This window comes from Taurulus bubalis, assembly GCF_910589615.1.
Source record: "Taurulus bubalis genome assembly, chromosome: 13".
NCBI lineage: Eukaryota > Metazoa > Chordata > Actinopteri > Perciformes > Cottidae > Taurulus > Taurulus bubalis.
In genome coordinates this window covers 20,169,435-20,241,523 of record NC_136601.1, presented here as the reverse complement: position 1 = coordinate 20,241,523, position 72,089 = coordinate 20,169,435, and the positions used below count along the sequence as shown (strand labels likewise).

General features: G+C 45.4%; 3 protein-coding genes across 5 annotated transcripts in view; 1 reads left to right on the top strand and 2 right to left on the bottom strand.

Moving 5' to 3' along the window:
• Positions 1-4,832, bottom strand: part of LOC306745862 (ribosomal protein S6 kinase alpha-6) — a 14,468-nt gene extending 9,636 nt beyond the window's left edge. Inside the window, exons 1-7 of one of the 3 annotated variants that reach the window (XM_079228715.1) lie at positions 4,709-4,832; positions 2,128-2,187; positions 1,923-2,039; positions 1,764-1,845; positions 1,569-1,649; positions 1,219-1,298; positions 418-551 (exon numbers count right to left, since the gene is read on the bottom strand). In XM_079228715.1, coding sequence (XP_079084841.1) covers positions 418-551; positions 1,219-1,298; positions 1,569-1,649; positions 1,764-1,845; positions 1,923-2,039; positions 2,128-2,187; positions 4,709-4,735 — 581 coding nt within the window. In that variant the 5' untranslated portion in view covers positions 4,736-4,832. Of the gene's footprint in view, positions 1-417; positions 552-1,218; positions 1,299-1,568; positions 1,650-1,763; positions 1,846-1,922; positions 2,040-2,127; positions 2,188-4,708 lie in introns of those variants that run through there. The other 2 variants (XM_079228713.1, XM_079228714.1) reach the window with 2 other exon arrangements.
• Positions 4,833-5,685: 853 nt separating this feature from the next.
• hdx (highly divergent homeobox) lies at positions 5,686-10,538 on the bottom strand (the record flags this gene model as incomplete). The annotated part of the gene is made up of 9 exons (XM_079228366.1): positions 5,686-6,160; positions 6,252-6,374; positions 6,478-6,579; positions 7,077-7,156; positions 7,257-7,449; positions 8,064-8,210; positions 8,401-8,457; positions 8,577-9,746; positions 10,392-10,538. 9 exons carry the CDS (start codon positions 10,536-10,538, stop codon positions 5,912-5,914), a joined length of 2,268 nt encoding a protein of 755 aa, XP_079084492.1. The 3' UTR covers positions 5,686-5,911.
• Positions 10,539-14,721: 4,183 nt separating this feature from the next.
• LOC306745709 (connector enhancer of kinase suppressor of ras 2) lies at positions 14,722-69,536 on the top strand (the record flags this gene model as incomplete). Its single annotated transcript, XM_079228547.1, has 24 exons — positions 14,722-14,785; positions 26,202-26,365; positions 34,871-35,073; positions 36,676-36,763; positions 38,022-38,063; positions 43,340-43,459; positions 44,174-44,233; positions 45,063-45,131; positions 49,310-49,456; positions 54,823-54,950; positions 55,097-55,308; positions 57,027-57,113; positions 57,898-58,106; positions 61,054-61,091; positions 61,182-61,224; positions 62,541-62,589; positions 62,894-63,066; positions 64,302-64,375; positions 64,507-64,578; positions 66,089-66,159; positions 66,253-66,353; positions 66,975-67,728; positions 68,901-69,205; positions 69,327-69,536. The coding sequence occupies 24 exons, from the start codon at positions 14,722-14,724 to the stop codon at positions 69,534-69,536; spliced, it is 3,483 nt and encodes a 1,160-aa protein (XP_079084673.1).
• Between the last annotated feature and the right edge of the window lie 2,553 nt (positions 69,537-72,089).

Here is a 72,089-nt window from a genome sequence, read left to right as displayed (position 1 = left end):
ATTTGTGAAGTTATGGACTGAAACGACTTGTGTGATCGGCCGTCTGTGGGGAAGGCCGTGTGTCAAGTACAGACAAATTAATTTATTAAAAGAACGGCTTGATGCCACACCTTTGACTTTATTATACTTAAACCTAACAGGGTCAGTGGGGAAATAAAAACATACGATTGTATTTTCTATACGTGATGAAAAACTAATTAATTCTTGAATTCGCGTCAGCAGTCTGTCATTTAAGGTTCAACGTCTCCTCACTATATCTGGTTTTAAATCCCTTCTACGCTTTATGCTACAGTCGTACAGTTTGTCAAAGCCAAAACAATCATCAGTGGTTTTCACACAAATATCCAAAGTAAGTTGGAAGACGACAGGGTTTGAGTGTGAGGGGTCAAAGGTGACGGTGAGGTCGAGGATTCTTACTTCTCTGGCTTGAGATCTCTGTAAACTATGCCCAGGCTGTGCAGGTGGTCGAGGGCCAGGGCCAGCTCTGCAAGGTAGAATTTCACATCTTCCTCTGTAAACATAACCTGATAAGAACTGGACAAATTTACTCTCTGAACTAAGGAGAGGAGAGAAATTCAGCAGCAAAGAAAGAAATGTAGAAGAAAAATAGACAACTTCAATATCAAGCTTCAGTGACTACAAACAGAGAAAAAAAAGTGTTATTATTGTCACAATGCCAACATTTCAAATAGGTTACACGACCCAGCAAGCTGATGATTTGACATTTGCCGGCCGCTATCGCTTTTGGCGCCGAGACATGCTTTCAACACAAAGTCTACCTGGGGGACAATTGAACGCATTTGAAAAAAAAAAAAAAAAGGCTGATTTGAGCCTCTGACTGACAAACCACCAATGATCTACAGGCAAAAAAAGGCTTCAAGAAAAGCACTTGTGTTTTGCGAGGAATTCAATGCAATTTGAATAAAAAGCAAACAGAAAACACAAGAGACAAACGACTTGACCGTGTGTATGCTCTTATAAAATAACCTTCTTTTTTGTTTACAGACTACATTTGCACCTGTTCCATTTGTCAGCTTTTCACAAACAGGTTTAAACCATTCGAAATAGAAAAATAAATCATAGAAACATTTAAAAAAGACCATTAAAGACTAGAATTACTAGGACACAATGTACTTTTTCTTTGCAGACAGATACATTTGCAAATAAACTACACAAATGAAGTATAATTAGATGTTGGGCAACAGGACGTCAGCTTACCTCTTTGGATAAGCGAGTGAATACATCCCCTCCCCTGAGAAAGTCCAGTATTAAATACAGTTTCCCTTCTGTCTGAAAGGCTGGCAGATGTGAAAACAAGTCAATTAATTATATTCATATCGCAGCAGAATAAAAGTAGATATTAGCTTGATCCTTTTGTTCTTATTTCTTAATTCCTGTTCAATATCTGTGTTATAACTCAAAATATTCTGATAAATGATGTTAACAGTGATGTCTCTGACTGGAGCATGAAGATGCACATAAGCTGCTTTTCCCGACCTGTACTGGGATGTAATCTGTGCGATTATATATAATCGCCTGCGCACAATGAAAACCAGAGTTTCTCTTACCGTAGTGCAACTTCACTATGAAGGGATGATTGACTTCCACTAAAATGTCTCTCTCCATCTTAGTGCGAACTCGGTCCCTGACTGTAGAGACAAAACAGGAAAGAGAAAGATTCAATGCTGCGGTCAGAACGCACAGGGCGACTCGCGCGTTGCCCGTTTTTAACTGGATGCAGATGGAAACAAAAGTAGCTTTACCTTTCAAAGATGCCTTTTTTAGAACTTTCATTGCATATAACTGACCAGCATCTGGGCCCAAGAGCTTCCGGACGAGGAACACCTGGGAGAAAGTGAGGAGTTAAGAAAGATGCAAAACAGCGACGGGAACGTTTGATTCGTCGGGCTCCATTTCCTCACCTTGCCGAAGGAGCCTTGGCCGAGGACTTTGAGCAGTTCGAACTGAGATGGATCGGCTTTCTCGCAGCCCTCCTTCACATGGTGGGTGATCGGAATCTCCTCGTACGACTCTTCATCCTACACAGAACAGTATCGTATGAGACCGCCACGCAAACGCACCGCAGGTCTGTCGCCCCATGTGCTCCCCTCGACAATCGCTACTTACACAGTGTGAGAAAGACTCTCCCTCCTCCATGGGCTCGTCCATGATCTCATGTCCGTTGACCTGCAGCGAAAGAAGAAGATCTCATCAGAGACGGCAACGGCGAACACTTTCACGAAGCTTGCTCATCCCTGTTTTTTTTAGCTGAGCAGGGCTGCGAGTGCAGCTGCCGCACGCCCACATGCATGACGGAGGACTCAACAGATGAAATCAATGAGTCACATGCAATAACAAGCGCGCCTTCACTTTACCCACTCACGCTCTTGTTTGTTGTCAAATCGCATGGAGTCCATACCTTAAGCACGTTCAGCTGTCCAGCGCTCATCCTGTCCCTATAAAGCCCCTCGTTATTAGCATTCTAGCTTAATCCCCAGCCAGGGGGGAAAAACAACATGTCTGCCTGGCTCTGAGAGTCCGATGTTTGCTCGGGCTGCAGCCAGCATTCGACCTCTTCAGGGCAAACTGGGGTCTCGCTCTTTCAGTGCCTCTGGGCTGATGGTGGTGGAAATGTGCTTGTTACTGTTTTTGTTCTTCTTTTTAAAAGACCACAGCTGGACATTTAGGAGCCTGATGTGTGCCTGTTCGTTTCCAATAGACATCCACAGTGATATTGTCAGCAGAGGAATGTCAGATATTTCAGCCACCGCAAGTAAATGGGACAATAAACTAACCGCTGTAACGTTAACCAGGTCTGCATATTTCAAGTCTGTGCCAAAGCTCAGCCTGCATGATGTATTCAATCCGGCGTGTTTGTGTGTTGAATTCCATCAAGCCTCTGAAGAAGGGGCTGCGGGGGATGAGTCATAGCACTACGCAAGCCCACTCAGTGGGTGGAGCCACCAACACACACACACACACACACACACTCACGTACGTCCACAGAACAGAGGCCAACACACCACTTTACAATATCTATCACACTACGGAATGAGGTCATCGACGTAAACAAACATCCAATTAGTCGGGGTGTACCCTTCAAAGCGCAGAGATATGGCACGGGAAAAAAACAAATGTCAAGCAAGACGTGAGCCTCGGTGCATCTCTGAAGCCGGGGCAGTGCTTGGTGTCATAATTCACACATACATTTTCACTCCCACCTTTTGCCGTGGCTCATTGCGGCTCCTAACAGAGTGCAGCCTACACTTGCAGCACAAGCGGGCGAGCCTTTTCCAGCCACCCATAATGTCATCTCACAGTCACAGACACCGGCGGCGCAATCTCTTTGATTGCGTGTCAGCTTTAAAAAAAATAAACTGATAAGAAGTGCATTAAACAATCAGCATGACCACCGGCCGAGCACGAGTGGATACGCTTGTTATTTACTACGGGCTTCTGGTATCTCGGCAGCTTTCAAACCATGATCACTAATGGCAGGAGATGAAAATACCTTTTGGGAACAAAAGTAATATTTCGGGGGTCACAACATTAGATGAATTATTCAATATTTCCATGCCACCTACATACAACGAGCTCCTTCAACAGCATGCCCAACAGATTAGAAATGCTGTGGTAGAAGTCTCCCAAAACACAGGAGGAGGGCAGAAATGTATGTTGCAAGAACTTTCCTGCTGGCTTCTAAACACACACAGACAGTCTGGACTGTAGGTGTGAAAGACTGCAAAGAATCCCAGAAATGGAGAGGTTTAGGGTGTCAGGTTGGCTTAGCTGCACATGAACACCTCACTGTGGGGGGAGAAGGGGGCATAAGCAAACTGAACCTCTCCACATTGTCACCACACTCTCATTTAGAGAAGTCTTTAAAAAAAAGCATCATTGGTTTCACTAAAAAACAGGTCTGAAGATGAAGAAAATGAAGACAACATTCCTTTAAGAGCTCCCTGCTGTTATGAGCCTGGGGGACAGAATAGTCAGCGGTAATGTTTCCTCACAATTTCACTTTCCTAATGCAGTGATACGAATACACTAGTTATCTCCTGAGGTTTGATTAATAGCTTTGTAATAAAAGTAGATGAGAACACGAGTTGAAGATAACATCCGCATCACTGATTCTCTGGTGCTGTTGCCAAGACGCCCGACCACCAAATGTAACCCGCCTAACGTCCGTGTCCAACTTTGAATAAACGAAACGATGCCGACATGTTCCGCAGAGACACAGAGACCCTTCAGCAGCTCTCCTCTTAACAAGACAGCGGAGGCTGAATAAAAAACAACAACTTAGTTGTTGTCCCCAAGTTTCAAGCCTGCGAGCTGTCAAGCTAGCAGGCTAACTAGCTTCATGCTAACGCTACATGCGCTAAGCTAGCTACGGGGGCAAACTCCTCTCGAGGAGTGTAAATAACAACAAAAAGCCGAGGGAGAGGTCGTGCGTCACCGGAATGAGAGATAGTCGCATGTACGGATGAAAAACGAGCGGCTGGGAGAGTCCGGGCCGTTTGCTCTCGAACTAATACAACCCGGGACAAAGCAACACAAATAAACACCGAACCCAGCTGTTAGCATTAGCTGGCGCGCTGCATGTCGTGACGCCAAATGTGAGCTCTTCCCCAGGCGAGCAGGGCAAAGCTAACCTAAACAGGGCAGCACACACCAAAACAATGTCCAGCACACAGCCATGCAAACTCACCTCACTACAAACGCTGTTTACCTCCATCTTGTGCCAGGAGCCCTCTCCGAGTCTAAGGCATCGTAGTCCACCTAGACCCCCGCTCCACGTTGCATGTCTTCCCCTCCGCGGACGTCCGGCTGTTCTCGCTTTGATGACCAGATCCAGGCTGCGTGGCCTGCGGGACCGCTATCGGGACTGGGATCTGTGCGGGGTGGGTGTGTGTGGGGGGGGTGGGGGTGGTCGCTGCGGGGAATAGTCGATGCCGATGACTGGACGCACACATACGCTCGCAGAGAGCACCGCTACCCTGCCATGGATGCGAATATGGCGGCTATCGTGGTACCTGGTCGTCAGTGAATGGGAGTTTATTGACGTATTTATGACGCAATTCGGTTTAGGATTTCCCCCCCTGTTCAAACCAAAGCGACGGATCTGGAGACAGAAGAGGAGGGAGAGAGAGGACGTGTGGCGTGCGACATACATGCATCCGGGTGATGGACCGTTCAGCTTGCGACCGAAATAGTCCCCGCTGAGTTTAGCGTTATGGAACATTTGTGAGCACAATAGACACCTCTTGTGGCGGACCATGCGATCTAAGCCGCTGATCTTAAGGGTGCAAGTTGAATGTGTTCAAGCCACTGTTTCATAAGCCAGTCCATCCCGAGTCCGAGTGGAAACAAGAGGCTTAAAGCTCACCCACTTTCTCTCTCCCACCCACGGGCGCAAAGTCTTTGCGTGGGGAGGTAATGTAAATACACACTACAGGCGGACTTGTAATTTGATTAGTTTAACGACTGCAACTGTCATAATAAAAAAATATACAAATTCTTAAATCAGCCACGACAGTATGTGAACATTACACTTTCTACAGTTGGGGTTTAAAGAAACATTTGTAGTGCTTTTTCCTACATCCACTAAGCCGATACATTATAAAAAGTGACAGTCCACCTCACTGAAACACAAACGGCCACACAAGTAAGTTAGAGGTTGTTTATTGTTCCCTCCGGACCGGTCCGGAGCAAGGCAGATGATATGCAGTAAAAAAGGCATTTGTCAGCCCAACAGTCGTGGTGAAGCGTCAACCCACAGGCACTGGGCGTGGAGCACGAGGTTACCAGAGTGTTTGTGTCAATGTGTGTGAGACCATATGGTCCGAAAACCAGCTTCTACGTGTGTGGAAACATCTGGATGAGTCTATGAGAGCGGAAGTACATGACATGGTCACTCTTGTTCTGTGACCGCCTCCTGCAGTTGCTCCTCTGATGCAGAGGGCTCAGTAACTTCGGTCGGTGGGTCGTCTTCGCTTTCGGTGACCAGTAGGAATCCTCCGTTCGCCGGGGCCGGCGGACTCTCCGCCCCGGCCATCGGGGAGCCGCTGTGGTCGAAGGACACGTCGGCGGGCCGCGCTCCGCTCTCCTCCGTCATGTCCCAGTCCTGGTCTGAAGGCTGAGGTAGACTGGCCACGAGCTCCTGAAACACAAAACGACAGCAGGCCCTCGGGTGAGAAATGTCCACCGACGGAGGCGTTTTCGCTTCATGCCGGCGGCGGCGGAGAACGTACCTGCTGTCTCTTCAGGTCGCTGCTCCTCACGGCGCCGAGCAGGCTCTTCGTGAAGCTCACGAGCTCGTCGTACTTTTGTTTTTGGTTCTCTAGCTCAATCTCTAAGAACTGCACCTCCTCGTGCTGAAACGTTCAGAGCAAAAACGAAGCAAAATAAGTTATTTTGAGTTTTTATTCAGCGTCTCGTATAAAACATATACATACTGTATATAAACATCGTCCTCACCTTGAATTCCAGAAGGCTCTGCATTTGCTCTAGGTCCGAGGCCACTAAGTCACCATCTTCATTGTCTCTGTATTCGTCTTCCTCGTCAATTACTTCGATTTTCTGTTAAAAAAAGAAGATACAGAGATTAGATAATCTGTTTTTATTCCTTATGTTCTGTTTCTGTAATTTACTGTATTGTATAAAACACTTTGAAAGGAAAGGTGATACAAAATGGTTTTCTGCTACACAGAGAATCTTTGTTCCGTTTGCATTGTCATGTTTTTTTGTAATGCAAGAAGAAGAAGAAAATATAAAAAATACGCTACATTTGTGGATAAGCTTTGAATTGTTCAGTCAGAGACAAACCTTGTTTGTAGAATGCATTGGCAACAGTTTTTTTTGTCTTCCAAGATTATGCTGAATTAGCTCGTGCTCACAAGAAGCACGTGGTGTGATGAAGCACTAAAGCATCTGTCGTGACCCGGCACAACGGGAAAATGTGCCAAGCTGACGTCCAGCTGTACGGCTGGTGTAGTTTTGTGGAGTAACACGGTCCCATTCCTAGGTGACTCCATTTAATGAGGCTGTGCCGTAATATCAAAGTAATAACGACGTACCACATTATTGGCCAGTGGCGTCGCAGTGGACACGTCTATCCCGTCTTCTTCGTCGCCATGCTGCGATTCGATCGTGCCGTCTAAAAGCAAGAAGATTGCACGGCTTATACACAGTTTATATACACACACACACACACAGAGTACGGTGTTTGTGTGAGTGCGTTGTGTAAGCGGCCTGACCTTCGGACAGGCTCAAGGAGCCCTCATCGTTCAAGTCGTCTCCGAACTCGGGCGTCCTGAGCCCGTCGGGGCTGAGGGCCACCGGGGATTCGTTTCCGGGGGATGAGGTTGAGAACACAGCGGGCCCACCTTTAGGTGGAGGGATTTCAATGCCCATCAGACGGTACTTCCTCCGTCTGTTACTGATCCATGTCTGCCAGTTGGACAAGACAACAAAGGCAAGATTGTCAGAAGAAATGCTCGACTACGATTCAATGATACCAATAAGCTTTTCAAAATAAAGTGTGTGAAGTCGGGATAAAACAAATCTGTACACAAAACAAATATAGAGCCTAAACTACATTAATATAAAGCCGTTTGATTATCGCAATAATTTGTCATCATGCTGATGGTGGTGTACTGTTTCTCCGCATGGGCAAAGCTTGTCCTTCCGAGCAATAAATATCCCAGTAAACGAGATGGCAGCGGGTCATGTGTGTGTCAGGACCCTGCAGACTATATTTAGTCTACCAGCATTCCTAAGGTGGCCCTGATATACAACTACGTGACTTCTACACAACTTTGAGCAAGTAAGTCAGAAAACGTCTGTGACCTAGAAAAGTTGCTCTTTCCTGTTTCCCTTCAGCTCTCTAAAGTTCAGTCAAATGGTCGTGTTTTCACTAAATGTCATGTATACAGAGGCGTGGCCAGACAGTGAGAATAAGTCGACAAAAACGTCTCTCTCGTTTCAAGAGTACTGCAGACATCTAGATTTGTCTGTACTCAAAATAGATGCGGTAATATACAAAAGAAATTATTCTCGGTTACCTTGACTATTTCAGTGTCTACATTGAGTTGGTTGGCCGCGGCGGTGATCTTTTCCCTGCAGACCGAGCCCAGGCTGGTCATGCCTCGGTCCCAGTAGCGCTTCAGCTGGATGAGATCCCCGTCGCTGAACTGGGTCCGATCCTGCAGCTGAAAACACAAAACCCTTCATTTAACTACGTAATATTCCAGCTGATGGAAAGCAGACTGTGCCAGTATAAGTGTGTAATAACCACACAGTACACCTGGTACCTTTAAATGTGCCCCCACCCCTATACTATATATTAAAAGTGTTGTTTAAAATGACAAAAACAAACAAACAAATAAAATAAGTACTGACTGTTCTCTTTCTGGAGTTGCTGATGACCCAGGGGGTGGCGGACACACCAAGTGAAGTCTGCACACACACACACACACACACACACACACACACACACACACACACACACACAGTTGGGTTTAAGTCTTTCAGTTCGCTTTGAAGGAAAGCGGCAGACGCGCTCGAACCTCTCCTACCTGTGAGTCGGAGTCCCCTGGGAGTGAGGTCTGTGCTGTGAGCGAGTAGCTGCCCTGAAGAGTCGTGTTGCCGTGGGACGGTGCGGGTCGGGGGCTCGTCGTTGGCGGCGTGTCGACCCCCATGGCCGCGGACACTTCGGATCCGGTTGGGCTTGCCGACGTCTGCTCCCGGCGGAGGTGTGTTTGGGCGGCCATATTCGCCAGCTCCTCTTCCCTTTGCCACTCGTCTTCTTCATTTCCGGTTTCCATTGCGATGGAGAAGTTCTGACTGGCTTCCGGGGGAAGCGACGCCTCCTTGCTTTTCCGGGCCGACTCATGGCTCGGCCTCAGTCGGTCCCCGTCGCTTACCTCTGACAAGGTGAAGACCTGCTGGATACGGGGTGTCTGCTCGGAGGAGGGGCCAGAGCTTGGCACTGGGAGGGAGACCCGCATCTTCTGAGGGGCGGGGGGTTGAGGTTGAGGGTTGGATTGAGGTCTGGGCTGAGGCTGAGTTTGGGGCTGTGAGGAAGAGGACCACGGCCGAGTTTGCGCTGCACCGTACTGCCGAGTCCAGCTGTGAGGTACCACCCCTGCTCCTGCACTTAGTCCGGCCTCCCCGAGGGATAAAGCTCCCTTCCTGACTGCAGTGTAGACTAAAGGCCCTGAGGCAGATGTGAGGGGTGGGAGGTTTTGAGAGAGCGAGACCACCTTAGAGTGGAGGGGCGAGGAGGCGGAGCCGCTCCTGCTCTGCAGAGTCCGACTGATCAGCGATGAGGACGCTCGCGCGGAGAGCTCAGATTCTAACTGAGATGGGGGCGCCGGGGGTCTCGGCCGGGAGCGGCGGACGGAGTTCAGGGAGTAAATCCCGGTCAGTATGACGTCGTTGTTGTTGTTGTTGCTTCCGCTGCTGTGGGGAGAAGAGGAGGAAGGGGAGGAAGATGTCGACGAGAAAGAAGGGAAGGACGAGGATGGAGGGAGGAGGTGAACGCGATTCTGGATGTTCCGCGCCGCCGCCAGATCAGCGGGAAGCAGTGGCCCTGCCGCCAGGCCGTGATTGGACAGTGGACCCCCGGCCAACGGGTGGTTGGAGAGCAATCCCCCGGCGAGTCCGTGACTGGATAAGGAATGAGACATGCCTCCGTTCTGCTCTACCTTGGAGGCGATCTTACGTCTTTTGTTGCCAACCCATGTCTGCGGAAAGAAGAGCAATCAGCTCAGTAATGTCATTTAACGAAACGTTCCGTAATGCGCTGCAGGGAAACGAGGACAATAATTTATGACTCTGCACTAGATGAAGAACTCAGACGGAAGAGGAGGAATGAAGTCTCTGAATCAAAGTTGTCTTATGTCCGTTTATTTCTTGCAAGAAGGAAAAGTATGCAGCAGCTACTCAGAGCAGCCTGTGACACAAGATGCAATGAAACAACAGTCAGCACCCTTCTTATAACACAACGAGGGTTCCGCCTCCAAACCCACAGTGAAGGAGACGAGAGAGTCTGTGCGACGCCCATGAACCCCCCCAGTTCTCAACATCAGAAACTTACATTTACTTTGTCCCTGAGAAATCAACCCCTTATCTGCTTCCCCCAACCCCGCAGTGTGATATGCAAGTGAGAAAAGACAACAGGCCTTTGAACTCAGTACTTGCATCTGCTTCCCCCGCCATGTGGTGCCCCCATCTCTGATAAACATTTCAGGCTCTATTCTCCCATAACATTACAGTACTATATTTTACCATTACAAGACTCAGAGTCTCAGTTACTTGCGCCACAAAACCATAGGACAGAGTTGCTGCTTCCCTTTTGCTTATTCACACACAGCATGTATTGGGCCTACCCGGACCACGCTGAAGTCCAGCTTGGCCTCCTGAGCACACTGCAGTATGAGCTGGAAGCAGGCCTTGCTCTGATTGGTCATCCCGTTATCATAGTACCGCTCCAGGATCCTCTGCTGTTCAACCGTGAACACCGACCGCAGGTTCATCTGAGAGACAATGACAGAGGTAAAGAACTCACAGGCGGATTGTGGTCGGTGATTAGGTCAAAGAGATAAAGCACTTAGTGCGAACATATGACGTCATAACACCTGGGCAATTCTCCTCTCTTCGGTTTATGGAACTTATTAAGTTTTTTGTAGCCAATTTAATTCTAAATAGCACAACATTTTGTCATATTAAAACATAAATTTAGCAAATGCATCGACTATTACATAGTTATATCCTTCTGACGATGCCACAGTCTCAAGATTACAACTCCCTGAGCTTTGTTTTGAATTTGTCATGATTTAAAGCCATGTCTTTCATTTTATTTTGGAGCTCACATTGGAACACAGCTCTTGGTATACTCACAGTCTGCAGGCCGCGCCTCTGTGCCCATGCATCCATTCTGCCACAGGAGGGGAACGGGGCAGCCATGCAGATCACAGCAAAACCTCCATGTTTCTAGATTAGCACACGTCCGACCGTACTCATCGTGTCTCAGTGTACCTGGCACACTGCTGGGAAAGGTGGCTGAGGAGAAAGCAACGCAGACAACGCCATATGTAAGAGAGTAAATAAATAAAACAGAAGAAGAAGAAGAGAACGAGAGAGTCAGAACAACTGTTTCCGTCAGCATGCCCCTGGAGCCGGTTAATCACAATAAAAGACTAGCTCTCTTTTCTGGTAGTCGAGATATGCTCAGATCAGTTTCACCAAATTGTCGACAACCAGTCAACACTTTGCCATATAATATATTACAACATTTGAGAAAAAAAGTTACTGCAAGCATTGTGAAGCTGTTAGACACACAATACGCTGTCAGTCAAAGTAGAATAGGCTGTGACAAGCCACTGTGTAGCATCAATAACACCATCAATCAAGCTCACAGCCATGTCATCCCCAGAAAAACATTGTTCTCCTCGTCTACTGAGAACCATGCAAACACATTAACTATGAAGTGATTAATGCGTATTTATTCATTAATATGTCTTACTTGCGCGTGTTGACTGACCTTTTGGCATAAAACTAAAAATGATCATGTCATAAGCACGCTCAAGTAATGTATTGTTTTAAATCCAGCTCCAGATGTCCTTTTTGACTTTGAATTCAGTTTGGACACAGCAAGCTATCTTTCAATGTGACACACACACACACACACACACAAATTATTTGAAATGAGATCCAGTGTGACGAGTTTCAAAGCCAACGTGTGTGTGTTGTGTGCGCGCGCGTGTGTGTGTGTGTGTCTCCACTCACTGAGAGAGGGCAGCCTCACGTCACCTTAGAAACGCTCTTGGAAACACAGCCCTGAACGGGGCTATTTCTCTGCCGTTTGTTGATGAAGACAGAATGTGTCACATACGGGAATGTTGTGCGACCAATAAGCATCCAGCGGGTTTATTTGGGCAGGCTGGCTGCGCGTGGCTACAGTCAATATGGAAACCTTACGGGGAGAATTAGGCGAACAAACTGTGGGCACGTCCGACTAGCACAGCGCCAACAGCCGGGGAAAGGGGAAGGGAGGGGAGGGAGGATTCAGTCGCTCAATTCCCGCACGGGAAGGCGCGTGCCATAACTTTACCGACGGCGAGCCGGAACGGTAAACACACCGGGCGCGCGCCGCAGCAGCACAATGGCCACACGAAGCGGCTTCCGTTAGCTTGCAGGCCCGAGCGGACACACCGGAGCCAGTCCGGCGCTAAGCTAGCGTTAGCATAGCTTCCCCCACCAATGGATAGCCGCAGCTAAACTTTTCCTCCAAAATCTCTGATTTCCGGACCCCTGCCATGCGTCGCTCGCGCTGACCCCGGGCTCAGGGCGGACACGAGTCGGGTGTTTTTTTTATGTGTGTGTGTGTGTGTGTGTGTGTGTTCCCCCCTCTGTCCGTGGAGCGAAAAGTGAAGTCGCTCTCCCACTTACCATATTTGATGTCAAAATCAGACGAGCGTTGAGAATTCAGCAGATTTCTTCGCCGGTCCCCCCTTTTGCTTAGACAATGAAATCAGAATGTCCGATCATCAATTCTAATCATGATTGTGACGTGTTCGCAGACAGGAGCCAATGGGAGTTCGAGATCACCGCTGTGACATTCGGAAGGGGCTGAAGACCGAGCGCGCGGTCCCGCCCACCGGTGACTTTGTTCAGTGGGCCGCTGGAGGAGGAGGAGGTCACAGAAACTTTGGATGGGGAATGGCTCCAAAGTATCCTTATGAAGTGTTGGTGTTGTTGTTTTTAAAGTTAAGTATGTCACTGATACTGTGCTTGAGTGTGCAGTACAGGTGCTGTAAAGGTCGCCAACAGAACATGTTTAAATAGACTTGTTTCCTGCGGGACACACATGTATGACACTTTGTGATCAAGATAGCAAATGTTGTGTTTTGATTGATATTTTTTTGTTATAAACTATTATTATATCAATTATTATTATTATGGACAGGACACGTTTGTGCATGATAGATGCTTTTTCTTATCCTATTTCAAAATGTTAAAATCAGCATTTTCTTTTTACATCTTCACATTGTAAACCTTGTGCAACCTGTGTTGGAAACACTGCACTGGACTATAGTCCTGCGATGAATGCATCACTTTTTTTAATCTTTGTGATCAAATGACTGTAAGAGATTCAGTATCACGGAAGTTTTATTTAGCTACGAAATCACTCCGGCCCTTAACGTCTCCTCATCCTGTAATACTGCACCGTCAGAAATACGACCGATTTATTACAGTCTCATAGCTTATTAGCATTTCTGCTGCAGTATGGCCAACAATATGTATCAGGAAGGGAGAGCGGGCAGAAAGACACAGAACATGTATGTAGACCATTCGGCAAATGTTCTGTCCTTTGAACCAGGTTGAAACAAACATTGTCCCTGGAGAGGTGCTTTGCCAATAACATAAACACAGCACTGAGTGCCATATATTTTAATTTGAAAGACTCCGCCAGACATTATTGTTACTTATCGTGCATCCTTTAATTGCTTTAGGGTCTACACGGCATATCTGCACTTTGAAACTTGTTTTTTTTGTTTTGTCAGTTCTGTGTAACAGAAATAAAGTTATCTTACAGTATGATCCTTGTGTTTTGTGATCTCTGTGTGTGTCTATCTATCTATCCATCCTACCTCTTTTCTCCACCCTCCTATGTCTAAAGTGAGCCTCATTTGGGTGGAGGTGGTGTGTGTGTGGAGGGGATGCTGCTTTAATCCATGACGTCACCTGTGTCCCAGGTGCGCAGCAGGGGGCGCTGTTTCTCTCACTGGATTTCATGCACCGGGCAAGCAGCGGCTGACAACTGATGCTGATTTCCTCATCCACAGATGGTGAACTTATAAAAAAAATAAAAAAAACAGCTGACATATGAGCATTACCCTTGTGATGTGGCAACCACGCGCCCGCCAAAATGCACACATAACGTGCGGACAGCAACGAGGTTTCGCACTAATCATGACACCAATTATTTGTGAAAGTACAAATCACGAAAACGTGTTGTGTCTGTAATATTTCATGTACTTATGGTATGTCTGTGGTTGGTACTCAAAATAGCCTACTGTGCGTTTTTACCACGCATTTCATTAAAGGTTTGCTGAAGTTATTTTTGTACAGCTTTCTTGCTCTCTCTCTCTCTCTCTCTCTCTCTCTCTCTCTCTCTCTCTCTCTCTCTCTCTCTCTCTCTTTCTCTATATGCATGTGTAAGGGAGGGGGGGCAGAGAGAGATCCTCCCTATATGGTGTGCGTTGCACCATTCCCTGGTCCGTGTTATGAGTGGTGGCCCTTGTGATGCTGCAGCGAGGCGGGCGGGAGGAGAAGAGGAGAAGGGGAGGGCTCGCTCCATCCCCTCGCGCCCACCGAATCCACTTCTCACAGCGCGCGGGGCTGCTGGCGGGAAGGCACGAGCGAGCGAGCGAGAGAGAGAGAGAGAGAGAGAGTGAGGGGACGAGAAGGAGGGAGGGAAAAGGAGAGTGAGAGCGCGTGTGTGCGTGTCTCCGTGTGTGCGCGTGGATTGCACCACCGCATCCCGTTCACCGTTTCTGCAGGCGGCCATGCTCTGATGGAGAGAATAAAACTGACAAACCTCTCGTCTCCCTCAGATTCGCCCACCGCCGTGTCATCCCAGATGTGACTGGCAAGTTCGTTTTATGTCGCCCGCATTGAGTCCTGTGCCGTTCACCTCGGAGAGACCGTGACACCATGGCTTTGGTGATGGAACCTATAAGTAAATGGACGCCAAAGCAAGTGCTGGACTGGATGAAAGGTAAATGTGGATCTTCATTTGCATCAGGCTGGGTGATGTTCGTGCTGCTTGTGGCGAGAACGAGGATGATGATGATGATGGTGGTGGTGGTGGTGGTGGTGGTGATGGTGTTGGTGGGTGAGCAGCGGAGGGCCACACTCTGTGCATGTGTGTTCTCCCTCATCCAAAACCTGCAGGCTGACGTGTGCTTTTAGGCGCAGGAACCGACCAGTTTGAGGCTGATTAAAGTCACTAAAGATGAGTGGGGGGGAATGCGTTTGTTGAGCCGGTGCAGTGAAATGGATGTCGTCCCCCCCCCCCTCCCAAAAAGAGAAGAAGCGGGGAGTGGAGCCTCAGCATTCTGTCATCTCGCTTGCTTGAGAGCGCCAGCCAAGCCTATAGGCTGCTGCTGCTGCTGCTGCTGCTGCTGCTGCTGCTGCTGCTGCTGCTGCTGCTGCTGCTGCTGCTGCTGCTGATGGAGTCAGCAGCAGCAGCAGCAGCAGCAGCAGCAGCAGCAAAGCTCTCATCAATGAATGTGGAACGTATGTCATCTGCCCCTTCACTCACTACCACATGCTCCAAGCGCATATCCCCACTCCCGCTTATGTGTGTGTGAGTGCGCGCGCGCGCGTGCTTGATTAATGGAGTTAGCTGCATGCCCCCCCCCCCCCCCCCCCCCCCACCTATTCCAGCCGTACCGTCGGATTCAGCACCGTGGACAGCGCAATGCCTCCTACCTTATAAGGCAACCGCGCGCCGATCACACTCTCTTCTTCTCTCTCTCCCCCCCTTTGCTCGCTTCTGCTGGCACGAGATGCGTCCCTTCAAACAGACAGTATGAATGAGTAATCACTAATCATGCGTGTATGAGCGCGCTATGTGTGTGTGCGCCTGTGCGTGTGTGTGTGTGCATATGTGTGTGTGTGTGCGTGTGTGTGTGTGTGCATATGTGTGTGTGTGTGTGTGTGTGTGTGTGTGTGTGTGTGTGTGTGTGTGTGTGTGTGTGTGATAGGAGCCGTTCTCACACACTCTGGGTCAGACACAGCGCTGTGACAGAAGCTGTGGTAGGCCTATTGACAGACAATGGACTCGGGAGGGAGGGTGTCCGCAATCCCTTTACTTCTGAGAATGACTTAACCACTTTTGTGTGATGACTCAAAGCAGCAATGTAGCGCTCCTATACTCCTGATTGTATTCCTTACACACACACACACACACACACACACACACACACACACACACACACACACACACACACACACACACACACACACACACACATATATATAGAGAGAGTCACCCTATTTTAGCTAACCTGGATTTCCTAAAGCTCCATATTGTGTCCAGACCCTTTTTCATTATGGTAAAGCACCGATGTCTGCGATCAGGAGTCAAGGTGGTTGTCAGACCCTCTGGGGGACAGATATGGCTGCAGGCAGTGTTGTGGATGCGATACATCGAGCGATTACGAGATGGCTCCCGCTTCGGTGATCGCACGTCCTCAGCCACGGTGAGCAGCCAGTGTGGAGAAGCGTGGCTTCAATCCTCTGCTCCTGGGAAAGCGTTGCACCTGCACGAAGTCCATTAAGAGAGTGGACGTTTGAGTGGAGATGAGATTCCTAGCAGGCCAAACGTGTGGTTCGAGGTTTGCAACATGGGAAACACAATAAAAGAAATGTCGGCCTTGGGCGGTATAGGAACAGCAAGTTCCTCAATCTCAAATTGTGAGGAAATCACCAGAGTGTAGGAAAAGGGGAAAGTTTCTTCAAGCTCAGCACGGCAGTGAAAAGGAATTACCAAATTCATTATTTGCCAGCACGCATTCTGTTACTCGTCGGTTTCGTGCACTGAAAACAGCCTGTGTAGGTTTGCCCTCAGCGACGGAAGGCCGGGAGAAGAATTGCCCACACTTTGCAGCAAACTGCTTCATCCTGCCACAGCCCTCCGCTCATGGGCTCCCTCGCGTCTCCCGGCCTCCTCCACGTGTAGAAGCCGGGGCTCGGAGTTATATTTTCAACGTGTTGTCTCTGTTCCTTTTTTCTTTTTTATGCTTTTATTCTTATTTTCTTCTGCATCAACTTCTGGGTGAAGTAAAAGGCGAAAGGCTAGTATTAAACTCTCAACATAGCATTCATATTACAGACAGAAATGAAGAATCTTTTCACAACTTCACTAGCTTGAGGGCAAGAAATATTTTATTGAAGTTAATTAAAGTTATCCAATGGAAATCTTTCCCTTAAATTTAAAACGTTGCAGATGAGTTGTTTGTAAGATATCTGCCACAATACCAACATTTCATTATGTATCCACAGGCCTCCAATATTTCAGAAAAAATCCTTTTACCATAAAATATACGTACATGACAGGATATGCACGTCTGATAACCACACTCCCAAAAATACCCAATTACAAGTAAATTAAACCTATATATATATAAATATATAGGTTTAATATTACTGATGCATTAATTGTATCTCCTGCTGGGAAGTTGATTCTTTGAAAATGTTTGTTACAAGATAATTACATGTTTTGTATGCAAAATATGAGTGTAATAACTATAGCTGTTATAGACAAATATTGAATTAAAAATGTATTGGAGAAATAAGTCAATTAATATATAATACTCAAGTTCAGTTATATAGTAAATGTGCTCGGTTACTTGCCTCGTCAGTGAGGCTCTCCCTCATGTAGACCCCTCCACCTCTGGGGCATTTCGGTTGGCCCCGTGGGATCAGAGACAGTTTGTATTGTAAAGCCATCATCAAGTTGTGTGACCAGATGTCATCAGATGGACACCGTGGGCACTTTTTAAGACTCCATCCTTCTCCTGCACAGAGGAAAAGGTTTAACCCCCCCTAAAGAAAGACAAGCTGTATCCAGGTCTTGTGGACAGCATGCTCCTGTTTGACCTCATCGCTCCACTCCTGTCATGTGAAAGAACATGAGACGGGATCCTGGAGAAGAACCTGACACACACTATGGCCACCGGGCCGCGTGCATACCGTGTCTCTCATATAGAGGCACTGCTCCAGCAGCAGAAGGCTGGTGAGGCTCACCGAAAGATGACTCATCAGCGTTTGTTTTGATTTTAACACCCACACCGGAGGAGTTTCCTCTATGCCTATGTGTGTGTGTGTGTGTGTGTGTGTGTGTGTGTGTGTGAGGGGGTATGTATCTGGGGTGTGTGTGTGCAGACTGAACTGATGTAAGGAATGACGCGTAAGGAGCTGTGCTTTAACGTGTTAGGCAACAAAGAAAGACAAATAAACACAAAATACAAATAAAACCGGACTTGTCCTCCGCCTCTCGGTGCTGGTGCATCATCAGATCAGCCGGTGCTTTGAGGCGCGCGGTATCGGCAGCCCGCTGATGCATTCAGGGACGGGGAAATGAACACACGGCAGCTCACTTTCCCCTGCAGTAATCCCCCTTTCCTCTTTGCGTGCTGATGTATTGGAACAGAAAAAATACAATCTAAAAAAGAAAGGTGACGTGTGACATTTCAGTCAGCGCAGGAGACCGTGAATGACTGGGATGTACATATTTAGATGGAAGATGCGTGGGGGGGGAAATACTTTGCTCCTCTGTAGAAATCCTCTTGATGTTATTTGTCCCTTTGAGTGTCCAAATGGTGGTGGTGGTGGGTGTGGGGGGGCATGTTTACTACCATTCCATACTGCGTGATTTAGTCTCCCGCTGGCATGGTGAAGAAGTCTGTGTTGGAAAACACGCTTCCCCTGGCTCCAACTGTGTGCTTGTTTTAGTTTCAGCTGCATTAAAGATTAAAGAGCGTGCCTTATTATGAGGACACACACACACACACACACACACACACACACACACACACACACACACACACACACACACATATGTGCACACAGAGGAAACTCCTCCAGTCCCCCAAAAAGGAAGGCAGAGATGCTGCATATGGATGCAGAAACAGGCGCTTAAAGGGATGCACATGCTCACTGGAATAAATGGTATATGTATGTATGTGTGCACATCGACACACACACACATGCATAGGCGCACAAACTCTGAAGCGGCGGCTTTAAGTGGGGCATCGGTAGTCATGGAAACCAGATCTGATCGTGTCGGAGTCACAGCACATGTCATAAGATGGGGAACCAGCAACGCACGCAGATGCCCAACATCCACATCCTGGATGCCTTGAATGCACATTTAGACGGCAGGCGAATATATATGCCGCACACGCGCACACACACACACACACACACACACACACACACACACACACACACACACACACACACACACACACACACACGCTTCCTCTCCTGTTTTATGGCCCTGAGCAGAGAGAGAGAGAGAGAGGGAGCAGGGACACACATTCAGAAATGGGGAGGCGCGAAGCAAAATGAAAGAAAGGCCGAGGAGCCTTAAGATGGGGGAGGAAACGAGGGGAGGAAACGAGGGGAAGGATGGGAATGACGGAGAACGAGAGGGGAGAGCACAGAGGCGGTGGCAAAGCGGTGCGGAGAATAGGAGGATGCTGTGGGCATCATATCAAAGCACCCGCTCTATCCGGGCGCTCGGACAGAGGGGCCTGTGTCGTGTGTGTGTGTGTGTGTGTGTGTGTGTGTGTGTGTGTGTGTGTTCTCATATGTGTTTTACTGGGCTGGTTTTGCACCTGTTGTTCCGGGGGGCTGCAGTTTTACGAGCACATATATTAACTTGGTGCAAAGTTTCCCAACCTTGGAGGTCAGCACCCCACATGAGATCGCACGATCGCAAAGGGCCGGCTGCGGGGGGCTTCTAGATGTGGCCCCAATTGTGTGAACATTTCAAATTGACGTGAGAACTTAATTGCTGGGTTTACAAGCCAGCACACGTTGTCAAACCCTGACTTAAAAGATTAGGCTTGATTTTAAGCTGTCATCCTTTTATAGTTGCCAGCAAGTTAACAGTTTATTTCAGCTTAGCTGTCAACATCGCTGCAAAGCTAGTTTGTCTGTTTAAGCTCAGACCAACAGCTTGTTCTAACATAAGGCTTCAGAATCATGAAATACATTACTTGGGCTGATCAACTTTATGGCATAATGACTAAAGAGGTTTAAAGAGAGTGGAAGCATTCTGATAAATGCTTCCACTCTCTCAGAGGCCAAATAATACACATCTGATGGCACTAATAGCAAACAATGAGTTCAGTATTAACCACAACAACATGCAGCAGTAATAATAAAAAACAAACAACCACAGAAGGTGCACTGAGGAACCATCAGGCGTGTGCACGCATACTAGTGTTTCATGATTATCAACAAGCCTGTAACACACTGACCAATCACACTGCTCACAGCCAAAGGAATAGTATTACAACACACTTGACGTATCATCTTTAGAAAGTTATAGCACACAGATGTTTACCGTAATATTTGAACTCAAGGGATGGGCGTGTATCTGGTGATATTCTGGTGACGGCCTTTTTTACTTTGCATGCCGTCATTGGATCCCTCGTAGATAAGATAAATGCAGCTGTCAACATGTGACCTTCAATGTGCTTCCTTGACGCGTTGCTCTCTACAGGTATGAAGCCAGAGTGCATGCGGACGTATTACTTCTGCTGGAGTCGACTTCTCGTTCTCCGAGGTCGGTTTGGTCCTCAGAGTGGAGCTCCGCCTCTGAACTCCTCGCAGCTTCCCGGTTGACCCTGTTTCCCGTCCTCGTGTTCCTTCAGATTGCCTCTTGACACCTCCCTGCGAGCTGGATGTCGGCGAGGAGGAGGAAGAGGATGAGGAGGAGGAGGAGGAGGAGGAGGCCGCGGTGCACTTGAAAGCCCCGAGTACCGGCAAGCGAAAATGCCACACTCTTAAGAATATTCTGTCATGATGTGATGAATATTTCACAGTCGGAATATTTTTAGTGAGCGTTGTGCCTTTTCTTCCCACTCGCCCGAGCACTTACTCCAGCTGGAGGCTTGTAGATTTTGGTGGGGGATGCAAGGCGACGGGACAGGAGTCATATAGCTGCCTGCCGTCACTCTTAGCACAGCAGGCCCCAACCAGCCTCTCCCCAAAAAAGCACAGGTTTGATAGTCTGATTTCACTTGATGTTGATGCAAAGTAACTGCTCCGCGAGGGTTTAGAGCCATATTCAGCTGTAAATGCAGTCTTTTCTACTGTGGACCACATATGTAGGCTACAGTGTGTGTGTGTGTGTGTGTGTGTGTGTGTGTGTTTGTGTGTGTGTGTGCTCCTTAGCCTAGCATCAGTGCAGGGACCTGAGGGGCAGCAACTGCTGATCCCTCACTTCTGCTCTCTTTTTCTCTCTCTCTCTCTCTCTCTCTCTCTCTCTCTCTCTCTCTCTCTCTCTCTCTCTCTCTCTCTTTCTCTGGTTGCCTGGCAACCCTCGTGTCTTCCGAAGAGGAGGGGTTTATTTTTCTCAGGAAAGAGGGAAAGATTGGAGGAAATAGCATGAAATGTGGATGAAGCTGTCAACACGCGATGCTCGCTCAAGTCTCGGCACGCGGGGTTTTTGGGGGTGGGGTCTGGGATTCTTCAATGTTTCCCGAAGAGATGTTTCTGGTCTGCTAACAGACTTTTTTTTGTATACCGCATCAAACAATCTTGAACCTATAATTCAACTTATTCTAGACAGATAACACATGTTCTACCCAGCCATCGGACTATTGCTTAATGTTAATTAAACACAGAGAACTAAGGACATATCTGGTGAGATGGTTGGAGCTCAAAGCCCTTATTATTAATCAAGGCTTTTTTTTTTTACTATATAATCAGAGCAAAGACGTAAGTACAAAATACAGGAATCTCTTAAGTGAAGTAGCCAAAATAGGTTTGACCCTGACGCGTGTTCATGCAGGATCCCGTAACTCACAATACAAAGCAGCACGAGAGAGTAGCTCCAGACTTTAAATAGAGCCGGCACTATAAGTAAATACTCTGGTAAAGGCTCCCATTCCACTTAAGTGAAAAAGCCTCTTTGTCGCAGCAGAATGTTGTGAGTACTGCATGCAGTAATCATATTGTCTCTATCAGACTGTGGGGAGGAGAGAGGAGAGAAAAAAGGCAGACTGTTGACAACTGACAAATGTGTGTTAGGATGAGCCATTCAAAGTGATGGATGCGTGAGATATGCAGGCGATGCCCTGGCTCAGCAAATACTGCTCAATATTTAGTTCCTGAATCGCAGCAGGAAAGGCATTATTTACAGGAAAGGCATTAGTGTGGCCTGCCGCCGCCGCACGAGCAGCGGCTCGGTGGAAGACTCTCTGTGGCGAAGCTGTGATGAAATATCTTATTCTGAAGTCAGCATCGCTCCCGGGGGAAACTATCAGCAGCTTACGACTTGATTACACAGAGAGACACTTCCGACATTACTCATGCAAAATTACTTTTTGTTTGTTTCGGCTGCACGCGGGCTGGGAGTCCTACTACACTACAGCAGTTTTTTTCTAAATGTTTCCTGCAGTTACTGTAAACGAATGGGACAAGGCACTTGGGAGGCAGAGAAGGGTATGTGTTGTTGTTTGGTGCAGATTTTGACTAATCACATCTACACCATTTTAATATCATTAAATGACTAGCGAGGTGTATGTGTTTAGTTTGTGTGTGTGTGTGTGTGTGTGTGTGTGTGTGTGTGTGTGTGTGTGTGTGTGTGTGTGTACAGCATGAGCAGCATGTGCTATTTCCAGCTGGCATATGAACTCGGCAGATGAACCCAGATCAGCTGTTTGGCCTCTAGGGCTGGCGTTGTGACGCATCTGATTGGCTAGCAGCTGTGTGTCACAACACACATGCACATGCGTGATTCCATGCCTGTTTGTGTTTGTTGCTTGTGGAAGAGCATGCACTGCAATTCCTTTAAAACATCAAATCCCAGCATACTCTTTCAGAGACTGGCACAAAAGATGCACTGCCGTTAACTCGGCAGCCCATTCATCTGTGTGTGTGTGTGTGTGTGTGTGTGTGTGTGTGTGTGTGTGTGTGTGTGTGTGTGTGTGTGTGTGTGTGTGTGTGTGTGTGTGTGTGTGTGTGTTACAGAAGTAGGACATAGCTATAGCAGGGGGGCTTTCCCAGAGGTAACAGAGGTACTCAGCCTGGACTTCTTTGATTCTTTATTCATCACCTCTTTATATAATTCATGCTAACTGTAGGTGGAGAGAGGGAATAAAAAAAAGAAGGTGCAACTACTAATGATTAGATAGGAAGAGGACTGGAGTGACATATACAGAATAAGAAGTGTGCCACAGTTCATTCCGCCTGCAGAGAATCTTAAATGTGCACTTAAGATATTACAATGGCATCATTTGAGGAATAATGGTCAGATATTGCACTTGGAGCGACGACATAATGTGCCACAACGTATGACATGACTGCTATTAAAAAGCGCTGCCAGCGGGAAGGGCACGTGAGAGTGGCAGAGGAAGTGAGACGTGTGCGTTGGTTTTGGTTTCGGGAGGCTCCTCCCCCCTCCCGCCCCCCCCCCGTTAAGTGCGGACATAAAGATTCCCGTTTTGAGAAATAGCCACCTCCGTTTCTTTTGTTGCCTCTGCTGTTGCGTGTCTCGGACAGTGAGGTCAGGAGTCACACGTTCAGAAGTCATTATATCTGCAGTCTTTCTCTCTGCTCGGCCTCCATGTTCCCTGCATGTCTCTTTACTTTAAGCTGCTGGCTTCCACTTGTTCCAACACTGGTGATGATTTATTAGACTACCCTACAGACTATTTCAAACAGCACATTTGAATATAATGCTGGAACGTAGCAGTTCACTTACTCTTAGTGAAGAATTTGTCACCAAGAGGATTCTTGTGAAAAAGAAACCAAACAAACATGTAGATGTACTGAGTGATAACGTGTGGGTCTATGAGAGAAGACAACAATTCAAAGAGATTTCTACGACAAAACAGAACAATGAACATGTGGCCACATGATAACTGATCACGCCAAAGAGCACAATTTTACAAACGTGCAAGTCAGATTTGGAAAAAGAAAACATAATTTTCCAAATGGCACATAAAGTGGTGGAGAGTAATTAAGTACACTTCTGAGGTTCTTGCACTTTACTTGAGTATTTCCAATTAATGCTGCTCAATACTTACTACTGTATACATTTTACAGACAAGTATTGCACGTTTTACTCTTATTATCAGTTATTTTTCAGATTCACATTTTACAAAAAAAACATGATGACCACATAAAATACAAAAACGCTGTTTGAGATTAAACCAGTGGCTCCCGACATGTTCAGCTTGTGACGAAAACATTAGTGTCTAGTTGGGGCCCCTTGTCACACTTTAGATGTCTATGAGTTATTAATAAGAATAAAGCAAGTCATTTCCTGTCTGAAATTCAGAAGAAATAACTGTCATTTCATAATAGAGAAACAGAGAAAAGTATAACAAAAGATTTCAGATTTTGTGTCAGCAGAGCTCATTAATCATCAAGTCAAGTCAACTTTATTTATCAAAAATACCATATGTGCAAGACAAACAGAAAATTTTAATTACGTTTCCCTCTGATCCCCGTATCTCACCCCTCAGATTAATCGAGTGGCCCTTTGGACGTGGCCCTGAAGGAACCACGCCTGCCTGTGAAACTACCTCCACCTAAAAACCAATGCATATAACTGGAAACAAAAAAGATCACCAGAGTCCTTACTCTGTAAAAGTAGCAATGTCACAAGGAGGAAATACAAATAAGTCTGACAATACGTGAACAGATTATTCACACAATATATTTAAAATGTCAAAAGTATTCAACGCAGGGAAATGCCCTGTTTGTAGAGTTTGTAAATGTGTCAAGTAACTAGTAACTATATATGTCACTGTAGTGGAGTAAAGATACAACACTTCCCTTTGAATTGCAGTGGAGTAGTAGAACACAGAGAGTGACGTGAAATTAACACAGTACAAGCACCTCAAATTTGTACGAGTACATACAGCACTTGAGTAAATGCACTCTAGCATTTACTAGCTAGCATTCCAGCACACAACAATATTGAAGCAATTGAATTTTGAAGGCATAATTTGACACCAAATGACCCGTGCACAAACAAGCCACCACGTGGACCCATACTTGACGTTCTCACCCCAACATGTGATACGAGGGTCCCGTCCACCGGGAATGTATTCCATTAAACTGTTTTCACTCGTGGAGCCTCTTACAGACGTGTGAAGAGTCTCAGTTGCTCTTCTGCGCTGTATGTAACGAGATTGTTTATCCGTGTCACTCGGAACAACAGCGGGCTTACATTACGTCTGTTGGGTCCCATGGCACGCCAAGAGTAAGAGGCCTCCTGCTCATCCTTTGTGGTGACGTGTGTGTGTGTGTGTGTGTGTGGCGACTGTGCTAAGGTGCTACCACACTGTCTGCTCTCTGTCAGCGTCGTCTCCCGTGGGTGTCAGTGTTTTCCTCACAGCTCCACTCGGCTTTAACAACACGCCTCCACCGAGGCGCCGAGACCCCCCCGAATAACAGCAGCCGTCGTAATTGTATTTATATGTGTGATTGCGGTCGAAGTGTGCAGCGTTTGTGGGCCCCAGAGGTTCCACTCGTGTGTGTGTGTGTGTGTGTGTGTGTGTATGTGTGTGTTCATTCTGGAGCGGCCTTGTTCATTAGGTCTGTGGGGAGGTGTGCTTTCTGCTGACTTTGTTTGGTTCAAAGCGTGAGGCCCACACTGATCAATAGTATCCCGGACCCACCGCGTCTGTGTGTGGCTGATTGGCTTAACAGCGGAAAGTCGTACGTCAATATGTTAGTCACGTCTCTCCGGGTATATTTTGGACACACCCTTAATCACTCCGAATGTAAATGCATGGAAGTCAGTATTTCTTGTGTGCGCTGTTTTTAATTATTTTGCATGTCAAACATCCTTTTCCAGCACGGTGTGCAAACATGAACCGATACCAGAAAGCCAAACCAACAGATATGTGCTTTCTAGATGAGAGAAAGTTGCCAATAAAGCTTTGGTGAAATCCCTGGCTTTAGGGCTGGCATGTTGCTTTGGTTTTTATTTGGTTTTTATTTGGCAGACTTTTCGCAGTGAGTTTCTGTGTGTGTGTGTGTGTGTGTGTGTGTGTGTGTGTGTTTGTGTGTGTGTGTCTGTGTGTGTGTGTGTGTGTGTGTGTGTGTGTGTGTGTGTGTGTGTGTGTGTGCACTCCTGCCTTAATTATGTGTTTCAGCTACAGTATGTGAACCAGGATTCAGTGTACATTATGACAGACGGGAACTCAAATTTATATTCAACTCAAGCTTATATTCAAGTCTGTAATCAATATTTCCTACTTTCTTTTAAATATTTGTGTCTCTGGAAGGGACACAAAGAGCACTCATCAGACCAGTTTGAAAATGTTGGCCTTCTTTGGCTAAGGCTGACCTGCAGGCCCTTTATTGCGCACAGTGATACACAGTGCCATACATCAGCACTGGCTAATCTAGTGTCCGTCTGTGTCTCTCCTCAGGTCTGGATGACTGTCTCCAGCAGTACGTGAAGAGTTTCGAGCGGGAGCAGATGGGGGGAGAGCAGCTGCTGCACATCACCCATCAGGAGCTGGAGGAGCTGGGTGTCACCAGAATAGGGCATCAGGAGCTCATCCTGGAAGCTGTCGACCTCCTCTGTGCCCTGGTCAGTCAGCTACGGTCACCTGCTGACACTGTTTTCTCTCAATCGCTTACACTTTGGAGGGTGTGTGATATATATATATATATATATATATATATATATATATATATATATATATATATATATATATATATATATATATATATATATATATATATATATATGTCTATACACAACTGATAACCAAAGGTAGTAAAAGGTTATCATGCAAGTCAAAAACAGAACTGAATACATTAATAAATAGTCTAATACTTAGCTAAGCAGCGTTAGTGAGCTAATTATGTCAGCTAAAACAGTGTTGCTGCTCCAAGAAGTGATGCTGCAGCAGCATGCACTACAGCATACACTACTACATGTACTACTACAGCATACACTACCACATGTACTACTACAGCATACACTACCACATGTACTACTACAGCATACACTACCACATGTACTACTACAGCATACACTACTACAACATACACTACTACAGCATACACTACTACAGCATACACTACAGCAGGGCTCTCAAGTTTTTAAGACAGGTAAGAGTGACATATCCTCCTCTCCCCGGCCGCACCCCCGCCCCGCCCCTGCCGTATGCCCACAGACCAGCCCACCTCCCCCCATATTATTATTAGCTTTATTTTCATTGGTTGCTGGATTACATTTTACCCAGATACAACAAATACGTTTTTCTGATTGGCTATTCGTGTAGCCCAATTCTTTTTTTTTGATTGGCTGATGAGTGGCACCTCACGGCAGAACTCCAGGGGATTCGGGGGAGACGTGCTGGATTCCTCCACGGTGAGGGCAGCGCGACCAGGTCATGTTTGTGCGCTGCGGCACATTTAATAGCCTAGAGTTTTTTTTCAGCGTGAGGAATACGATCTGTGGCGGGAGGGCATGATTTAAGACCGAAATGAGTGACAGTCACGCTCAATGCGTGACACTTGAGAGTCCTGCTACAGCATGTACTACTACAGCATACACTACAGCATGCACTACTCCAGCAGCATACACTACTACAGGATACACTACAGCATGCACTACTACAGCATACACTACAGCATGCACTACTACAGCATACACTACAGCATGCACTACTACAGCATACACTACAGCATGCACTACTCCAGCAGCATACACTACTACAGCATACACTACAGCATGCACTACTACAGCATACACTACAGCATGCACTACTCCAGCAGCATACACTACTACAGCATACACTACAGCATGCACTACTACAGCATACACTACAGCATGCACTACTCCAGCAGCATACACTACTACAGCATACACTACAGCATGTACTACTACAGCATACACTACAGCATGCACTACTCCAGCAGCATACACTACTACAGCATACACTACAGCATGCACTACTACAGCATACACTACAGCATGCACTACTACAGCATACACTACAGCATGCACTACTCCAGCAGCATACACTACTACAGCATACACTACAGCATGCACTACTACAGCATACACTACAGCATGCACTACTACAGCATACACTACAGCATGCACTACTCCAGCAGCATACACTACTACAGCATACACTACAGCATGTACTACTACAGCATACACTACAGCATGCACTACTCCAGCAGCATACACTACTACAGCATACACTACAGCATGCACTACTACAGCATACACTACAGCATGCACTACTACAGCATACACTACAGCATGCACTACTCCAGCAGCATACACTACTACAGTATACACTACAGCATGTACTACTACAGCATACACTACAGCATGCACTACTACAGCATACACTACAGCATGCACTGCTACAGCATGCACTACAGCATGCACTACTACAGCATACACTACAGCATGCACTGCTACAGCATGCACTACTCCAGCAGCATACACTACTACAGGATACACTACAGCATGCACTACTCCAGCAGCATACACTACTACAGGATACACTACAGCATGCACTACTCCAGCAGCATACACTACTACAGCATACACTACAGCATGCACTACTCCAGCAGCATGCATTAGCATGCACTACAGCAGCACACACTACACTACAGCATGCACTACTACAGCAGGGCATATACTGCTACAGCACACACTACACTACGGCATGCACCACTACAACAGCATACACTACTACAGGATACACTAAAGCATACACTACTACAGGATACACTACTACAGCAGAGCATACACTACTACAGCATGCACACTACAGCAGCATACACTACTACAGCAGAGCATACACTACTACAGGATACACTACTACAGCAGAGCATACACTACTACAGGATACACTACTACAGCAGCATACACTACTACAGCAGAGCATACACTACTACAGCATACACTACAGCAGCATGCATGCAGCATGTACTACAGCATGCACTACAGCATATGGGCGGTTAAACATGAGGTGCACTGGCAGGTGTGGCTTTATTATTGGACGTGAGCTTCAGCTAGGTAGCTAGCTGAACTAAAACTAGTTCGCCACACTCCGCTAATGTTGACAATTGTGAAATTAAGTTTTTCATTTGTTTTATCAGGTGAGTGGAGGTCAAGTCAAAAAGTAAATATTCATTTTTTTTAATTTTTTATCACAGATTGGAAGTGAAGGGAAAATACAGGCTTTCTATTTTGTTTCACACTCCATTTTAGTCTGTTAGTTAGTTAGTATTATTAGTTAGTAAGTATTATTAACTAATTCAGTTAGTCAGTTGCATTTTTGTATTCATCTGATGATCTCTCAAAGGTTTTGGGGCTCCATATAAACTCTCCTGTCACACAGAAATTGGTGGTGTTATTTTTCATATATTTCACGAATACTTTTTGGGCTTTATGACCCGGAACAATCACTCTCAAACATGTACAACATTGTGCAAATTTACTGTCCCGTTAGGAACCGCTGGTTAGCTTTAAAAGGATTGTTCTCCCCTCTTGAATAACTCTTTTATTGAGTGAAACAGTTTGCATGTTCCTGGTGCTTAGCTTTCCGGCTACAGCTAATTTGAAGTCAAACCAATTCTGTTTGTATTATTAGGATTATTAATTGTTAAGCTTGCCAGAATTACTTCAAGACCACTTTGGGGTAAATTCATGTAACTGCTGAGGACATTCTCACAGGTAGAGAGATTTATATATTAGTCATTGTTTATTCCCCCCCGACCAGTTATTGATATTGGCCTGAGAAATGGCTTGAAAAATCCCCCATTATTTGCTGTTTTGTGTGTACTGCCTCAGCCACTGCTGACTGTATGTGCAGTGGTCCTGCTCAGGATTAGGGAATTAGGGAGAATTAGGTGCTACTCTCCCAGAGAGACAAAGAGGCAGAGATGAAGGGAGAGTGAGAGGGACAGAGGGAGGCAGAGGAGGAGAGAGAGAGAGTATGTAGAAAGAGCACACGGCATGCACCTTATCTCCCAGGCACACATGGCTGGATTAGTTTGGGCTGTTTGAATTTGTGCGCACGTGCGTCTGAGTGTGTGCGTGTATGTGTGTGTGCGTGTGTGCGTACATGCTCGTGTGTGCACGCTAATCAGCACCTCTTCTCATTCAGACGTTCCAGCCTGGGAATGAGCAGCTATCACCACGTGTCCTGAAACTGGACACACACCACACACACACACACACACACACACACACACACACACGCACACACACACACATACACACACACACACACACACACACACACACACACACACACACACACACACACACACACACACACACAGGGGTGCCAGGTAGACAAGATGCATCACTAAACCGCCTGCTGTGAGCGGCCTTAAAAGATAATTCCAGTTTATCCCAACTTGGGTCTTACTTTTTGTGGCTTTCGTTCGTTTCAGATGAAATAACACCGAGCTCATTGAGTTAATTGTTGAGATCTGGGGAAGAAACTTTGACCAACACTATCGTTGAAAAGTTTGGAAGCACCTGTTATGTTGAGGTTTTTTCTTTCTTCTTTCCTTCAACAATGGCTCTTCCAACAGAAACAAAAAGAGAGCAATTCAGACACCAAATGTATTTCATTTACATATAAATTAGTTTTGGCCCCAAAAGAATTAAGAAGAATCAAATGATTCAACTTACATATAGTCGATGTCCCCGAAAAACCCTTCAATGTTGTATTAGTTTTCCAGTCCAGAAAAGTATAATAACTCTAGAGATCCATAGCCAACAACGGTTTGAACTGGTTTGTCAGTCCATATGCAAATACTTCCTGATCCAGTTCCAACAGCCCAGTAGCTGCAGACCAACCGTCAATATCTTCTTTGATGTTCAAATATCTTTGCTAAAGCAACATGTTGCCTGGTAATTCCAGTTTTTCATAAGCTCCATTATTGTGAAACAATAAGCTGCTTTTTCAATCTGCACTCATTTTGATGCTAAGCTAGTTTCTTTTGACCGGAGATTTCTTCTTTTGTTACTTTCGTCCCTTTTGTTGCTCAAAGGGACTTTGTCTCTTTCTGTCCTTTCGGTCGGTCGGGTTGAACCAATCTTCCACATTTTGTTCTCCATGTCATAAACATGACTTTTGCAGCCGACCCTTCAAGTAACATCAGTTCAAGGACCTTCTATAACAAATATTCTCCTCTCAGACATCCGACTGGACACAATCAACCTTTTGTTGCAGGCGATTCCAAACCTTTGAACTTTTGACCGGTAGAGTATTTTTGTGTGCAAAAAAGGGATTATTACAAGGATTTTGGCCATGACTTGTGGTTTAGATAATCTGTCTAAACTGTTGGCAGGTTTACAACTTCTCTGTCAACGCCACTGCTCCTTTCTTGCCCCGCTGGAGTTGCAGTGTTTTCCAAGATCTCAGCAACTACTTTGTTGAGTGAAAAGTTTTTCATAATCAATAGAAATGAATGCCAAAACTGAAGTTGTAATAAATCAAAAATGATCCTTTAAATAGCCAAGGGAAAGCAATTCCCACCTGACCTCATATGCTCTCATTATCTTCGGCATTCTACAGTATACCTGTAGACACTGTGGATATTTGGATAATAAAGGACGATTCACTGTCGTCAGCTATATAATCCATCATAAGGAGAGCGAAACCCTGTTCCTCTGGCTCAACCGTTATGACGTTCTGGTCTTTACGCATGAAGAAAGGGGAGCTTCTGTGGCCCTGGATCAATGCAAGTTTCAGGCGCTGACTGAGCTTTCAGTCTCGCTGTAAATGTGGAAAAGTCCCTTCTTTTATGCCTATGCAATCCAGTTTTTGCCCCCAGCATCTGGAAGGTTTTAGGTGCAGTGAATTTTCACCGAGGTGTGCTGGGAAGTGGGCATTTCATTTCAAGAATGAGATGACGGCTCTCCTCAAAATCTGAATTAAAAGAAAAAGATGTCATTGTATTGAAGTTACATTAAAATGTCTAGAAACTGAGCAAATTGAAACAGCTGTTTAATTTGAATGTGAAAAATGTAGCTGATGGCCGCAAATATACATATTCAAAATCAGCTATAGCGTCCAAGACACACAGAATGATTGATTATTGCTGTAGTCCAGTCTATGAACTACATTTATAGGCAATAAGTAAACAAATAGTTTAGTTTAATTGTGTTTTGGACTTACTCGTTCATTTACATGGCTTAAATACAGCTCATAGTAAATGTAACAGGTTATAACAGCAAACTGCAGGTAGAGACATAGTTGTCTTGTAAATAGAGTTAATTGCAGCTCAAGCAGTTTAGTAGTTATTCTGTATTTGATTTGATCTTGATACTGCTCAACATGAGGCGAATGAGTCCTGTAAAGAGGCTTTGTTAGTTTATTGTTTATTTAGCAGTTTACTGCCAAACCACGAAGAGGGACAGACGGTCCATGTCCTTGTCATGTCTTTATTTGTGTTGGATGTTACTGATTTAAAACGGTGTGAGGGCAGAACGTATAGAGGAGACCCCGTAGAGGGTTTAACCACAGGTAAAGAGGAGGGAAATACTTCCATGTGGTCATTTCAAACTGTTTCAGTAAGCTGGAGTGTAATAAAACAGGTATGCTATCGCTATTAGCCCCGCTAGCACAGTTAGCACACATTGCAATGTCGTAGCAGTTTGACATCCGGGATACATCCTTCAGACGCATATTCCCTGAAATAGCTTTTTTCGTTTTTGCTTCTTACAACCCGACGTGGTGCCAGGAGCTTCTATAATGTCCCAGTTATGCTTTTGTTCTGATAAAGTGATTCATGTCGTCATCTCCTCCTGTAACTGTCCCACAGATGAGTCAGCTTTCCACATTGGGGCCTTTTAAGTGCCACCCTGTGTGCCTCCAAAGTGGTAACAACAGAACAGAACCCAGACTGGTTAGCGGTAATTGTAGTTTTAAATGTATTTTGGACCACCCCACTTTGGTTGATGGTCTTGTGCTGTAATTGTTTTTGCAATTAAAACGCTTTCTTTGAATCAGTCCCATTAAAAAAAAGAAAGAAAATGTTATTATTACAAACCAATCATGTTCAGCTTCATAATTTGTATTCTGTTTTCGAGCTGCTGACAAGTTTATTTATAAAGCACATTTGATACGACAGGTGTCGACACAATGTGAACATAATTGACAAAAAACACTCTTTTTAAAAAAAATCAAATTGCAGAAAATTGCTGGACTTATTTCAGGTAAACCTGCAATAAAAATCAAAAATGCACTCATTAAACAAAACTCATCTGCCTGAGTTGAGCAGAACCCAGATGGCTGAGAGCAACACACACACACACACACACACACACACACACACACACACACACACACACACACACGATCAATATCCCCTTGATTAATAGAGGCGATATACGGAACCCTGTACAGTGTAGCGGGTCTGATCGATGCTTTACTTTGGAAAAGATAATTATTTAACGCTGACAAGTCTCCCGTCTTGCCCAAACATTTCATACACGGCGCTCGAGTGTGATTCTGCGAACACAACAATGGTAGAAATAATCAGCATGGAGGAGAGGCCGCTCCACACATGGTTGCTATGGCAACCACATCGACGTGAAGGGGGGTTTGCTTAATGGCATCGCCCTCTTACTGTATTGATTTGACACGCACACACACACACACACACACACACACACACACACACACACACACACACACACAAATGCACACACTGCTCAAATTATTTCTCTCTCTTTCTCCACACACACATTCAGACACAGAGCATTATTCCCCCCCACCGCTTCATCTCAGCACTCTGTCCCCTGGAGAGAGAGAGAGAGAGAGAGAGAGAGAGAGAGAGAGAGAGAGAGAGAGAGAGACGCACACAACTTTAGATCGAATCATAGGACAGGCTAATTACAGCTGGGCAAACATGTGCGCTCCAAGTTCATGTATACATTCTCACAGAACACAGAAGATTATACAGAGCGCAGTGTATGTATGACCCAGTTTCAGTGAGATGCATAGCCGGGTGCTCTCGCCTCCTCTATCTCGCTCTCGCTCGCTTGTCTTCTGCCTCTTTAGTTCTTCACTTCTCTCTCTCTCTCTCTCTCTCTCTCTCTCTCTGCTGCCACAGTGAAACCCTCTCTCCTTTGTAGTCACTGTGGTCGTGACTGTGTAGAATAGATCTAGAGGCAGAGGAGGAATAGATATGTCTAGCTAAGCCTGTGCATCTGACTTTACAAGGGTGTGTGTGTGTGTGTGTGTGTGTGTGTGTGTGTGTGTGTGTGTGTGTGTGTAGCCTTCGTGTCAGCAAGAATCAGGCTCTGTCAGGCAGGACATGACTGGAGCTGCCTTGGGACGCTGAGCGCAATGTGGCTCAGTGGGTCTGTGTGTGTGTGTTTATTTAAAAGGGTCACAGTGCAGTAATGGGCTACTCAACCAGCTTGTTGTTCTTGTATCGCAGTGGAGAGTGACTGTTATATGACAATGCTAATGGAGATTCAGAGATAGGGATTCTTGTTTTCGTTAATTCCGCTTAGAATCAGCTCTAATAGTTCACAGTAAATGCTTTTTTCCCCTTTCCCTATAACACTTGATTTACTGTACGTTATTAGTTACACGTAAATATGTGTAAGTTATGTTGTATCATATATTGCAGTGGTTTCACTTTTTACTCCATCGTGTTTCTTTGTGGATACAGAAAGGATTTATATCAACCTGTATTTCATTTCAGTAAATCTCTTGCTTGCTGAGGGTCAGACGAGGTGATCAATAGCTATTTCGTGTGTTTGAGTCAAATATGGGGCTAGCTGTTTTTGTTACGTTTCTTTTTGTGTCTACGAAATGTTAATAAGTGAATGTCATATTTTTGAGCTTTGGAGAGAGCCTAGCTAGCTGTCTCCCACAGCTTCCAGTCTCCATGCTCAGGTAACCACATCCTTACTTAAATGACTCCAACTCCCAGACAGATTCCAAAATGGTTTCTTTAATCTTTCATCAAACAACTCACTGCAAAGCACTGATTTCTAGCACAATGTCCCCTCAGACTGCGTCACAAAAGCTGCTAGTTATCAGAGCAGCAGCAATAGATAACTGTGATTCTACTCGTCGTCCTCCAGAATTACGGCCTGGAGACGGAGAACCTCCGGACTCTGTCCCACAAGCTGAACGCGTCGGCGAAGAACCTCCAGAACTTCATCCTGGGCCGACGGAGGGGCGGACACTACGACGGCCGCGCGTCACGGAGGCTACCCAACGACTTCCTCACGTCGGTGGTGGATCTGATCGGTGCAGCCAAGAACCTGCTGGCCTGGCTCGACAGGTAGCGACCGCTCCTAAACCTCCACGCTGTGAAATCCATTTGGGAATTAGACCATTCATTTTTAGGAATATCTTACAAAGGATAATCACACAGGATTCTTACGGCCATGGAAAACCTGGAAAAGTCATGGGATTTTAAAATGGTTATTTCCAGGCCTGAAAAAGTCATGGAAATGTGTTATATTCATGTGTTCATGACGTTCATTTACGCTGAGTTTGAAATAATTAATGTGCTTTTAAAAGAAAGACGCTCAAAATATAAGCAGGCATACATACAGGCATCTATATAAATGTTTATTCTTTTAATCAAACTACTATTGTCTCATTCATTTGTGTCATTTAAGGTTTACTGTATGCTTTCGTATTCTCTCTGTTGGTTTAAATATTACATTGTCTCACTTTTTGATGTATACACCGAGATTTCACATAATGTTTGGTCGTGGAAATTTGGTTTAAAGTCATGGAAAAGTCATGGAAATCCACCGGTCAAAAATGTGTATGAACCCTGATCACAAATATAAAAATATATCAATTCTATCTTAATGTACGAGCAAGAAACCCTGTTATTAGAAACTAGTATGTTAACCGCACATGGCAGTCAAACAAACACACAGGACTTTGACCTAGAAGACCGCTGTTCGTGTCGATGTTGACTTATCGTAAGTCACGTGACTCCATTCAGTCACGGTAATGTCAACCGCGCTCTTTTCCTAAACCCAACTGATTGGTCTGTTGCCTGAACCTAATTTCCTGTGAAGACGGAGGTTCATTTTGAAAAGACACAATGCATGTAATGACTGTAATGTGAAATGCCGTCGCTAGTTTGAGAATTAGTAGTATTTGTTTAATTCAGTCAATCATTACATACAATACAATAAGTAAACTGCACCACTGATTCTGTGTCTGACGAGTTGTGAATGAGAATGTGTTGTATAATAACACATAATAAACTTGGGTTGTTTGTTGATGATGCGGCATAATTACATTATCAGGCGCTCCAGATATTGTTACGCTTCATACAGAATCATAATTCATAGATGGGTAAGGACGGGTGTTTTTTATCGTTAAGTTAGAGCCGCTGATGGAAACGGAATACGGAACAAAAAAACACTTACAAATAAAGCAGTGTTTGAGCTTCTGTGGATCCCTGTGTCGCACAGCCTCCTGGCCACGATGTGAAACCAAATATTGTTGTTTGTCTTTATCACTTGCTCGTGTGCTCTGAGAGAAGCAGAGAATATGTTTTTTGATTGCTCGGTCTCTTACTGCCCGATCATAAAATCACACTGTTTGCAAATAAATGAACGGAACAAAATAAAAACACCAATATGGCAAAAATCACATCCTTTAAGACAGAAAGAAACTAATTTAGTTTTTTTTAAATAGAATGACCGAATATGCTTTGCTCACATTCATTTAAGTGTGATTTCTAGCAGCTATTTTACCCCGCGTAAATAAACGCTGCACTTCAAACAGGAGCGTTTGCTGAAAACAATAACACAATGTAGAATGTGATAAGTACAAGTACACTAACGCCAACATTCAACAAAAGTTCCCCACATTTTCATGAGGATTTTTTTCTTCTTCTCTTGTTCTGCTTCAGGTCTCCGTTCGCCAGTGTGACAGAGTATTCATTACTGAAGAACAACATCGTGCAGCTCTGCCTAGAGTTGACCACCATCGTGCAACAGGTGCCTCCACAACACTCACTCTCACGGACGCACGCATCACACAATCCATCACGTCCGTATTCGTTGCACTGGACACGATAAAGGTCACGATCGTGAGTTGAAAAAGGCGAAGCTAAAGTGGGTTTGGATCGAGAGCGAGCGCTACTCACACAGCTTGTTGTGGTCTCCAGCTCCTTTGTATAGATTTGACTATGAGCGAAACATATGCCCACTCCCACCGGCTGTTTGCAGGCACGGCTGATGGGGATGAGCGGCTCTCGGTAACAGCCGTAGGCAAAGTGCTCATTGACTCACTGTTGGACCACATCCTCTGCTTCGCCGGTGAGCCCTGATGGAGAATGAGCTAGGGGTCTCTCATCCCTTCATTTCCTGTCCTCCTTCTGCTGCCCCTCTGGCTCGCTCCCTCGCGAGGATTCGCCACATTTACACACACAAATGCACTTTTTAGAAAACAGAACTGGGAGTGCACACACACACACACACACACACACACACACACACACACACACACACACACACACACACACTTGATACTGCAAAAATGTCATTGTTTGGACAGAAAGTATGTCTGCTCTCCTGGACTCCCTCCACGTCCTCCCTTGTAAGAGCCCGCTTAGTGTGTGCGAGAGTGTGTTTGTGCGTGTGCCCGGAGCGAAGTCCTGGAGCCAAGCAGATAACCCCCCCACCCCCCTCCCACCCCCCTTTACAAGGGCCAGAGGAGAGGAAGGAGAACGGGGCCACCGCCGTATAGGGCCACAATGGGCCAAATGAACATGTGGCTGCCAGGCTGCAGCGGCACAGACAAAGGTGGCAGCAGCGCCCGCATTAATGCATCAAATGGGTGAATTAAACGCGACCATGCACATGTGGTGGAGTCAGTGGGCTGCTTTCCCAGAAATAGATTAACTATCAGCTATCGTTAAATAACAATCTGTCACGTACGAGTATTGTGGTCTTCTAAATCCTGCGGAGGCTCCAAGCAAGCGGCACAGATCCAGAACTGGTCAGTCCAACGTTTTTAGTTTGCGTATATTATAAAGTAATGTGCATAATGTGGAAGGTTAGATATGAAATAGCTGACTGCTGATGTTCTCCATCGAGAAATAAGTCATCCATCTTTCCTCCTGTTGGCCGTCTCATTTCTCTCCTCTCCTGGTTTTTATATCTGGAGGAGGAAGATATTGTAGCTTCCACTTGATGCTTTCTCCATCTAATGTTTTCTTCTTCCCTCTTTCTCTGCCTTCTTCTCATTTTACAGGACTGCACTGTGTACGAGACAGAGAATAAGATTCTCCATGTGGTAAGTTTACGCTTTAAAATGTCAAGGTTTTTTGGCCTGTGTTTATCCCAGAGAACATGGAAGAGCCACATTTGCATACTCAGTGATGACAGCTGTTAAATGCACAGATACAATAGTTACATCAAGACAGCTGACCTACTGTATACAGTATGAAGTCAGATTGTATTTCCCTCTCTGATCGGATCACACATTAGTTTGTAAAGCATTATATTCAACATATCCTAAGGCTCACACAGAATCTCCCTTTTCTGAAACAAGGAGGAGTTCAGCGTTTTGGAACATAAGCTCTCTTGCTGAGGGTTAGATGAACAGCTCAACACCACTCTTTTATCTGTACGTTAAACAGGAAGATAAAGGCAGCGGACCGTTAGCTTAGCTTCGATGAGGGCTGGAAACGAGGGCAAAACAACAAGTCTGGCTCTGATCTGCATAGCAGCCCCTCTAAAGTTCAGTAATTATCACGGTATATAAACCATAGAAATCCGTTTCAAAGAAAGAAGCGTGATACCGGGGAACAACTCCAGTGAAGAAACAGTCCGTTCATAACCTCTTGCAGAAACACCATCCCATAAAAGTTGCGATTTTTCCACTTCAGGTTTTGTACAGATAAAACAAAGGAGACATAACATGATAAGTATATGTGAATAACTCAGTTGTGGCGGTAGGAGCATTTTGTTCTCTTTGGACAGAGCCATGCCAGCTCTTTTCCTCTGTTTCCTAAAATGGGAACTATTCCTTTAAGTCATCTCTCTGCTGGCAGACGCATTCTTTTGCAGTTCTGGTTTCTGATGACACTCGTAATGGTCATGAAGTTCATAAACACATTGAAAACCTGATAAACATCTGTATGTGTGTGTGTGTGTTTTCTGCGTGGAAGTCGGTGTGTGCACGTCAAAGCGCTGTGTGTGTTTTTTGGGGGGAATTTGTGCCACAAAACTGTTTGTTAAAGCGCAAGCGAGTCTGAGGCCTTTTAAGAGCTACCGTTTAGCTCCTGTGTGCGTGTTTGTGTTTGTCTATGCGCACGCACATCAGTGTGTGTGCGTGTGTGTGTGTGTGTGTGTGTGTGTGCATGACGGAGAACTCTCTGTGTCCACGTGTGAAACCGAGTGAGCAGCTAGCATCTGATCCGGGCTGACAGTCGGATTGGGACACTTCCTGCTGCCATTCAAGGTCAGGTGGAGGAAACCATAGAAAACATTAGCAGGGGGGAGTTCACAGAAACAGATCTGACCATTTTACTCCAAGAAATAAACCCCACATCAGATGTTCCATCAGCATACAGTATATATAGCATTGCATGATTTATTTCTATCAACAAAACCAAGCATAAGTCTGTATTTGAGACGGTGGCGTCTCCCTGATGCCTTGTCCCACCCCGTCAAAGTGAATTCCCCCTTTAGCTTTTCGCTTGTCGTTTACCTCTGTTGTTACAGGCCTGTTAATGACACAGGACAGCGACATCAGGGCAACTCAAACATTGAAATGGCTCTGCACATGTGTGCACACACACGCACACGCACACACACACGCACACACACACACACACACACACACACACACACACACACACACACACACACGCACACACACGCACACACAAACTATGGGTGCCAGACTAAAGGCTACTCATGACTAAGTCTGTTATGTGTGGGAGGTTTATGTGTGAAATAGGGAGACCGTGAAGGGAGGGAAAAACAGAGGACGTTGCTTTCTTGCGGACTTTGTTTACTACTGTCTGTGTTTTATAAATTAATTTGGGGAAACTGCCACGAAATTATTCTCAACGGACAGGCAGGCATGTCTGAAGATGAGGATGCACAGCTGAGCAGGAAAGTGTCCAATGTGTCTTCTTAATGATTTACATATTATATGAGATATATAAGATTATATATCTATCATTTTGATAATTCCATCATGGAGGCCAGGCTGGTCAACTACGAAGCATTTCCCAGTTTCCTTGAGAGGAGAGTAAAAAGCATAAAAGCTGGTTATGAGCAGTGTCTTTGTGGTGGAAATCTGAAATCAAGATCGAGAACCCGAGTTGTCTTTCAAGAGTTTATTAAAGCATATGCAAATGAGCTCAGATCGTACAGAGATCAATGGTCTCCACTGAACAACATGTGGCTTTCATTCTGCTCTAAAGGATGGAGGTGTCACATGCTGATGTGCAGTCTGCTTAGAGACAGACTGTTTCCAAAGGAAGCGAGACGCCGTCTGCCAGGAGGTCAGTCAAAGGTTCAACGAGAACTGAGCGTTAAAGCGAGGTGACTGTTAGAAAATACAATCATAAAAATGCCATCAGAGTGTACAGATCATACAGTTATCAAAAACAATTGATTTCACACTTTCCTCTGCTAATCAGTGGACTATCTACTTCCCAATTTGTATATTGACATCCATTCCATTCAATTAATCTAGCCTTGAGATCTTTCTTTTGGTTTCGCATCTGTGGGAAAGTGTTTGCTGTATTGTGGATATTTAACACTGTCAAGCCAGTATGGGATGGACCAGATGACATAGACATATAAAATAATTAGCAGACTATCTACCGAACTGCTAACGGACTAATTACTAACTAATGAAACATGATCTTGTACATTTACTCAATAATTTGACAGGCAACACGACACTTTACTTCATTGATTCAAATTCTCATCACATGCACTCAAGCATCTTTTGAAATAATAATATTCAAATTACGCCATTATTCACCTACTCCTACATTAAACTGATATGAGTTACTAACATAGCCAATACTTGTATTAGTAATATCCAGTGGCTGTAGACATTCTAAAAGGACCCAGTCTGCACTTTACTGTATTTCTCCCAAAATGACAGAAGTAAAAGTTTTATTCCAGGTCTTGTTCCATGGTGGTGTTGGTAGCTTGGCTTTAGTGGTGTATGGAGGTCGATTCAGAGAGACAGGCAGCACGAGGGAGTCTCCAGTGAGCACAATGGGGTTCAGACACTGTTTGAAGCTCTGGTCAGCTCTGCTGTAAAGCTACTGTAGCCGTAGTTGTGCGTTTGTCAGCTTCTGCTTAATAATGCAAAACCCACTGCTACTCTGCTCTCCTCCAGACTACGGCCTGCAGCAATCAGATGGACGGGGATAGAGAGAGAGTGTGTGCGTGTGTGTGTGTGTGTGTGTGTGTGTGCGAAGGAGATAAGATATGAGCATGTGTGAGTCTGTGTGTCTGATGGAGCGTGAAGTGTGTATGAGTGTGTGTTTTTATGTGCATGCATGCATAAGGATGAGAGGAATTACATAAGACTGTCCTAGTTGTGTGTTTTTCCCCTTGTTCTCTCCCCTTTCCTCCCGGACTCTCCCTCCCTGCCTCCCTGCCTCTCCTCTCCGCTCCCTCCACATCGCTTCATCTTTCCCTGCGTCTCGGCTCAGGTAAATATTTGCCGCGCGTGCTCCCGCATGGTTGAGCATAGCTCCGCGCGATGGAAAAGGTGCGATGAGTCGACGAGGAAAGCAGGCGAGAGTGAGAACGAGGGAGATGGTGGGTGAGGAGAGGGCCAGAGGGGGGTGGGCAGTGTGCAGCCAGAGCTTAATCCATTTGGCAGCGTTCTATGTCTGGCTTTCTGTTTGACTGCTCTTAAATCTCACGCCAGCCAGCCACATAAGTTAACTTCCCCATAATCTGCGCTCTGATTCCCCGGAGGCGTGTCAGATCAAGGCAGGGTGTGTCAGCCCTGCAGGACTCCAGAGTCTCCACACTGGTAGCGGCCCTTTTGTCTCTCGGCCCGTGTTAATCCCAGGTCAAGTCTATCCGTCCAATGATCAAAGGGGGATGCAAGCAGAGCCACAACATTGTCACTGGCCGTGGTTTCCAGCAGGGGACTTCGCATGCTATTTATAGTTCTATAGGCGGGATTGGACACACTCGGCTTCTGCAGCTCCCCTACTTATTTCTCACTTCTTTTTCTATTTCCCCTTTTGGTTGGTCTTTCAAATTATAGCTTTTTTTTTTGGTGTCAGCAGATGGAACGAACAGTCCTCAACGTGGAGCCTACACGTTGACCACAATATTACTGTCTGTGTAAACAGGAAACTTAACAGGCCGTGCAATGTTCAAATAACTGACCTAGAAAAGGATGGAAGGATGTGTGTGTGTGTGTGTGTGTGTGTGTGTGTGTGTGTGTGTGTGTGTGTGTGTGTGTGTGTGTGAGAGAGAGTGAGCGAGACAGAGAGAGCATAAGCATCAAATAGCCAGCTCGCTAAAGATCCTCCACCTTTTCTCTCACACTGAATGAATCATAGGCTCTGAGCTATAGCGTGTGTGTGTGTGTGTGTGTGTGTGTGTGTGTGTGTGTGTGTCCTGAAGATCTCCTCTGTTCACTTCATCAACCATAATCCGGTAATTGCTCATTAAGATTGAGATCAGAAGATTAATTTATGCAGGGTTCATCGCCGTCATGCTGCCTGTCTGAATGCAGCCAACATATATTTTATGACATGTATGTCTGTTACGTTCCAGCGTACGCGCATTTGTGCGAGTTTGTGTGTGTGTGTGTGTGTGTGCGCACCAAGCAGCGATGCGATGAGGCAGGATCACCAGGGTAACGGTCTCTGTAAACCCACTGTAGTCAGTCAGCCATGGCTAGAAGGCAGAGATGTTGCCGATGATGAATTAACGTGCGTGCATGACCAAGCAGACAAATACCCAGAAAAACAGTCAAGGTTTATTTGAAACAAAGGCAACGTGAAGCTGTGCTTTTTATTTGCAGTATTTGCTCAGATGCACTACGCTATTAGGTAATATCCATTAGGAATTTAAGTGTAGTGTAAAAAACTGGAGCACGGATAATCTAACCACTCTACAGTGTGTCGGATTTTGTTTAGTTGATGCAAATCCAAAAATAGCTCATGTATATTCCCCCCACCCCAAAAAATGAGAAGAAAAAAATGACAGATAACAACAATTGAAATGGATGCTCTGTAATTTAGATGTTAGAGAATGTCATGGGGGCTCCTCGGGGGTTGGCTGGTATCGGTGATGTGTTGTTCTGTCTGTGACGGTGTCTTGTGGGCATGCCTGTGCACAGACGGTGACAGGAAACAGTTTGTGTGCTGGAGTGATGGAAGTGGTGATGTGGAACAATCTGATGAAATGATTTCTGTTTCACCTCCTCCAGCTAGGTCACGGCATCCCTCGCGAACCAAAACCAATCTCAATAACTTTCTTTTTCTCTTTCGTCCACTCATTCTCTCTTTCCTTCTTTTTGTCTATCCTTTTCTCGTCCCCTCCCGCCTTCCTCACCATCTCCAGTGTAAGACCTTAGCCGGGATATGCGACCACATCATCTCTCTGTCGTCGGACTCTCTGGTCTCCCAGTCTGCCCACCTGGAGGTGGTCCACCTCACCAGCATCATGCCCAGTGAAGGGCTGGTAAGGACACAGCTGAGCATGCACACATGTATCCACCAGAGCGGTTTCTAAAGGTGCACTAATTAGCGTCACAATTCCTCAAAAGTAAATTAGCATTCGGATTTTATTGTTTTTCTCACAGCATTTGAACACTCTTCTTTCAAAGCTGTTGTCGGTGTCTTTGCACGACTGAATCAAACGTCTCTTGAATGCATGACAGGAATACTAGTTAAATATTCACAGTGTGTAAATATGCAATGCCTGCCTTTTACACTCATATTCATTATTTACTGTTGCGGGACTTCAGGTGAACATTGGATGTTTTTTGCTTTTAAGGCGAGATGTTACTTGGGTAAAATAAATTTAAAAAAAGTACAGATGAAGACGAATTATTGGAAAGACATCAATCTGTGGGAAAACAACGAAAGCTTTCATAGAGAGCTGAATAGTTTGAAGAGTATGAATTGATCCGCATCATACACTAAAAAAGCCTTTGAAGTCAACCCAATTGGAGATTTTGCACCGACCACCATCATCAAAACACAAAGTGAGAGAATATCTTTTGCAAGAAGAGGTAGAGTTAAAAGATTTGGAGGATCTCAAGCAAGTCAAATCTCACTCCCAAAGTATGAAGACAGAGACGCAGATATAGACGCATGCTTACAGGTGTAAAACATATGTATCGTGTATATAATATATAATATATAATCCTCCCTCCCTCTGCCTGTGTTCCAGGGGATGTATATCAAATCGACGTACGACGGGCTCCACGTCATCACCGGAACCACAGAGAACGTGAGTTTCTGTTTCACTGTTTGTAGGAAGCTCAACACCACACCAACTACCATTCATGGTCTCAAATTCCACAATGACAACGAACCCGTGCCTTACAGCAACATATCCTGAACGTGTTCCAGGGGTGAAACGGATCGCAAAACTGTCGGGTCAGATCGTGTCACAGTTTAGTGCCACAGATCCGAAGAGCGGAGAAAAAGAAAAGGAAACTTTTAGAGATGCCCTGATCACGTTTCTTTGCTGCCAAAACCGATTGCTGGTGGTTTTTGAGGATTTTCGCTGTAGCCGCTGGTATACAAGGCTCAAGATTGTTTTTTTCACACCCCAAAAATATTTCAGCTGTCCCAAGGTCACCGTAAACCGTCAAAAATTCAAAATGTTATACTTTTATTTTGTTATAGTCATCTATAGTGGTTGTTTGCATAAAAATATAAAATGTAAATCATTAGAAATCTTGTCATTAGTCGTTTTGATTATGTATTATAAGCTGCTTAGTTCTTGTGTTCAGAAGTTCAACAGGTCATTGCTCCATCGCTAACATCTATGCACGTTGCTCCGAAAATATCTCCTTCACACAACTGGAATTATTTCAGCTTCTCGTCAAATGCGTAGTTTTTCGAGGATTACATGTGAACACATTATGATAACGTGATAACAAACCTTTGTCCGAAACTCAATTTTACTGAATGGCGAACAAACACATCACAATGGAACCCAATGGAGCCTCCGTACGTTAGCCGTTAGCTCCTGTGTTGCTAACATGAGGGTTAGTGGTGAAACTGGTCCGTCACACCACTAACGTGTTCCCATTGTTCTATTCTCTCTGCAGTCTCCAGCAGACCTTTGTAAGAAGATCCATGCAGGCGATGAGGTGATCCAAGTCAACCACCAGACAGTGGTGAGTTAACGAGCTTCCAAACACAACGCCGTGGTCACAAAAGAGTCACAGGAAACGTAGGCCCATGTGTTTCCACTGCAAACTGCCTTTCGTTCTCCATCCTGTGCTCTGTTGAGAATATGTCAAGGAACATGATGTCTGCCACCACCACCACCACCGCCATGGTGCTTCCTGTCCTGTGCAGCTATGTAGGCTAATTAGACCTGCAGATTATAGGACGATTGTTACCTTTGTTCAGTCCAGTGTGATTGTCAGCTCACTCCTTTCCGGAATTTGCTCCCATTGTCGCTAGAAAAGCCCCGAAGGAGGCATCTGGTTTTGAAATGTGAACTCATGTTCCACTTTCTGACTTGAATAAGTTGTATTTGCTGCCTTCAACTCATCACATCAGAGGGAAGCACGAAAATGGGCAGCCATTTTAAATGGAACGGCGCTTTGTGAGAGCATGTGATTGAGTGCGCTGTCTATTGCCTGTGCTGTCAGCTCTGGCACAAACGATTTGTTCCAGCGTTTATATGAGATTTCCGAGGGGGGAGAGACTTGTGTGTAGACGTCTTTTATGTGCTTTTTCCCATAAGTATTTCCTTGTACGTCTCGATAGGTGCTGCTCATTCGAAAGCGGCCATGCAGGCGGTGATTGACGCGTGATGGAGCCGTGTGTTATCTCTCTCTCTCTCCCTCTCTCTCTCCCTCTCTCTCTCCTCGGGGTGACAGTGCAGATCGCACCATGCCAGGCTCTCCAACCGCTCATTACTCCCTCAGCTAGACCCTCACCACTCTGATCCCTCACTCTGGGGGAGGAGATACGCAGAGGGGGGAGACAGAGGTGTGTGTGTGTGTGTGTGTGTGTGTGTGTGTGTGTGTGTGATGGGGAAAAGGGGAATAAAGTAGTCAGGGGATGCTGGGATGAGGCAGTGCTGAGAGAGTGGGGTGAAAAAAGGGAGGAGGAAGTAAAGAGGGAGAAGAGAGAGAGAGAGAGAGAGAGAGAGAGAGGATGAAATGAACAACGTCAAGATAGCAATTTTTCTTCAATCCCAAATCGAGCTGCTGAGGCGTAGTGAGGTACACATACAAACTCTCTGTCAACATCGTGGCTGATAAGTCCATCAAGTGAGGCTCCACATTCAAGAATTAGATTAATGTGAATTTTGAATGAACAAATTTCATTACATTATGGAATCATTATGTAGGCCTATCCCACGTATTTAGCAACAGCGCTGCCTTCATGTCTATGCATGAGCTTCTGTTTGAGACCCACTTTTAAACAGGACTTTTTAGCTCAGCTTCTCTTTTGAGGTAAAATGTGGAATTTGCTCAAATAACAAACTGATTGTTTGAAGAGGCAGCATAATTATTTGGAGGTAATAGCATCTGGGAAAATAATGAAGACCCCAGGGATTTTAAAAACCTCTCCAGCAGCAGTTTATGCTCTATTATTATTTTTGGTAGGTTGCTCCCTGTTTCCCTTTCCGCTCTCTGCATATTTGCATATCAGAACCTTTTCTAAAACCATCCTGGTTAGGAAAGGCCTTGTGTTTGCTGTGAACATACACTGTTGTGTGCTGTCCGCCGTTGTGGTGGAGCTAACGAGGGGTTGCGTGATCGTGGTCCAGTTCCCTCTCAGTTCAGAGGCTTGGCGCTGTTTGAAATTTTACAATAGCAGTATTTACAACCAAATCAATGTGGGAACTTTGGCTTCTTCTGTAGGTTGAAACTTTGAGAAATACGCGCATCATCATTCAAGCCGAGGGATGGAAGAGAAGACCGATGCCGCTCTCATATCTGTCCGTTTATTATTAAGCTACGGTCAGGTGACAGCTAGCTTAGCTTAGCAAAAAGCCTGGAAGCGGGGACCGGGGGTGACGACACAGCTATCCTTAACAAACAAGATATATGACACGTTAATTGGAGGGCTTTAGAGGTGCTGGTTGTCAGTAACCCTTTAACCCATTGACAGACCTAATCCACCTGTTTCTTCACGCTAACCTAAGCAAAGCTAACTGTAGCGGCAATCTTGTCTCCGTCCGGTAATCCCTATTACCACTACTGATGCAGTCTGTGTATGGGCAATGAGCTTGACGCGTAATGAGTCTTCAGAGGCAGTAACTCCATTTTAAAAGGTTTACTCAACAGAAATAAAGTTACAAGATTCATTCAGTGCTCAATTGGGCACAACGGTCAAAACATGGTCTTGCTCTGCAGACTGATTAACCTCAACTGAGGGATATAGGCTCTGACGTAGTCAGTAACGTAGCTTAAAGGAGCATTTCAACACATTTTTCATAAATCACTAAAGACCGGGCTGTAGTTTCTACGTATTAAACAGATTTGAGAGCGGTATCGATCTTCTCATCTAAGTGCTCAAAGTGATCAAATGGTGATCAAAGAATAGCTCTACAATATTTCAAATCTGCCCAGAGATTCAAAATCTGATTTCTTCCAGTTCGGTTTGATACCTAGCCCTATTTCTGTCACTAGGAAATTAATTACAGTGTGTCCTAGTGTGTCCTAGTATGCCCTCTTTTGTTTTAGTGGGCCGAACAGGACTAAACATACTGTAGTAAATTGCATCGACGCTCTTGTTGCTGGTGAACGATGGCTGGCGTTCTGAACTAGGCCGAAGAAAAGCTGGTCATCATTATGTCAGGAATAAGGTCAGATTGGTTCTGTCTGGGTGTGTGTGTGTGTGTGTGTGTGTGTGTGTGTGTGTGTGTGTGTGTGTGTGTGTATGCGTTTGTGGTTGAGCGGGTGTGTGTAAGCGCGGTGGCCTCTGCGGACACATCCAGCAGCTGAGACCAGTGTAGCCAATCAATGGCCTGACGAGTGCTGCAGCTCTGGAGACGGGCTGGCCGGAACCACGAGGAAACTCTGCAGTCAGCACTCCTTGCTTACTCTTTCACCATCCCTCTCTCTTCTTTATAAGCCATACTGACCAGGCCCTCCTTTATCTGAACATGCAGGTCAGTGGCACTGGAAGAGTGTGGTGCATAGTGGCAGTGTTTGGTGTATTGGTATTATAACTGGTTTGGTGAATATTCAGCATAGAGGGTATAAAAGCAGCGTGTCTGAGGCATGGTGGTGAAACAGTTTAGATGCCTGTTGTGTCTGCTGTAGTAGCAGTAGCTTAGGTAACGGATGCCTCACTGACTAAATATGTCAGTAATGTTTTTATATCTCCATATGGATCCAAATCTACATCAAAATGCACACAGTGATATTTATTTCTGCCCTGATTTTTCGATCCTGTGTATTTTTTTGTATTGTTGTTGAATTTAGAAAAATGTGTGAAAAGTGGCGGACAATTATGCTAATTGCCTGATGGCAGTCATAATATTTGGACGTTACTTAAATCAACTCTGGGAATAATGGAGCTTTAAAAGAGACAAACTGTAGAAAATTGGGGCTCACATGACAACGACGTTACAGCTCCTTAAATGAGAGGTGTAATCAAACTTTGCAGGCTAAATTATATTGTAATGTAACAAGTTAAGTTTGTCTGATATTGGGTTGACCCCACTCATATCAATGAGAATTTTTTCCCCAAATATTAGAAACACCTTGCAATATAACACAACACAGCTCAACAGCACCACAAGCTGAAACCTCCAAAAGGGAATCCAAAAAAGTTGTAACAAATCTAAACATCACAACCTTCATTCAGGTCAAATCTATTGCAGAGCTATTGCTTTAGGCTGCATTAATTAATGTTAGCTCGAGTTGCCCAATAAACTGGCAACTAAATGTGTGTCAGATATGCCGCCCACCAGGAAGAATCGCCCAACCAGTTAAAGAGAAACAGTATCTTATTTTGGCATTTTATGGGCTGCATTTGGTGAAGATGGCCTCTAAGGTTCACGGTATATCGGTTGTTGTAAATCGCAGCGTGGGTTTGCACCACAGGTTTGGGTGTCAAGACACTGATTGCTTTTCGGTTTGAGCGGTGGACCTCTGTTGGATCTCCCTCGTTTCCCATCATCCCTCCACTGTCTCAGTCTAATAAAAATGATGAAATAATGAACTACTAGCATGTGGCTTTTTAGTGGCAACAGTTTGGAAATGTCAATCTGTGCGTGGTGGTTTTCCTCAGCCGACTTTCCCAGTGCATTCTGTGCACCGCAAATGTGTGTGTAGCTGTTTGCGGCAGTTGTTTTCAGTAGCCCGGTGTGTGTGCTCCTCAGGTGGGCTGGCAGCTGAAGAACCTGGTCAACGCCCTGAGGGAGGACCCATGCGGAGTCATCCTCACGCTGAAGAAAAGGCCCCAGAACACCCTGAGCTCCACGCCGGCTCTGCTCAGGAACGTGCGCTGGAAACCTCTGGGCCTGCAGGTGAACACCAGCAAACACTTATGACGCCTCACCTGCGGTAGTCTTGTCCATGTTTATCCGCACACTTCTTGATCTCACCGTGACGGATTTGAGGCAGGATGATTTTGCACTATGTGTACAGTGAGCAGCGTGTGTACCTCTGGCGTTCGCTTTGCCTCACTCTCCGCTCTTATTTTCTTTTACTGCCCACACTCTGCATTCTCCTCCTGGCGTTTGAAACAAATATTTTCAAAGGGAACTTGTTCACTGTGTGACCTTGCAACAACACTCCTGTTAAGCGTTTCAACAAATCTCTTATTTATTTATTTTTGTACAGCCTTCCGTACTGCTGGCACAGTTCAAAGCCATTCACAAACATGTTGGTAGCTAAACCTCCATCTAAAGAGAATGTATGCATATAGATAGACAAATAAATGTAGATAGTGAAGGGGGGAAATTCTTACATCGGCACTTTTGTAGTGTGTGTGTGTGTGTGTGTGTGTGTGTGTGTGTGTGTGTGTGTGTGTGTGTGTGTGTGTGTGTGTATAATATGACCTGAACTCTGCGCGGGGCCATAGAAGGTCACCTTTTTCGAAAGAGGGCTGTACAGTGCATCTGAAAAGTGTAATGCTTGTGAGTTTACAGAGTGTGTGTGTGTGTGTGTGTGTGTGTGTGTGTGTGTGTGTGTGTGTGTGTGTGTGTGTGTGTGTGTGTGTGTGTGTGTGTGTGTGTTTACGCGTTTCACTTCAGGGCAAAAACTTAATTCCAGAGCCCAGAAAAGTCACTCAGATTGTGGTGCCCACAAAGGGTTGAGACGTGGGCTGGTCTGATGCTGTCTGAGTGCTTGTGGAGCATCCCGTCTGTGGGCATGAGAAAGCAGTGGAAAATACACGATCTACATGCGAGTGCATGTTCACACATGAGACTTGCACATTCAGGGAGTGTTTTGTGCTTTCTGTAACGGCCTCTGAACCATTAAAAGCCCGTAATAACCGTGAAGCCTGCTGCAACTTCATCGCCGTGTCTGTCTTGAACAAGGATGCTGTCGTGTTAGATCATCGCTCGAAGTCGTTTCCGCGAGCTTATTGTTTGCTGCGTATATACACCAGCAGAGGATTTGGGGGGAATTCTACCCTGATGGGCTGCCCGAGACACAAACGCGCCGTGTGCGCCCAGATCTGAGCGAGCAGATATATGCGGGAGATGAGAAGAAAGGAGTGTTTCAGATTTGTTCTCTCCCAGAAAGACTGGAGCTCTTAATTATTCATAAGCAACTACAGGCAGCTCCACTGGCTCTGAAACAAGAGCCGCTACTCAGCAAATACTGGCGATAATGCACCGAATCCAAAATATCCTGCTTAACAGCCTGTGAGTGTGTGTGTGTGTGTGTGTGTGTGTGTGTGTGTGTGTGTGTGTGTGTGTGTGTGTGTGTGTGTGTGTGTGTGTGTGTGTGTGTGTGTGTGTGTGGCCGCATATGCGCGCTTGTCCATCTGTGTGTGTCAAAGCGAGGTGTGCTTCTGTGCACGTTTGCAGGCAGAGAGAGGTTTCCCGTTATCAGTCGAGTTGCTCCTTTGAGAGGCAGAGGATCTGGGTCACTGCACTCTGCAAGCTTTTGGACGCATACTGTACCTACAAAACCTCTCCAAAACAAACACACATGCGCACCCAGGAACTCCAAGCCTGTTTTTTTTTAATTTCTTCTTCTGTTTTTTTGGAGGATACATCGTGCGTCTGCGAAGTTTAGCCCGATTGTGGCAAACGATCAACCGGATTATAACTAAACCCACAAAGGAAACAATTTATCTCTGCAAATTATCATGTGATTCCAACCACCAAATCTCTCCATGGCAACCTCCTTTATTCAACTCAATAATGGCAAGTCTCTCTCTTTCTGCGCGTTAGGATGGGAGTAAAAGCAATTTAATGATTCCTCGTTATGAGGCTGGCAAGGATTTTCGCAAATACGTTGAGGATTACTGCTGCCTGCCGCGCACGTAGGGATTCATTTCACGCATGACTGAAGGCCACATCAGCGGTCGCATGTGTGCCACACATTGTCCATGACCCCGCGTTCATGAATCTGTTATACGTTTGGATACATAAGTAATTGCTGCTTGAAAATGCTCGCTATTTTGGGCAACATGTATCGTGATGTATTATTGATGGCTTATAGTACGTTCTTTTGGCTTACTTGTGTGAGTAACTTCAAAACCTCCGTCGTCTTTTCAGAGAGGAGCGCTTGATTTAAAATCTCCATCAGATGGTGTTTGAGGCCCAGGATGTTAAGCCAACGTATCAAGATCTTAAACGGCGCAGAAACAGATTTTCTTTAGCATCCACAGTTGCCATGAAAAGTAAATACATATGATAAACGTAAAAGCTACTTGCCTCAGCATAACGACTGGAAACTGAAGCAACTGTAGCGTGGAGTCTGGTTGCCTGGCAACTACACTCCAGTTGTTGGATGGTTGAACAGAGGAGAGATACTATGGGTGAACTGGTGAGCTGGAGGGTGACAACCATGAGTGATGTCAGCCTTCTCACCTGACGCCTATAGGTGTCACATGACATTTCTCGACTCTGAGGTTAATTAGTTGGTTGAACATCTGGTTAGATGTCATCAGTTGATAGCTGTTGAATTGTATGTCATTGCTATGAGACCCTAAATCGGCTTTTTTTTTTTTTTTTACGATCAATAACCCTTCTAGTTATTGTATTAGCTCGCCTTGAGCTTATCACTATCAGACCACACGATACTCGATCAATACAACAAATGGCTATTGTGGTTTATTCTTCGTCTGTGAAAAATCTGTTACAATTCTTTAATGAGCAAATCTAAGGTATCCAAAATATGAATTTAAGTTTTAGGGAAAAAGAAGGAGCAGATATACAATTGTAGGATTTGTTTAACTAACACACGCTGATACTGTTGTCAGGCTTCGTAAGATTCAGTTTATTATCCAGCCCCTTTTATAGAAAGTGTTCTCGCTCAAAATATTATATGAAGCGTATTAGTCTGTTTGTGTGTGCATGTGAAGGTATATTAGTCTGAAAAGGATTTGAGTAGCACACTTTTAGGTAGTTCCTACTGGACGCAGCAGGGGTCCGGTGGTTTGAGAGCTGTTTTAACAGACCGGAATTGAGCCCGCTGTGGAGGTCCAATCTCTCTCTACTTCTTCCCCCACCCACCGTTTCCCATGCAGGCAGCAGTGGGCTGTAATCACTAAATTACTGTTTTCACTCACAGCTCAAGTCACCACACTGCACGGCTCCCCCGCCTCTCTCTCTCTCTCTCTCTCTCTCTCTCTCTCTCTCTCTCTCTCTCTCTCTCTCTCCTGCACTCTTTCTCCCTGTCTCTCTCTCTCTTGCACTCTTTCTCCCTGTCTCTCTCTCTCTCTCTCTCTCTCTCTCTCTATCTCTCTCTCTCTCTCCTGCACTCTTTCTCCCTGTCTCTCTCTCTCTTGCACTCTTTCTCCCGGTCTCTCTCTCTCTCTCTCTCTTGCACTCTTTCTCCCTGTCTCTCTCTCTCTTGCACTCTTTCTCCCGGTCTCTCTCTCTCTCTCTCTCTCTCTCTCTTGCACTCTTTCTCTCTGTCTCTCTCTCTCCTGCACTCTTTCTCCCTGTCTCTCTCTCTCCTGCACTCTTTCTCCCTGTCTCTCTCTCTCTCTCTCCTGCACTCTTTCTCCCTGTCTCTCTCTCTCCTGCACTCTTTCTCCCTGTCTCTCTCTCTCCTGCACTCTTTCTCCCCGTCTCTCTCTCTCTCTCTCTCTCTCTCTCCTGCACTCTTTCTCTCTGTCTCTCTCTCTCTTGCACTCTTTCTCCCTGTCTCTCTCTCTTGCACTCTTTCTCCCTGTCTCTCTCTCTCTTGCACTCTTTCTCCCTGTCTCTCTCTCTCTTGCACTCTTTCTCCCTGTCTCTCTCTCTCTCTCTCTCTCTCTCTCTCTCTCTCTCTCTCTCTCTATCTCTCTCTCTCTCCTGCACTCTTTCTCCCCATCTCTCTCTCTCTTGCACTCTTTCTCCCCGTCTCTCTCTCTCTCTCTCTCTCCTGCACTCTCTCTCTCTGTCTCTCTCTCTCTCTCCTGCACTCTTTCTCCCCATCTCTCTCTCTGTCTCTATCTCTCCTGCACTCTTTCTCCCTGTCTCTCTCTCTCTTGCACTCTTTCTCCCCGTCTCTCTCTCTCTCTCTCCTGCACTCTCTCTCTCTGTCTCTCTCTCTCTCTCCTGCACTCTTTCTCCCCATCTCTCTCTCTGTCTCTCTCTCTCCTGCACTCTTTCTCCCTGTCTCTCTCTCTCCTGCACTCTTTCTCCCCATCTCTCTCTCTGTCTCTCTCTCTCCTGCACTCTTTCTCCCCATCTCTCTCACTTTGTCCTATTTCCTTTTCTCTCTCACGTCCCCCCTCTTCCCACCCTGTCTTCATTATTTATTGTGAAGCCGTCTTACTGTAAGCTGCCTTCATAGGCGCAAGACTGCGAGAGAGAAAGAGATGAAGGAAGGACAGGGCCTGGGGAGGGAGGGGCGATGGAAAGTTTGGAATATGAAATGAACTCGTCTAATGCACTGCTGATGAATTGATGGAACACCGGGCTTCCTTAATGAGAGCGCTGCCGTCCTCGCCTCCACTCTTGTCTGTTTATGTATTCTGTCCATACTCGCGTCTCCTCTCCAAAATGGAGAGTCCCCCTCCGACGTACAGTGAAACACCACATCTTTCAAAAAACCTGGACAAACCGTCCCCTGGGAACAATTGTCTGCTCGAGCTCGTATTCGTCACCCCAGCTGTTCCGGCTGAGGACAAAATATAATTCACTTGAAATTCGGACAGAGTTTCCATGGCACCCTGTCCTCACGGAGTACCTGATGACGATGAAGTGTCCTTGAATCAAGCTGAGGCAGGAGGCCACGCCAGCTTTCCTTCGCCGAGCTTCCCTCTCTCGTAGCGCGGGAGAGGGGAAGATGAGGAGCGCGAGGAGAGGAGGGGTTGTCATGGGAACAGACACGGAGAGCTCCTTGTGAGTGAAGAGGCTTGAGACAAAATGACAGAATAGTGAAGCGATTGAACGTGGGAGAGGCTGCACACTCAGACAGATGTATAAAAAAAAGAAGAAGAACAAAAAAGACAACACACACACACAACATGGCAGCTGTGTGGAGATAACTCTCCTGTTAAAAAAACAACGAGTGCGGCGGTGCGAGGAGGATCACACGAATAAAAGGTTCCCCTCCTGACGTAGAGCTGTGTGCTTGTCTCTCTGTGAGGCAGGAGGAGATCCAACGCTGCAGGGTGTTGCTCCCAGACCCCCTCGCCATCCGCCAATTATAGCTCCAAGGTGCGAGTCATTCTCTCCTCCTTCCTCTACTCTCTCTCTCTCTCTCCTCCCTCCTTCAGCCGGTGCCCACCAGCCCCACCAGCACCTCCCCGACGCCCGGCGGAACTTTGGGAATGTCCAAAATGGACGCTCCCAGCATGCAGGACGTCTATATCCTCTCCCCCGTCTCTGGACTCTACAGCACCAGGTCAGCCGTCGATGCAGATGTCGCTTAGGATAATTATTTGTATTATTTTGATGATATGATGACACCAATGATGCTGCTGCTGCTGATGATGATGATGATGATGATGATGATGATGATGATGATGATGTTGACTTTGCTCTCCTCAGGGAGGAGCTGGGTCTGATGTCCTGCGACGACATCAGCCGCTACAGCGTGAGCTCCCAGTCCGGCTCCAAAGGCTCCGAGGCCGTCAGCTACTACCTGGACCAGGACAGCGGTCAGTATTTCTCCCTGCTGGAGGGAGACGGACCCCCGGGGTCTGACTACGACAGGGGCCGCAACACGGGGGTTCGCCGGCGGGACAAGACCCCGACCCATGGTAAGACGGAGAGCGCCATTCGACAGTGTGGACGGGGCGGTAGTGGTTCCGGTCCTGCTGGTTTGGTTCGCAGGACGGCATGCTCTCTCACACCCAGTTTTCTCACCCTTTTCTCGGAGCTCCTCCTCCTCCATCATTCACCTCATGCCTCTGCTTCTTTGTGTCTTCACCACGCGCACGAACGTCCCAAAAAAAAAGAAACACTGATCACATGCTGAAGGGTCAGTCCTAAAAACACTGTGTCCAGCTCCCTGTCTGCCCCACCACCAGTGTCACACTTGTCCAAGACACCCAGACATCCTACACCTTCTTGGGAGACTCTCAAGGGGCCTGGAATAAGCAGAGCGAGGGTCATGTGACAGGCCTGTGATATGCAGAGCGAGGATCATGTGACAGGCCTGTGATAAGCAGAGCGAGGGTCATGTGACAGGCCTGTGATATGCAGAGTGAGGGTCATGTGACAGGCTTGTGATAAGCAGAGCGAGGGTCATGTGACAGGCTTGTGCCGATCACATCGTATGCCGATGATTGATTAGTCCTACACCGATTATTAAGGTGATTTTAGCTAACTTCGTATCAGGTGTAATGATTCATAAGATTTATCTCTAGAATCTATACTGCACATTGAGAGAGTTTGTGGAATTGTATTGTTTAAGTTGAGACACGACAGGTGAATTGGGTGAACATTTTGACTAATAGATATCCCCAAGACACTTCCCAGTTGATTACTGATATTTAGAACATTATTTTATTGTTTTCTGAAATTGTATGTTTAAATATGCAAATGGAGCAGTATGTATGTGCTCATTTTAGTAGATTTAAAAAATCCTTGTTTCATTTTGTTGACATATTAGAGAGCACATTTTGGATATCTTTTTGTATTACTCCATACATTTTAAAGTACTACCAACAATGATAAAAAAAAGAAAATCTAAATCAAACCAAATGCTCTATAAATCAGGCTATGAATGATACATGAAGAAACCCTTTGGTAAAAACCTGCAGAATATAGATATAGATACTGAATATAGAGTCTGGGAAACAACAGCTTATTTACGAACAGCCTTTAAAGATATTTTTTGTAGAATTACATACATTTTAAAGACTCTAAAGGTGAAGATTTTAAAAACAATATAACTACTAGATATCGCCACGAAACTTTCCAAGTTGATTACTCTCAACTTGACAAGTATATTTTGTAATAAAAGTTAGTTTGAAAATAAAAACCCGCTGGCCCGATCAAGAGCCAGCAGTTGTTTTTTCCGTTCTGTGCTCCGGTAGAAACACGGCAACAAGGAGAGTTAAAGAGAGACCAAAAGATAGTTAAAAATAGAGTGAATAATAGACGTACATTTGCTGTCATCATTGATGACTGAGGAGCGAGGTTGAAACACCTCCTATATATAGACAAGCTGTAAGATAATAGCTCACCTGTGGTCATCACCCAACAGTGAGCGTGCTAACAGATTAGCTCACTGCTGCTAGTTCAGCTGTCCCTGCTGTGCGGGAATTTACCGGGAATAGAAAGCTTACGAGATAGCAGGTCATAGCGGTCCCTCGAGAGTCTCCCCTTTCTTCCCCCTCACCTGCACACACTTTGTCTCACCTGTCCACCCCTCCAGCTGTCTCCCACGCTGTGTCTCGGTCACCGCCTTCCTCTCCCCCCTCCCCACTCCCTCCCCCGAGACGACTCTCTGATTGCTGATTGGTTGTTCCAGGTGACCTCAGGCCTGTTTCCATGCCTCCCGAATATAACTGGATGGCCGAGGCCAAGGAACCCAGCATGGGCAAGAGAGGGAGCCGAGGTACACACACACACACACACACACACACACACACACACACACACACACACACACACACACACACACACACACACACAAGGGTCGGACTGGTGCCGCGCTATGCTCCATACTCGGCTCAACACATTTCAGCTCATCCTCTGGTTATCCATGGTGGTGTGGTTGTGAGGATACATATCTGCCCGGTATGTATCTGACAGAGCGACAAGTAAACATAAATGCAAGGAAATTGCATTTATACAGCTGCTCTGGGTTTTTCTACGTGACCAATTTTCACCAGTGTCACCATTTTGCGGCGAGACTTGATCTGTATTCGACCGAGGATCCTCACTCTACCATCAGAAAGTCCATGAATAACATTAAAGCACAATAGCACTGTTTGGGGTCCGCCTTTCTGCTTCTCTTCCTCTCAGGCACTTTATTTTTTTTTCACACATTTAAGTATATGGATAATAAACAAATTAGGTGAGAAGCTTTTTCCTCTCTGGAGCTAGAGCAGACTAAAAGTGTCTGTGACTGACAAGCTTTCGCAGTAGTGCCTCCAAATCAAGCATAAGCATTGCAGACAGATTAGCTGTATGTCCTTCGGCTGTGGATCCATCTCAGGTGCTCCAGCTCTGAGGCTCTTGTATCTATCTGTAAAGGTCTATTCACCCTCATCTGTTTCTTCTCTCTACGACGCTAACCCCCTTCCCCGCCTCCGTGGTTTTCCTCCCTCTGTCATCCGCCCAGCTGAGCCTGTCCATCGTCTAACTGCTCCACGCCTCTACCCTTCTCATCCCCACAGATTCAGACAACTCCCTGTTGCGTTACCTCAGCGACGACAAGATCCTGGTGATCGAGGAGGAGCCCGAGGGCCCGGGAAGGGAGAGCCGGCGGGATTCCACCAGACGCTCCCGGCGTAAGAGCCGCAATCCCAGCAGCCCTAGCTTTCCCATCAGCCCCTCCATGCTGTCCTCCACCCTGCGCCTAGACCAGCCACCCGACGCTTTGCCTGTATGTACACAGTTTTTGAACTGGGGTTTCTGACCTTTCCCGTGTATGTATGAGTGAAACGTGTCGCGGTGCTGAAACTAGACACATTTTTCTTTCCATTTGTGTCTGGTATTGTCTGTTTAGGTCTGTTAGACGTGTGCCGTGTGTCTATTTTATGTAAACGTGGACGGAGAACGGACGTTACATGCCATGTTAGAGGATAAGGGCTATATGCTGTATTTTTATTAATGTTAACAAATCCCATAAAAAGACTAAAACCAACATGTATCTTATTCCTTTGTGTCATAGTGCTCTATCTTTTTCCATTATTGCCCAAACATTAGAAGACAGTCATTCCCAAAGACTGGGTCGGCACTCAACGATGGCTCGCAGGGGATTTTATTAGGGTTGGCAAATAGATGAATGTCTTCCATCGCGCCCTTTTCTCAGCGCCAGCATCTGTTTTCAATTCTTTTGGCCGCGTCTGTCTATCCTGAGGTCTATATTTCGGACACACACTATCACAACACAAACCAAAACTCATTTAGGAGCAGATCGGCCAGATTGAGCCGTAACAAGCTTATCTATCTATAGTTAAGTCTTTTATTTAACGTTTATATCTGTAGTACACCTTTGAGCCACACGAGGGAGCCCACATGTTCGTATTATTGTGATAATTGTATATCTATGTTACATATTTCACACACGATTTAGGTTTTCAGTCAGAATGTAATATGGACTAATGTATTGTGTGTTTGTCTTTTCATGGGATTTGTTAACAGTAAGAAAAAAAGCACCACTTTATCCTTTAAAGGCGGCTGAAAAGTCTGACTTGTGTCGACTATATTATTCAATGTGCATGCGTGTTTCACCAGACCTCACACGGTTGGCAACAAATGATGAGCAGAGAACCAGCATGCACAATACTGGGACCGTAAAGCTGAAGCCACCATTCATTTTAATGTTAACTCCTCGTCTTTTGCTACCGTGAAATGTTAAAATATCTGCTGTAAAAAAAATGAAAGGCCCATTAGTGGCACTATAATCACCTTCAAGGCTTTAATCCTGACTCACTCGCACAGCTTCCCTCATCTTGCAGTGTATGCCCGTGTCCTCTCAGAGGGAGACTGCTTGGTGTTGCAGGATCGGTCACGGTGTTCTCAGATCCACACACTTTGTTTTTGTGTGTGTGTGTGTGTGTGTGTGTGTGTGTGTGTGTGTGTGTGTGTGTGTGTGTCAGGTAGAGGAGACAAAGGAGAGTGAGGATGATCAGTGTCATTGCATGGCTGCCAGCTTCACGGATTATGAGAACAACAGTGTGACACTCTCTGACACGCCCCTCTTTAACTTTTCTCTCATGCTCTCGCCAGTACACACACACACACACACACACACACACACACACACACACACACACACACACAAACAACAGGCATACAAAAACAAACACACACTAGCACACAGGAGTGCATTTGTATGCAGGGTAGCCATCTCAGGACTCATCCTAACTCATCCTAATATCCCCATCTCCGCAGACACGTCTGAGTCTAAATAGGAGTTTATTCTGGACAAACACACACACACACAAACACACACACTTGCATGCGCACATGCACACAAACACGTACCCCTATGAGTAGGTGCATGACTCAGCATCAGCCAGACCAATTACAAGTGCGACTGACAGACTGTGCTTAAAACACACTGCACGCAATAACACACACACACACACACACACACACAGGCAGCGCGCTAACAGTTTAGCTAACACCAGCCCTCTGTAACCCTCTCAGCTGCATGCTTCTCATGGTGGTGACTCATTTCTATTCTGTGGCACATGAAGTACACTATCCGGAGCTAACAAGCATACGCTAACCTTAATGACCTGGCTGTTTCCTTTCTCTTATTCGCTCTGTATGATTCTTTTTTTATATACAACACACAAAATACTAACATTTTAGCACATTTTACCGACGGACAAGTCATAGTGACATTTCATGTATTTTATGATAAAATTGTTGCATAATGGTAAATTAATGGATTGTGAGGTGATAGGCCCCTGCCTAATGGCTATGACTCAGGGGCCCCTGGGCCCCGACTGGGTGCCTGAGCTTGTGGCCCGTAGGACCATTCGTGTAAAAGTGTATCCACACTTGGGACAAAGAATAGCAGGTGAAGAATTGTTATAATACAAAACATGTACTCTATATATACATATATATATATATTCCATTCCATTGTGAGGATTACAGGATTATATATCGGGGTCAGCTCCACACCTGTGAACAATACTTGATTACATTCTAGTCACTGGAGGAATTAAACATGTAATCAGCCGGAAAATGATCTATTGGTGATGGAATTGATCCAATGTGAAGCAGCCGGAGTCCTAAGGAGAGGCTGGCAACTTTTAATATTAAAATAATTTATGAATAATATATATTTATAATTTAAACATATAAAAAGACAGTATTTGTTGATTACCTGTTCCCGTACTGTATCCTGTTTATTTGAATAGATTTCACTTTCAATCAAATATGTTACAATCCTTTTAAATAGTTCAAGATCTTTGTTCTATACAGTCTTGGGACATATAAAAACAAACTGTGCTGATTTTACTTAGTATTGTATTAAATCGTGTAGTTCTAGTTTTTTTTAACTTCATTTTTCACGATAAGAGACTTTGAGAATGTGCGTTGTTACAGCTGCAGTTCATGGATTAATTTATACAGTATTTCACTGTAAAGAGGATAACCAGCACACATTGGGTCAACAATTACATGGATGGGAAACGCTTTAAATGACAAATATATCAACATCTTTTGAATTTTGCCCACCTCTTAAAAAGTGCCTGTTGGTTCTCTAACTTTTCAATACAGACTGTACTGATTATTACCCAAAAATGTGCACAGAAGAAGCGTATATGCATTGAGTTTTTTGATGAAGCCTTTTCTTTCCTCTGTCTCAGCGAGGTGCGGACACACTGCGAGCAGACACAACAGACAGGTGAGTGTGTGTTTGTGGTTTGACCACATGCTTACAAGTGATGAAAGGAGTTGTTTGTGGTTACATCCAATCCTGTCTGTCCTCCTGCAGGTACTCCGGCTCGGGGAGCTCAGGAGCCGCCTCCATGAGGAAGGTAGGAGAGCAGACGGTGCTGTGGGGCTGACTGAGCATCTCCTAGATGTTCTATACATCTAACGCTCTGATGGTTTAGTTACCTGGTTTTTAAATAATGCTGTCTTTCCAGTACATTTATATTCTGACTCAGACTGCGTTTTAATGATGCAGTCATTTCAACAATAAGTCACTTCAACAATAAGTAGACATTCACTGTTATGCGTGGAGCTTCAGTGTGTCCAAGTAAAAGCTAGACATCACATATACGGCCAGACAAGAATGGGAGCGATACCTGAGATGAAATCCAATCGGGACTGTAATAATTAAATAAAAGCTAGCGGTCAGATGAGGTGAATTGGTTTCCACATTTAGGTTACTGAAACACAGGAAACTGTCTTAGTCATTATCCCTCGCCTCTCCTCCAAAGCACTGTGAGTTGCAGCATACAATGAGTCAGCTCCACTATAAACATATTTACTCGGCTTTGCCACCTAGATAAATGCTCAGACAGTGTATTCAGCTATGTTAATGTCATACCCATGGCTACTTATCTTACTCACATTAGCTTCTTTCTGATGGTCGAGATAGTGTGCTATTCCGGTGCGTTTGATCAACACAAAATATGATTGAAAAGTGAGTGCCTGTAACTTTGAATGCACAATAACAATGCTCTTCCTCTCGCAAATGGAAAGTTGAATTCATCAGCAATAAACGGCACCCACTAGCATTAGCCACAGACACTAGCTTACTGTGGCTAAAGCTAGCTAACGTGAGCTAACTTCATATGGTTATTGCTGTACAACGGACATTACTGAGTTTACGACTCTTTTGTTACACTACTTTTTAACACTAAACATTACAACACATGCAGAATTGTAATGTATGGCCACAGTAGGGGTTATTCAGTGAAAGTGCTGCCCGTCATGCTGATAGCGTGGCTAAAATCATTGGGTCCATTTCATCACCAATGCCTCTTAATACGGTAGCCTATCAGGAACAATCTCTAAACTAGGTCTTGAACTATTTTGATGCATGTTTTCAAAAGACTACAATTAGCGAGCAGTTAAGGTGATATCATTCAGGACAGCCTGACCTCACTGTGGGTTGTTTCATCTCCGTGGAATATACAGCTCATTTTGCCCCATCACAGGTTGTGGGTCACTTCCTGGCTGTTTTGTAGCACTGTGAACCCTCTGAGCGTGTAATCCTCTCTGCTGTGTGCTGGATCAAAGACAAAATAAGCTAAACATGGAGAGTGAACTTGCTGTAACCTCTCTACGTGCATCAACACCAATCTTTTTCTCATCTCACATGTTTTTTCTCTCTCCCCTCTAGTCTTTCCATTACACCTCTCTAAGAACGAAAACCAAAAGGAGAAGTAAAGGTACACACACTGGTGCATTTTCTCTTTCTGTTATGATCGTGAAGGTTCTGCCACTGTACATGTATGTTAGCATAGGCAGCTTCAGAAAGCGGGAACCTTTTATCCCAAAAACGAGGCTCAATCTAAATGACTAAACTCTCAAACGAAACCTGACAGACTTAAGTTCACATTGTTTTTTATTTTAAATAACGAAATACCTGCTCTAAGCCACTTCTGACTTAAAACGAGTCCAGCCACTTAGTGCTTAAATACCAGATGCTAGGGAAATCCCTTTTCGTATTAACATCCTGTCCTCTCTCTGCAGGATCCCTCTCTAGTGCCAGTCGAAGGAGAATTTCCTGTAAGGACCTGGGTCACGGTGACTGTGAGGGCTGGCTGTGGAAGAAGAAGGATGCTAAAGGCTACTTCACCCAGAAATGGAGGAAGTACTGGTTCATTCTCAAAGAGTCCTGCCTCTACTGGTACACCAACCAAAACGTAAGGAATCACACGCAACTGTCATTATGTCCTGAATCTAATTATCAGAGCTTTCTTTATTTATTGACACACTAATAAATAGCAATCACAGATTTAAAACAAGCAAACAAGGGAATTAAAGGTTAAAATCAGCTACATAATGTCGTCTGTGAGTTATCTCGAGTTAGGTGCAAGACTTTAAATATTTGACAGCACATCTGCTTTCTGAACTGGGAGACATAGACTTTGAGAGATGAGGGCATTTGACATTTCTTATAAAAGATGCACTTGAGTTGCATTGTGGGTTTACGTATACAGCTGTGAAGTTGTCCTCACATGTAAACATGAGAACATAAACATGACCATGCAACTGCAGGGACTGCAGATGGAAATTAGCTAGTAGATACATTTGGTACACAATATCTCTTCTTCTTTTTGAGATTAATGTATTTATGTACATGGTCCCTGATATAAATAAACTAAACTTAAACATAAGTGCTGTTTTTATGTAACGTTGCCATTTCTGCATTAGCGCTTTCTGTGCTTTCGTATGTTCTGCGAGTAACGATTAGTTTCATTGTTGATTAATCTGCCAGTTATTTAAAAAAAAAATTATAATCTTTGGTTTAAAACATCAGAAAAGTGGAAAAATGTCCTGTTCAATTTTCCCCAGCCCAAGGTGATTTCATCAAAGGTCTTCTTTTTTCAGGCCAAAAAGCTAAAAGCCAAATATATTCCATTTACTTCAATGTAAGACAAGGAAAGCAGCTAATTCTCAAATTCGTGAAGCTGGAACCATCAAATGAACCATGAATCTATTATCAATATAGTTGAAGATTAACTCCCAATTAATGAATTGACAAATCATTGCAGATCTAATCCAAGTTGATCGGGTCTTTAAATTCAGGGCATTTTGACCTCAGACAAACACTCACAGTAAGACTTTAGATGTAGTTTAGATGTTTGGATTAATGGATTATTAAAATGTTTGCAAGACTACGAAGAAAAAAGCCTGCGAATCAATTGTGCATGTGATAGTTTGTTTACACAGCCCGGTTTTAAAGCAAATACAGTCATATCTCATCTATCTTTTTCCTGTCAAGGGGTGAAAAGAGCCAAAATAAACAGCATATGCTGTTTTCATATGCTTGACTAGACGACTACTATCCAGAATAAAATTGGTGTGTCAGTGTGGATGACATTTTGTTCCGTGTGCTGATGATGTACCACCACTCTCCATCTGTCTCTGCCTGCAGGATGAGAAGGCTGAAGGCTTCATCAGCCTCCCTGAGTTCAGAATAGACCGAGCCATAGAGTGCAGACGGAAATTGTGAGTGTCCCTCACATGTCGCCAAAATTACTAATCAAGCACATTTGCTCTCGCCCACACAACATGAACGCACACACACCTACGTGAAAAAAACAACACTAATCAGTCTTCTTCTCCCCGACCGACTGCAGTGCATTCAAAGCCTGTCATCCCAAAATCAAGAGCTTCTTCTTTGCCACAGATTGTCTTGAGGAAATGAACAGGTGAGTGTGTGTGTGAGTGTGTGTGTGTGTGTGTGTGTGTGTGTGTTGAGCGCGTGCTTATGTCTTAATGTGGACAATAGTCAGATGCTGGGGACATCACATGTCCTTTCATGAATATTTTAGCCGAGTAAACCAAGTTTACACAAGGCACCAGCCCACACAACACAGCCCATGAATAAGGCATGAACCTGGCCCTGTTGTTAAATGTAGAACTGTGTGTGTGTGTGTGTGTGTGTGTGTGTGTGTGTGTGTGTGTGTGTGTGTGTGTGTCACGTGTGTGCTCATGTGAGAGTGAGATCGTAGTGATGTTTGCAGGAGTGCTATCTGATGAGCTCTAATTATCCACACCTCTCCTCGATGACATGGGGAGATAATTGGGCGATAGTAATTAACCAGCTATATTTGTCTTCCATACTGTGCTGGGATGTTCACGTGCGACAGCGCTGTTGCACACATTTGCATGTACGTGTGAAAAAGTGGGTGTTGGTATCGGTATCATAAAAAAATTGAAAATGTTGAAAAGTTGTTGCAGTGAAAACGGGGCGACAAACACAAATAGCTCGTTTATAATAAAAAGCTACGCTGAAGATTGGAAAAGACTGATGCTCAAAATTGACTGAACGAAAAAATAACTTGCTCTGAATCTTTTCCTCATTCACAGCAAATCCCACGGAAAGACCTAAATTGGCAATCTTCGAAAATGGCTCACAAAGTGTTTGTGTAGTGTTTTGAGCAAACACTACACAAACAGGAGGAAACAGTGCATTTGTTTGGGACTATTTTCAGCCGGGGATTAATATGCATGTGGCGTGATTGTAAGTATCTCTGGCAACAGAGCGGTGTATGTGGGATCAACTCCAAATAGACTACAGTGCCCATGTCCATCTTCACGAAGGAACATGTCACCCAGGGCAACAGTGGCTCACTTATGTGATTTTAATAGTTTTTGGACAACAAAGGGGCTCGATGGCACAGAAGAATAAGCGACACCCGTTAATAGGATCAAGTCATAGTTGGTTCTGGTCTCGATTTGTAGAAAATGAGAGAATCTTTTAAATCTTAAGTATGATGAGTTTCCTGTCCCTCGTGCGCAGACTGGGCCTCCGTTCTCAGTAGCGACTTTAATGTTCGGCGTCTGCAGAGAGTCACAGGACGAGCTCGGGGATGTGAAGGGGTGTGGAGGAGGACAGGAAGCCTGCGGAGAGGGAACGCCATCTCAGACTCATCGGACAGAGGATTGTGCCTTCTCTCTTTCTGCATCCATCTCTCTAATTATCTCCATGCTTTTCTTCCCTCCTCATCAGGGGGAGAGGACCCATTTAGACTGATATCAGCTCATAAGAGACACTTCAATTATTTAAAGGGAAAGCTTTTCATGCATCACCGACGGTTTACCCCGTGTAACCCATTCTTTTCTCGCCTCCTCTTTCCATCTATCCTCTGACGCCCTCCTCCTCCTCCTCATGCATCTCAACTGCGTTCTTTTTCTTCCTTTCCTTGTGTCCTATAGGTGGATGAACCGACTGGGGCTAGCTGCTATTGGCTACACACCAGATGACAAGGTGCCTCGCCACGACGAAGGTGAGACGGATTGACTTTTCTAGCTATTACCAACCTTACCCTGTCGCCCATGAACTGCTAACATGTACGTGTGTTTTTTTATCTCATGGCCAGACTACTGGAGTGAGAGCGATCAAGACGAGGTCGACGGCTCTATGACGCTCAAACAGGAGGGACCCTCATCCCTCTGTGATACTTATCACCGCACGCCATCAGTAAGCACACACACACACACACACACACACACACACACACACACACACACACTCAACATAATCTTTGCAGTGTTTTGCATCTGATGGAATATTTTATTCCTAAAAGCCCCACAGTTTTCTGAGCTGCATAGACCAGAGCTCTCAGTATTAATAAAACATCAGACTGTGAGAGTTTCTGGTTCTGTTCGCAGCCAAGACATCACTTGTCTTTAATCGGCTGCCAGAACTGCTTCACAATCCGACCTCTAGGTGGCGACAAATGCCACTGCTCATTACATCTCTGACGGATAATGTCACGCTGGAATAGACTCCATGTTCAGACATGTGCACAAAGGTCCAGTGGCATTGGCACCATGTTTGCCCGGCTGAGCTACACGGCAATCATGTCAGTCATTCTGCCATCCCATTGCTTTTTTTGCGCTCATCTTTTGTTCTATTTCTGCCCTCTTTGCCTGTGCTTCTTTCTTCTCTCCTTCCTTACACACCTCCTCCCTCTCCTTGTTTTGCGGATCACATTTTCCTTGTACCTGTGCTCACCTATCTGTCAACTTCTGTGCGTCCCTCCTCACTCCTCTCCATACTGACCGGCCTGTCCACCTCACAAACCCTTTGGGCCCTCAGTCTAACTTCCTTCACAGTTACGACCAGTTGCCCCGCTCAGTCAGCTCCATGAGCCTTATGCGCTCCACTCCGTCCCCCCTCCCTCCATCGATGAGTGCCTCCACCTCCCCCATCCCTCCACAGATGGTCTCTTCCACCTCCCCTCTACCTTTCCAGGTCAATTCCTCGAGCCCCTTCCCGGAGCCCAAGCACGGCCGACACTTCTCCAGCGAGTCCACGCACTCCCACTCCTCGGCCGAGGACCAGCGTGGAGACGGCATGGGCATGGGCACGGGCACGGGCAGCACCAGCACCCACTCGTCCGGCTGCCGCTCCACCCATCGCGAGCGGCGCTCCTGGCAGGACCTCATCGAGACCCCTCTGACCAGCGCAGGGCTGCACTTCCTCCAGACGGCGCCGGGGGAGAGCGACTACGGGGGCCTAATGGGGAGCATGGCTGGAGAGATGGGGATGTACGGGGGTCTGGGCAGGCAGGGCATGTCCCCCGAGAGGCGCAGGCAGGCCACGCTGCCCGTACGGAGACACCACGCCGCGGAGAGGGACAGGGAGCGCGACGGGCCCTTCCCTCTGGAGCGAGGGCCGCACACGCACAGCCACACACACCGGCGCTCTCACAAGCAGCGCAGCCAGAGTCTGCCCAGGAACAGAGACCCCATGCCGGGAAAGCTGATACACACCTCGCCTCACATGGAGGAGAGGAGCGAGGACGAGGAGGCGGAGGGGCAGGCTGCAGATATACTAGAGGGTGAGGAGGGTAAGGAAATGACACACAGTATAGTGTGAAAAAGTGTTTTTTAATGAGCTCACGAGTCAAAAATAGTGTGCTATACCTTATGATTATTTAATTTAAGACGGTGTTGTCTCCGAACACTACTGCAACTAAATAAGGACCTGTATAGAAAGTCGTGTAAACAGGCTACGGGGGAAGTGGACCCTGCAGGATGTTGGGGAAGAGGAGACAGAAAGCATAAAGTAGTAATACATGTATTATAGCTAAAATGGTATCATTCAGGCAGTGGTGGAGGAAGTATTCAGATCCTTTACCGAAGTAAAGTAAGAATGCCACACTGTTAAATACTCCATTAAAAGTCCTGCATTGAAAATGTTCCTGAAGTTTAAGTGTTATTTGCATAAAAGTAAAAGTACTCATAATGCAGCAAACAGTTTACATGTTGCATTATTATCACTGATGCATTAATATGTATTATTATAAAACATACTGAATATTGTTTTATCACCTTGATGCTTCATGACTTTAATTAATTTCATGAAAATTGCTTCTAAACATGATTTTGAACTGATTATATTTTTCAGAAGTCCACCTCTGATTTTGGTCTCGGAGGTCAGAATTACAAAATGTTTCACTGAATTGTAGCGAAGTGCATTTATAATGTGGCATAAAATGTAAGTTATTATATTATTATTGTATATTATACATAGTATCATATATATATGATATATATATGATATATTCTCATGATATATAGTCATGATACAAAATCTTTGGGGTCACAAGATGGTCATCATGTATAAGAAATATTAAAAGATCAAATTCTGCTGCACAATATTAAATTGTTTTGGCCTTTTACTTCTCTGATTTTTCCCTAGTATCTGTACTAGGAAAACTGTAGCTTTAAAGCCTCCAAAAAATATTCCACTGAAAACCAACCTGCGGTAACACTTGTTCAACAGTATTTGTTATTCAGGTGCACAAACACAAACGGTGGGAAACCGTTAGGCCTCAAGCATACATCAAATGTCAGAGAATAGTGAGCCCGAGCCCAAGTTAACACCTTTGCTTGTTTTCTTTTTACCAACTTTCCAAAAAAATCTCAAAATAGTCGGTTAAGCATCACCAACCAGCTCTGCATTAAACACACACACACACACACACACATCCAAGTGAAGCTCATTGTGTCACTCCAGCAGTGAACCTGACTCTGACCGGCCCGCTCCTGGGTGTCTCGGACCTGCGGGAGTTGAGAGTCGAGAGCAGAGAGAGGAGGGTGTCGGAGGGGAGGGAGCGGCGGGTGTCGGAGGGCCGTGAGCCGGAGCCGTTGGACGGGCTGGAGCAGCTGTACCGGGCCCTGGAGCAAGCCAACGTCACGGCCCTCGGAGACCCAAAACCCTGTAGCAGGCAGGAGTTTCGACGCTGTTTCACGCAGAGAGTCAGGGACCCTCTGCTCAACGACAGGCTGCACCGGGTCCGGGCCCTGCGCAGCACCTTGAAGGTACAGCCCCCCAAAAACAGAGGATTCTGTCACAAACACAACAGGGATTCAGGGGTTTACAGAGAGATTGGTGTGTGAGGATTCAATGCGCTGACTCCCCGGTGTCTCTTTGCTCCCCCAGGCCAAAGAGTCCGAGCTGGCGGTAATCTGCGCCCTCCTGGAGGACCCTGGCCTGTGCTCCGAGACCTTCAGAGAGTGGAAGCAGTGGCACGGCGAGGTCTACTCAGACATCTGCCAGCTCAGTCCTGGCACCAACGGCCAGGACGACCTCTCCCCGCTGGCCGCGCCGCTCATGACCCACACACACTCCTTCATCGAGACGCACGTGTGAGAAGGAGGACAAAGACTGAACTGACGCGCACACACACACACACACTCGCTCATACAAACACCGAGAGCTTTACATCACGCACACACTCACACACACACACACACACACACACACATATTGTAAGATGTGTAAATATCATAGAGGGAACAGTCTGAGACCTGCGTGTATGAACTTTTGATAATCCTGAGGACCCCACAGGGTGCCTATTGCATGCCTGAACAGAACGCATTAATCTTCCTTTGTCTATGGAACTCAAGCATAAACTCCACAAAGCTTGTTGAGCAAAATGGGAAAAAAAGATGACTTTTTAACACGTTTGTTCCTTTCTATTCCCTTTGTTTTTGCTATTATCTTTTCCTGTTGATTTTAGGGAGGCAGGGGGAGCTATGTAGCAGCAATACAGAGGAGAATCCTTTTCACCACAGCACTGTACTTTTGTACTGATGAACTTTGCACCCAGAGCCACCAGTTCTCCCCCGTTCTCTCTCTTTATCTTTTTATTTCTCTCTCACTGCATATCTCGCTGATTTACAGGGACCTCACTTGTTATTCCGGGGCTGATGTTACAGACAACACAGTGTGGGGAAAGTAGGAGCGCTGACTTTTAGGATAAGACTGTGAAAGGCAGCCATCAATGCTGCTTTATCTGTTTATCTGGTTCCCTCTGGGAGCCAATGAAAGCAAGCGTCACAAGCATTGAGGAACCATTGTGTCGGCTAGTTGCACACTATTTCAAACTGTGAACTGTTAAAAACACACAGACACACACACACAATTTCATCCGCAGAACGAGGCTCCTCTGATAGTTTGTATTCTCTCTCCTTCGCTTTCTTTTCCTCTCCGTGTTTCTGTCCATCTCCTCCTTCTCTTTTCTTCTTTGTTTGCTCTCTCGCTCTCTAGTCATCAAAGACTTGTGTATATGTGTATACTGCTGTGTATACTGATGTAAATGTTTGCGTTCCACTACCACTGTGATATGTTTCTAGAGGTAGCGGAGGGAAGACAGAGAGTATGTATTTGCGTGGGTGCAAAACTTTTTTTTTTCTCCATTTTCTTTTCTTTTTTATTCTTAAACAGCGAATGCAAGAGCTAGAGAGTTCTTATCAAAGGAGTCACTCACTACAAAGAATGCACTTTCTATATCTCTATATCTCATTGGCTGCATCACAGGGTCTATGTCTCATCAGCCTCTTTAGCATTGCTGTTCAAAATATCAGGTAAAAGCATTTGCCGTCTCATTTTCTAAAGATTTGTGTACAGTCTACAAATATATTTAAACATAGAAGAATATATAAATCTATTTACGTTTTGTGTCATAGATATAATGTAAAGTATGATGTATTCTATGCCAAGGTTTTGCAGTGTCCCCCTCTTCACTCTGTAGATGCAGGGTGTTTAGCAGTTGAACAACTAGGAGGCAAACAACAACAAAAACAACAACCACCACCATAATTGACTGTTGATTGCCAGTTTTTACATCCCGGCTGACCCTTCTCCTGGTAATGTGTTGCATGAGAAAAGTCCTGGGACTGATTTGATTGGACAGGGTAAATTATCGTGGATCATTTGCGTTATTTATTTCCCCCGCCTCCCCTCCTTTTTTTTAAAATCTTCAGCTCATGATTGCAATTCGACTTGTAGCGCATGATACATGCAAAGGTACTGTTGAAGAATGACCATTTATTTGTATGTTCATAGATTGGAAGTATTCTTCTGTTTTCATTCGATGGTGTTTGAAGACACACACACTGTACGATAACTGCGGCGAGCATTTTTGCTGCTCAGTTACTTGATCTGATGCAGATCCTCCTTTAGCATCCCTCCAGGAGGTTTCAATTCAATGTTTCGGTTTACACAGAAAGACGGAGACGTGTCCAAAAGGCTTTAGGAATCTTACCTGAGAGACAAGCAGTACAGATACTTCAAAACAAAAGCTATTTTGACATTCCCCCTAAGCATATGGTCGATACTGGGCAGTTAAAGACCTCCACTCTAAATGGTCTGTAATGTCTGTGCAACCCGGATGAATCATTTCATCCGCAATATCGGCCAAGGACTCAACGGTGCCCCCCAGTGTCGAAGACTCTGAGAGACATGCGTAGCACCTGCTGCGTCCAGCACTATCTGTACTTATTCTTCATATTTTACCGTAGTTCTTTGAGTGTATAGGTTCAGGTTTTTTCATCATGTCACACTGTCGTGAAATATCAAACACACCCCAGAGATATAGGTCATGTTTTTTGAATGGTTAATTTGAGAGTACCACAAAGAAACTAAATGATGCAAGCACTTTCCCTGTGCCTCCCAACCCTCTCTTTGGCAACAATGAACTAACTACACTGGCGATTCCTACACACACACAGCTGCAGAAGAGCTACAATACAGTTTTAGTCTGCAGGCCTCTCTCTCTGTTTCTCATCTGTAGTGTTGTCTCCTTTTTCCAACCGCCGCTCCACTGACCAGGCGACATACTGTAGATAAAGAAGTGCGAGTTATGATTTGCAGGCACAGACTGTATTATCCCTCCCAGATCTTTGTGTGTGTGTAGACCTG